The following is a 70,455-nucleotide window of genomic DNA, read 5'->3' as shown; positions in this document are numbered from 1 at the left end:
TTGAAACCGGAGGTAGTACCAGAATAGTAAGATAATATAGAAAAAAACTGCACAAATGTGCTTTACTTCAAACAGATGTTAAGTGATTTATTTTGTGTTATTTCCCCTGAGTACTGCCTGGCAGGTGGCACTTCCTGCCAGTCGAAGTACATCGCCAAATTAGTACAAATAAGATGTTTTATCAAGTTGATTGTAAAAGTAAATATTGTTAAAGTTATGTTATGGCTAGCAGGCACGACTGCAGCCTGAGAGGCGTTGCTCAGGGCTACGGACCCAAGGGTTCACCACAAATATCTTTCTCCAAATCACACTTTTTAATCTGAAAGTTTGGGAAGTTGCACATGATGTAAAGAGGGCGATTGGTGAAATGTGTAATGTTATTATGTATCTGGATTACAGGATATTGCATAAAGAAAAGTTGCAAATTGAATAATAGGGTTAGGGAAGTAGTAAAGTGTGTGCTGGCGCTCTCTCAATACTGCTGGCAGCGGCAGGAGCTTTAACAAATCATCAAGTTCCTTTCGTCTCTCAGGGAGTTCATACTAAAGGGAGATTTCAGCAACGCTCACGGAAATGTCCCCCAAAAGAAAAGAATACAATTAACACATAGTGAGCGAGGAGAGGAGGAGGTGCACGGAACAAATGTCAGGGGAACATTTGCAGGAGAGCGTCCGTGTGTGTGTGTGTGTGTGTGCGTATGTGTGTGTGGTTTTGCTTGCCTGCACCTAAACAGGCCTGATGGGGCCAGGTAGGGAGTCGGGGAATAGCCACACAAAAGACTGCGCTTTTTGTCACCCGGAGGAAGGCTGCATGCCAAAACTCGTACGTGTAGACAGACGACATGCCTGACAACATCAAGAGCACATGGCCCGTGTGTGTGTGTGTGTGTGCATGCACGTGTCCGTAAGTGTGCATTTTGTATGTGTGTGACTTAAGAGACAGATTTCTCCATTTGATAAGTTTCCTTTCCCAGGCCTTAGCTCCCCTCCTCCAGCAGCTTAAAGGAGAATACATTTACAAGTATTGTACCTTTTGTTACTTTTACTCTGTCTTTTTTTCTAGTTTGCATATTGTGACCGTCACCAGTAGGTTTCCCCCTAAGCACCAAGGAATGCGCAACCAGAGGGAATTTTGGTAAAAAGCTTTATTCGAACGCTCTGACCGCCGACTGTGTCTCTGCTCATTGCTCTCCCGTCTTCAGTCCGTCCAGCTCCTTTAAAGAGAAAAGCCTCCCAGATACACAAACACAGATTGTCATCAGCTGGACCGATTTACCTATCAGTCCAGCTGATGACAATCAGACACCGTTCCCTGAACCACCCCCCCGCTCCACCCACTCTACAGCCAAGCCTAAACACCCCCCGCTGCCACATACCTCCACCGCCCGACTTAGGCCGGGGCAACATCCGGCCTAACCTACTCCCCCTCCCCCCCATGAGAGCGGGAGAGGAAGTCGGCCACGACCATCTGCGTCCCCGGCCTATGGATCACCTTGAAATTAAACGGCTGTAAAGCCAGATACCACCGAGTGATTCAGGCGTTGGTATCTTTCATGCGGTGGAGCCATTGGAGCGGGGCGTGGTCCGACCAGAGGGTGAATGAGCGTCCCAGGAGGTAGTAGCGCAGGGAGTCGACCGCCCACCGGATGGCGAGGCACTCCTTCTCCACCGTGCTGTACCTGCCCTCCCTCTCCGACAGCTTGCGGCTGATGTACAGCACGGGGCGGTCAAACCCCTCTACCTGCTGGGACAAAACGGCCCCCAGCCCTCTGTTCGACGCATCAGTCTGCAGAGTAAAAGGGAGAGAGAAGTTAGGTGTGTGAAGGAGTGGTTCCCCACAGAGAGCTTGCTTTACCTCCTCAAACACCAACTGGCACTGCTCCGTCCACTGGACCGGATCTGAGGCACCTTTCCGGGTCAGGTCAGTCAAGGGCCTGTCATAGCCCGCCAGCCCCAAAAACTGCCTCACCTCTTTTTTAGTCTTGGGCCACGGGCAGGCTGCGATGGCGGCGGTCTTGTCCACCTGAGGGCGCACCTGCCCGGCACCCAAGTGGTACCCCAGATACCGTACCTCCCTCCGTCCAACTGCACACTTCCCCGGGTTGGCCATAAGCCCCGCCTGCCGCAGGGACTCCAGCACCGCGCCAACCCGCTGCCCATGCTCCGCCGAGGTGGTGCTGTGTATGATCACATCATCCAAGTAGGCGGCAGCATATGCAGCGTGCGGACGCAGCACCCGGTCCATGAGGCGTTGAAAGGTGGCTGGGGCCCCGAACAACCCAAAGGGAAGCGTGGTGAATTGGTACAAACCAAACGGAGTGGAGAAGGCCGTTTTTTCCTTAGACTCTGGCGACAGAGGAATCTGCCAGTAGCCCTTGGTTAAATCCAGTGTCGTAAAGAAACGCGCAGTGCCCAGTCGGTCCAGGAGCTCGTCGACCCGGGGCATTGGGTAAGCATCGAACCGTGACACCTCGTTCACCCTGCGATAGTCCACGCAGAACCGAATAGACCCATCCTTCTTGACCACAAGAACAATGGGACTACACCAGGCACTGTGGGACTCTTCTATTACCCCCATCTCCAGCATTGCAGTCAATTCCCGCTGAACCACCTTTCTCTTGTGTTCAGTTAACCTGTAGGGTCGTGACCGCACCGTCACGCCCGGAGGAGTCTCAATCTGGTGCTCTATGAGGTTTGTGCGTCCTGGAAGGAGAGAGAACACATCAGCAAACTGCTTTTGCAACCGGGCAATGTCTGTTTTCTGGGTCCCGGAGAGACGGTCTTCACAAAGGAGCGAGGCCGGATTGGTGGATTTTGGGACCTCAGGCCCCAGCTCCTCTCTCAGATACCGAGAACACCAGAGAAACAGACTCCGCCTCCCTCCATGCTTTTAGGAGGTTGAGGTGGTAAATCTGTGTTGCTCCGCCCCTGTCAGAACGCACCACCTCATAGTCGACATCCCCCACTCGCCGTGTGACCACAAAGGGCCCTTGCCACTTGGCGAGGAGTTTAGAGCTGGAAGAAGGAAGCAATACAAGTACCTTCTCTCCCGGTGTGAATTGTCTCAGCCTGGCACCTCTGTTGTACAGCCGCTGCTGACGCTCCTGGGCCTGCAGCAAATTCTCACGTGACAGCTGACCCAGTGTGTGGAGCTTTGCTCGCAGGTCCAGGACGTGTTGGATCTCGTTTTTACTGGTGCTCGGCCCCTCCTCCCAGTTTTCTTTAATGAGGTCGAGCACGCCCCGCGGAGTCCTGCCGAACAACAGTTCAATGGGAGAAAATCCCGTGGAGGCAAACAACAGAGAGTCAAGCCATTTATCCCAATTACGTTCATCGTCATTAATAAATTTACGGATCATGGACTTCAAAGTCTTATTCAGACGCTCCACCAGACCGTCGGTCTGTGGGTGGTACACACTGGTCTGAATAGACTTGATGCCCAGTAACCCGTAAAGTTCTCTCAGTGTTCTGGACATGCACTGGGTGCCCTGGTCAGTCAGAATCTCTTTCGGGATTCCGACTCGGGAGATGAACTGAAACAGCGCCTGCGCGACACTCTTTGCGGAAATTTTGCGCAAGGGCACCGCCTCCAGATATCGTGTTGCATAATCCACGAGGACTTACACAAAGCGATATCCGCGTGCACTCCGGTGAAATGGCCCGATGAGGTCCATAGCGATTCGCTCGAATGGAACCTCCATTAATGGTAGAGGACGCAAAGGCGCCCTCGGAATGGCCGGAGGGTTTACCAATTGACACTCCGGGCAGGACGCACACCAACGGCGCACATCCGCCCGGTTGCCCGGCCAATAAAATCTGGTCATTATCCGGTCCAGAGTTTTATCATACCCCATATGACCAGCCATCGGGTTATAGTGAGCCGCCTGAAAAATAATTTCCCGGCGGCTCTTCGGCACCAGCAACTGGGTGCTTTCCTGTCCTGTGTGAGCATCACGGCTCACTCTGTACAGCCTGTCCCTGATCAATGTGAAGTGCGGATATGTCTGCGCTGCGTCAGGGTGCACCAGCTGACCATCAATTCGTATCACTTGGTCAAAGGCTGAGCGTAGAGTATCGTCCCGAGACTGCTCGAGTGGAAAATCTTCCATGGAGCGAAACTCGGGAGCCGGAGAAGTCTCTATCGGAGGCTCCGCCGGTTCCCCCTCCCCGTCTGCAGTGTCGGACAACCTCGCGTCACCGCTGAGCACGGCGCACACACCGCATGACCCTGTCTGCAGTGAACACACCCCCGCAGCCTTCCCCATTAATTTATCAAACCCTGGCCAATCGGTTCCCAAGATTACGGGGTGCGTAAGGCGGGAGCTAACCGCAACCTTCACGTTATGCTTTTCCCCCGTGTCTAATTTCCGCTGACACTATGGGATACTCGTGAATGTCCCCATGCACACACCTTATCTTCACCCACAATGCCTCCACCAATGCCCCTGGTCGAACCAGGCTCTGGTGGATCATAGACTGTGTACAGCCGGAATCCACCATTGCCTGATGTATACCCCCCTGGATTCTTACCGGTACGCGGTACGTCGCTCCCGGACCTGGGGAGGGCATTGGAGAGCCGGCAACCCGGATCACCTGGCCCACCTCCATCAGTGGACACTCCCACCGGACGTGTCCGGGCTGCCCGCACCTCCAACACTCCTGCCCTGGTGTTTGAGGGACTACCTGTGGGTTGGGAAGGGTGCTGGTGTTTGCTGGGGCCGGTCTGGGTCACGTCAGGAGCTGCGTCGGCCTGGCTGGAGCCAGTGCACCACCGCTATCCATCTGACCGCCGGGATCAACCGCCAGGTGATCCTCTGCCAGAGTGACGGCGGCCTCCAGCGATGTTGGGCGGTGGCAGCAGACCCACGTCGACGTTTCAGCCGGCAATCCTCCAACAAACTGCTCCAGGATCGCCCGTTCTGCCACCGCCTGCGTCCCTCTTGTGCTCCCGGCCTGCAGCCACCTCGTCGCGGTGTCCCTCAGCCCAAATGGCATATGTGTCGTCATCGCCGTCGGAACCGCCGTGACCAGCGCAGCCCCGTGACCAGCGTAGCCCCGCCGCCGACCCGCACCAGAATCTTGCCGCGCACCCTGGCCCCCGTGAGCAGGGGCAGGAGGGGGGCGCGCCACCCGCCGGCGGGCCCGCCAGCCTCCGCCACCCCCGGCCACCCTCTCGAAATGACTGAACGCCGCCCCGCCCCGCCCGTCATTTCCCCCCGCCGCCCCCAGGGGGAAGGGACAGGGGGGTAGCCAGCCAGCTGGGGCCTCCACACTATCTACGATCTGCTCGGTCTGCTCTCTGCTCTCTCTGCCTGGCCAGGAGCCTCCCAGTATCTACACCAAGGAGGAGCAAACACAGAGGGACTTTGGTAAAAGCTTTGGTAAACGCTCTGACCGCCTGCTCGCTGCTCTGCTCATTGCTCATTGCCTTCAGTCTCCAGTCCGTCCAGCTCCTTTAAAGAAAAAAGACATTAGTACACAGATTGTCATCAGCATCAGCTGGACCCTCACGATGATCAGATCACTCATGAGAATCCCCTCGAAACCACCCCCCCCCCTCCACCCACTCTACAGCCAAGCCAAAACACACCCCGCTGCCACACATATGTGTTCCTAATTGCTAAAGTCAAAACACATATTCAAAAGGTATCCTAACATAAATCATGCTTTCTGGGAGCAGATACAGATGAAAGACTTTTGCATTGGAGGGAAGTTCCTAAGATAATAGGTCTGATGACTCATGACTTATCCTCCCTCAAATAACCAACTGGAGGTCCCTGCATATGTTTTGTCTTCATGTTTTCTATAATGGATGATCAAATGTAGTTGGGGGAAGTTTTCAAATCGTTGGAAGACTTTTTTCTTCTTCTTCTTCTTCATTCAGTACATACACAAATGTCAGCTTCTTTTGAAGGGAGGAAAATGTTTAACTATGTTGACTTTGACCACATGCCAGTTTCAATAATGTAAAGGTGAAGGGCACCCAAACAAAAAGCCTCAGAACACATGACATCTCTCTCTCTCTCTTTCTCTCTCTCTCTTTCTCTCTCTCTCTTTCTTTCTTCCACCTTGCTGGTTTTGTAGAAAGTCAATATTAACATTCTGTCATAAAGCTAGGTCGTCAGATCTAATGTAATTTATTGCGTACAGTAAAAAGCCAGAGATTTAAAGAAAGGAAACCCCCCCACCCCCCAACACCCACCCCCCGCCGCCGCCGCCGCCTCCTCCCACACAAAAGAAGCCACACACGTGAAGACATATGGAAAAATGATTTTGAATCTTGGCCATGTTGCGACAAAAGCTGTGAAATGGAGAAGATGTGAGGGGCGGGGGGAGCAGAGGGGATGACAGCATCGAGAGGCCTGGAGGAGGTGGGTGTTCACGGCCGGTAGGTGAGTGTTTAGCGGAGGGGACGAGACAAAAGAGAGGCCGACGCTTGAGACAGAAACTGGAGGGCAGTGGAGGGGAAGAAAGAGGGGAGACAGGAGGGAGACAGGAGGGAGACAGGAGGGGTGAGACGGGTTTCAGGGTGGCAGTGAAAGCTACTGAAGCTCTGCAGGAGTTTGGGAACCAGTGAACCTTGCCCTATCCCCCCCCCCCCCACTCCTCCTCTTCTCATCCCCCTCTCCATCAATGTGAGGAAAGCCTCCTGGCGTGCCGGCCATACGTTTCCCATGAGCTTTAACACGCGGCCCGTTAACCCTTTCTCTGTCGCGTCCTGCGCTGTTATTGCTCTTTGTGGGAAACCAAACAATATCTCGCAGAATATCCTTTTAGGGGCGATGAAGATAAAACGACAGTAGGCCTCGGGGAGGATGATGACGGCGACAGCGGCAAACGTCGTCACTCGGTCCACTGCTTTGTGTCCGGAGGGAAATGCCTTGACTCTGCAGATATTCAGTGTCCCCGGAGGATCAGTCGTCTCATGAAGCATCTCGACAACTTCTGCATCAACCCTATTGGACGATACTGCAACACTTGATTGCGTTTGATGACTTTTAAATAGTTTTCCATCCGTTCTATGGTAATGCTTTATGAAATACTATACGACTAAAGCCAAATAGTCAAATAGAGGTGAAGGAGAACTCATGAGGACTCACGGAAATGAGCGAAGTCTTTGAGCTAAGGTGGATGTTATTGACATTAATGGCCATTGTGGGACAGCGTTATCTCCTTTTTAATTCTGTAAAGGATGGTCCAGTGTGTCCTTCTTTGAAAGAAGGAAGCTCTTATGGCTGCCACTTAATACTTCTAAAACGTTCCCTCAGTTAGGCTCCCTCCTATTGTGTCTCTCCACAATACTTGCTGGATTGTAACTCTCGGAATGTGTGGAGTCATCCGGGTTTAACATGAATCCTGGGAATACTAAGCTGATTGGATCTATTGCCATGGATATTTTGTTCTGCCACGAGATGAATGGCAATGACCTTGGTTGATCCCGTGACATTTCTTCTATTGTCAAAATGTGTCCAATGCTTTGGTTTATGACCTCCGTTTTACTCGCACGCTGACATGCCAACACATTCCTTCCTAAACAGCCTTTTTCTTTTTTCTTGTTAAAATGTTTTTACTTTTTGCCTTTTTTGGATATTCAGGACAGGAAAGAGGGAGAGAGAGAGGGGACACCAGTCAGTAAAGGGCCTTACACCAGGGCTGCTGCTACCTGGTAGAGCAGGTGCCCCCATGTAAGGCCTTAAATGGACCACCTGCTCGACCAGGGTCTACATAATTTTCAAGATTGTCATTTAGCATGATAACCCCGACCATTTCTACATAATACAAAATTGATGATGGCTGAATTGCATGAAGCTCCTTCAGTTTCCTGATCCGAGTGCATGCCTGCTCCATAGACTGTATGTTGTCTCTGGGATGTCACCCATCGGTTTCTGAAGAGCCGTTGTGAAGCTCAACGTGATTGGTTCTGGCTGTTTCCATCTTGGCAGTGACAACACAGCCAAACTCTAAAAATGGGCAAAAAGGCGGATCATTGGGTCCCGTCACGGCACCCACCTGTCACTCAAACTATCCACGGCCTTAATTATGCATGAATTTAAGCCTTAATATAATTCAAACGGATGTATTATATAAAAATTCACCCCCGTTAAGTTGTCGTAAAAGGAAATATTAGCTGTAAAAACCAAAACCGCTCGACAAACCGGGCTGTAAACATGTTTATTTCTGCTGTAAATTTGGTCACTTTTACATGTGAGTCTATGGAGTTGAAGCCTCCAGTGGCCATTCGAAGAACTGCAGTTTATTTTTCATTGGCAGAGTGACGGTCACATGACTTACTGGGACAGGTATTGCTAATGTTATTAGTAACACCTGCACTTGTCATGGTAGTACAAGTCAGGTCTGTGATCCTGGTATTTCGACGAGAAGGAATGTCGTAATCTGCATAATTGTTTTTTTTTTAAAGAACCATTTGACTGAAAATAAGTGTTGAGTAAATAATAGTTTTATACAATCCGATGCTTAATATCTCAAAAACTTCCCATACATGAAATGTGGAAACGGACTTATGGGAAGAACGGACTCCCCTGTGTTCATGTAGGGAGTGATAGGATTCAATGGAAACGCCTGTGTGTCCGAGAAACCCAGACACGCAGACAGACAGCTCAGAGCTAATCCGGCAGAATATCAAAGAAAGTCAAGACTCCTGAGAGAGACGGAGGGAGGGACCGCGGAAGAGAGACGGACAGATGAGGGAGAGAGGTCAGGAAATAGGCAGAGGAGTTCAAAGAGTGGGTGGAGAAAGAGAGGAGGGTCCAGGAGAAAGCGAAGAGAGTTCAAGTGTAAAATTAAGAGAGTAAAACCCTTTATAAGCTGCTTCTTCCCCACTGACCAACCTGCTGGTTAGCCATTGCTCGCCCCATCTCCTAAATCAGCTAAAGCTGTGTAAGGCCTCTCAGATTTACGCAGGGCTTTTCAGTCTTAAAAGGTCATTTAATTGTCAGACTCCGACATCATCCGGATGAATCTCCCTGCCGGAAAAAAAAAGGAGCATCCACAAATAATTGGTATTCTTCTTCTTTTCGTTTCACTGAAGCGTGATAGTTATATGGCAGTTTCACATTTCCTTACACAGTCCTTTGCGTTTTTGTTGAATACTGCAAGGTCTTTTGGGCTGCAAGGGTTAGGTAGTAGAGGGCAGACAAGGCAGTGCTCCATTGTATGGTCTGCTTGTCCACATTCACAGGTGGTTGGGCCAGTCTTGTAGCCCCATCTGACCAGAGCATCTTTGGATCGACCCGTTCTTGTTCTAAGGCAGTTGAGTGTTTTCCATTGAGCCCATGATGCTTCTTGGCCAGGGGGTAGGTTTTCAGTGGGGGGTATTCCCATGTCAGTTGGAGGTGGGTCATTCTCAAGTTTTTCCATCCAGAGTTGTATTCTGGTTACTTCCCGAGACTTTGTTAGGGCCTGGACCTGGCTGAGAAAACTTTTTCTTGACTTTAACTGTTGGACCGGAGGGTGACATCCATGGAGGAGATGGCGTTCATCGCGAGTAGCTTTTGTTTTCTCGACTCGGCTGGCAACTTTCCGTCTAATATCAGCAGGTGCAATGCCAGCGAGGAGGTGCAGGTTGCTTGTGTTGGTGGGTTTCAAGCAGCCAGTGATCAGACGGCAGGTGTTGTTCAAGGCTGGGTCAAGTTTCTGGGCATGGGTTGACCTCTCCCAAACAGGGCATGCATATTCTGCAGAGGAATAGCACAGGGCCAGAGCAGTAGATTTGAATGTGTGTGCTGTGGCTCCCCATTTGGAGTTGGTCAGTTTCCGTAGAATGTTGTTTCGGGAACCGACTTTGGATTTTGTGTTTTTGATGTGTTCTTTAAAGGTGAGAGTACGATCCAGGGTTACTCCAAGGTAGACAGGGTGGGTACAGTGCTCAAGTGGTGTTCCAGACCATTTGATGTGAAGTGGTCGGTTGGCTTCACAGTTCCTGAGATGGAAGGAGCAGACTTGGGTCTTTGCAGGGTTGGCATGTAGGTGGTTGCGCTCGTAATAGAGGAGTCGCTCATCTAGGGCTGTGGTGAGGTTTGCTTCTCCTGCTTCAAACGAGTTCTCTTGGGATGTTACACAGAGATCGTCGGCATAGATGAAACGCTCAGTGTTCTGGTCCATTGGCTGGTCGTTGGTGTAGATGTTATATAGTAGTGGGGCCAGCACGCTACCTTGAGGTAGACCATTTCGTTGTTGTCGCCAGCGACTCTGCTTGTTATTCAGGACAACAAAGAAGCGCGCGTCTTTCAGGAGGGCTCCAATGAGGTCTGTGAGTGCCAGGTCTTTTGTCAGCTCCAAGATCTTTTTTAGGAGGAGGCGATGGTTCACAGTGTCATATGCGGCAGACAGATCAACAAAGACGGCTCCTGTTACCAGTCCTTTCTGGAATCCATCCTCAATGTGTTGAGTTAGCTTCAGAAGTTGGCTTGTTGTAGATTGGTGTTGCTAATGTGCCACGCACACACGGTGGAATTATTCTCTATTCTTGGTGTTAATTTTGCCCAGTGAGCAGCTGGTCTGAGCGGCTCCTGAAGCCTGGAGCTGGCCCGTCTTATCAGCCTCCTCTTGTCCCCGTTGCCCCTGGAGACACATCCCACCTGGAGCGAAGCCAGCACAGCCCATTAAGGAGATCAAAGCTGGATAAAGTGGATGAAGCGCTCTCTCTCTCTCTCTCGCTTGTCGAGAGTTGGTCAATCATTATTATCAGTGAGAGTTTACAGATGGGGTTTGCTATACATACTTAAAAAAATGAATCGTGCATATTTTCCTCTTCTTTACTCTAACGGCGCCGAACCGTCACGACTTTGCTTAGAGGTAAATTCCAAGACAAAGTCCGGTTTCACAAAACACCCAAAGCCACCTGTCCGCTCAGCCCCTCCCACCCTCCATGTTTAACCATGTTTGGTTACATCGACACACAGATTCCTGCTCTGTGTGTGTGTCAGTTTTTTAAATATGAAGCAGAAAAAATTCAAAAAGATGTGAAAGTACATCTACAAATACAGCTGTCGGGGGGCGGCCCCCGTAACACAAACAGAGCGCTAGTGTTACTCCCATGTGCCTCCTCGGTGGGGTCGTCTCGGACGCCCTCGTCTTCTGCTCACTGTGGAAAGTGGAGTCGTTTGAGAGGAGGCCAACTGAAAAGTGTGAAACGTTTCCAAAGATAACTCCGGTAGTATACAATGTAATGGATTAGAAGAGGCTTGTAACTCTACCTCTTGCTTTTTATTGTTACAAGAGCCCAACAGAGGAAGTGTGGTTTGTGTAAAATACATCATCTTTTTCAATTTTCTTTCATTTTCCTTTAAAAAAAAGCTAATTACCCTCATTACACAGCAAATAAATCCATTAGTTAAATTACGAGAGACAGTTGAGTTAAGAGCCTTGTAATGTTATCCGGCAGTAAACGTTTTAGTGTATATATGTTGCATATATTACATACATACCATGTTGCCCGCATGTCTCCTGTGACGACTGCCACCTGTGGCAGCTATTAAACACTCGTGAGGAGAAACTATTCATCTTGTGATTTGGTAGCTTGTCACATCTCATATATTTATATCACGGAGTAACAGTGAGGTTACAGTGAGGTGGAGCCGTATGTCTGGAGGACACCGTCACGCTCTTTGTGTACACGAGGAGTCACGGGAGGATTTTCCAAAAAAAGAGGGTTTTAATTGACGTAAAAAAAACACAAACAATTTACCTGATTGGCTGTAATAACATAAATGGAATATAATGGAACAGATTAAACTGAGCATTTATATCATAATGGCTGATTGGACTATATTTGAAAACCAAGGTGTAAACTAAAGACAAGCACGACCACCAAAACTACAAATAAAATTAAAAACAGTCAATATATATATATATGTATATATATACATATATATTTGTATATTTATTTATTTATATATATAAATATACATTTGTATATATATATATGTTTATATTTATTTATTTATATTGAAATATATATATTTTACAATGAACAAAAATAAACGTAACAAACAGCTAATAGACGGAAGAAATAAACACATCTATAAACTGTAAATCCCTATACCATGATGGACATTCTGATTATAATTATTATTGCATCAAAACAACACATTTTGTCTTCCATTCTTTACTTTTTTTTTACGTAGATCAGGATCCGAGTCCCAGAGAATCCCAGAACATCTCCTGTGAGGGACCAAGAGACTCAACACAGCCGTTATCCTCCAGAGAAACGGAGCTCACGAGTCAATAATCTGGAGTAAGTGACGCCGGCCGTCGGTTCGCATGTGAACTAATCTCTGGTTTACTGTGAGACGGCATCCCAGGTGCAGTCTAGTTCGTGTGGGAGAGGAATGTGCAGATGTATCTGTGTGGATTCTACAGTATCAACACACTCGCATGAGAACGTGATCCCTCCAGAAAGGGAGCCGGCAGGCTTGTCAAGTAGTAATACTTTGTTACTGTACCTTCGTGGAAGTGAACTTTGTTTCTGAGTCTGACTCACTCCACCATGGACAGGATGTGTGGGTGTGTGGGTGTGTGGGTGCATGCTGTTCGGATGCTGAAAGAATTCTCCATTGACGCCCCCAAAACCTTTCCTCCCCAGTATGTCCTCATTTCCAGTAGAAATCTGATAAGATTTACTTTTCTTCACGGTTATTCAATCAAATTAACTTTTATGGCATTGTCTGAGGATCTGAGGAGTGTAACTTGTCAGGAGGGATCACTAGAGACCCCCCCACCAGGAGGTAATGGTTTGTAAACACGAATAGGGGGTAGATTCCCAGCAGCCAATGGATCTAAACACAGTAAAAATTGAAGACAGCTCACGTACACACAGCGTCTCTCCGTCCTCAGTTGCTCTCCCTGAGCTTTCTTCCGTTAAAGTTGTTTTTTATTGTGGGGGTGTTGAGCGCAGTACGGATCGTAAAGCCCCCCCGGGAGGCAAATTTGTGAAAATGGGCGATATGAATGAAATTAATTGGACTTTATTGAAGAATCTGCTTAAATCTACAAGTGAAGCCTCTATGGTTGGCAGCAGCTTTCAAAGGCCAAAGATCAAACGAGGGACGGTATCAAATGAAAGATACTTGATCAGTCTCCATGGTAAACTCACAGACGAGGTCCCCGGAGGGAGAAATACTCTATTGGCTTCGGCTACTGGCAACGAAAGCCATTTTCCAATTACAGTAAGTCTTGTCATCGGTCTTCTCAAGTACCATGTTGCACTGGCTGTCAGCCACCGCTGCTCCTCGGATAGAAACCGAAGGCGTTTGATACCTTTTTGTTGTGGTTTGAGCGTACAAGTATTAATAAAGAGCTGGTACACCGAGTCAGACCGAGTGCTTCGGCGACAAATTTGGACTGAAAAGTCTTGAAACATACGTCAAACTGGAGAATATCAAGTTGTGTTTATACGCACCTCATAAAAACCAGACTGGGTCATTCTGACAGCAAGACACTGCACATGGGAAACCAACATCACTGGTTTGAGTCTGGCCCAGTGCCTTCCCCATCGTTTAGCTCTATCTCTCTTTATCTATGTAATGGCCTCGACCTGCCTTGAAGGCCCTAGAAATATGATATGATATGATATTCCTTTATTCGTCCACAGTGGGGACATTTCAAAAATCACAGCAGCGGTGCACATCAGAGCATTCATAAAAATAATTATAAAACACAAAACTAAATACTAAAAACTAAATACTAATACCAATACTAAATATACAGGGGGGAAACAAAGTAAAGTGCTGAGTAAATACCTGAAAAGACTGAATTTAGGAACAGGGGCGCGATGATCTACATGCTAACACCAACACGCTAACGCCAACATGCTAACGTGGAGTCTCAGCCGGGATAATGTTTTCCATATCCACAATTGTAGTAAAGCTTGTGAGCTAACATTAGCTTAAAGCACTAGATGCACATTTTTATAATTTTTTTCAGTTATTTGATCTTAAATTAAAGTATAAAACCAATTTAAATTCTGAAACACTGGTGTCGCTAAGCCAATTTAGCTGTTACAAGTCCCCCTGTAATCATGTCTGTAGCACAATTTAACCCTCCTGTTACCTTTAGGGTCAATTTGACCCCATTCAATGTTTAACGTTGGTGTTCTTTGGGGTCAATTTGACCCCAGGCTGTTTTTCACTGTGTCAAACATATAAGAAATATCAACTTTTTTATATATTTAAAGGGCTGTTTAGGTAGTCAACAAACAAACATAAAGTACCTCACACTTAAACTTGGGAAACAATATTAATTCTAATAATTTTCTGGAGGTTTTAATTGCTGGGGTCAAATTGACCCCAAGGGTAAAATATGTGAGCAAATGTGAAGGCAACAGGAGGGTTAATGGAAATCCATCCAATAGTTATGCAGATATTTCATAGAGAAACTATCAGAGGATCACCAAAGTCCTTGTGACTATTTCTCCAGGGTCCGTGATCGTTTCTTCCCTCCAACTATTTGAATAGTTTTCAATGTATTCAAGGCCGTTCCAAAGTAGTCCCATCATCCAGGCAACGCCATCTGGGCCATTAGTGTAGCTGTTAAACACCAGCATATGGGACAGAAATATCCCGACTGGGAATAAGATTGAGCGATTTGGCAATAGATGATGTCACACAGCTGAAACGTCATTTTCATTTAGTGCAGAGACCCTTGTGTTGGTATAAGGACCCACGAGTACGCGGCCCAAGAACAATCGAGAGGACGGCCGATCTGTCGGCCGAGCGTGTGAGTTCTCTTACGTCCGCTCTTCCAGGGAAGTTGAACCGATGCTCTTTTATTACCAATCGACTGCTCCGCGTCCACGCGGGTTATTTCTACTTTCTAGTGCGCTGTGCGGCAGCTGTGAGTGAACAGCTGTGCTGTAGGAACGAGTAAAAACTCCTCGTTCAAGGACAACTCGCCAGGAGCGCTTGAGAAAGACTGCTTCTTATTAAACGCTCCCCGGCCGGCGCTGCCAACCTGGTCCGGGGATTTAAAGTGAATCCTGGAAGAAGCCTGCAGCCTTCAAGGTTTGAGCCTTCGTTTTTTTTTTTTTTTTGGTATCCCGTCTTTCACAGTAAAAGTGATTTAACTCCCTGCTCGGGATGTGAACCTTCTTTGGAACCATCTGTCACAAGAATATATATTAATGTCACGCTCTGTCACAGATTTGTGATCCGTGCCCTGAAAAGACCAAACTCTCACGTATCACTTTTATCGTTTCTGACTTGAGAAATGTGTTTTTCTGAAGTGTTCGGTTTCCCCGGCGATGATGATGAGTTGTGATGTTCCCTCCCCGACCGCGGAGCAGATAGAGAGTAATGATTCGGTTTTGTTATGCTCTTTGTCCTTCGTGAGCGTTCTTGTACTTCCTGAGGGGCGGCCGTGGCTCAGCGGGTAGACCGGGTCGTCCTTTAACAACAGGTCTGGAGGTTTGATTCCCCGCTCCGCCCGCCATGCGTGTCGAAGGGTCCTTCACTGAAGCGCCCACTGCTCCTGACATGCTAAGAAAGATTTCATTTCCTGTATGTACCTTTTATGTGTACGACCATTAAGATCAAGTTTCAGTTTTAAAGTAATATACAATCTGTAACAATGTAATATCATTATAGGAGGCTAGCTCAAGAGCATGCATCCAAGTCTTCCTTTCTGCTCCTCTGATCGTGTAAAACAAGAGGCCTTGCTTTTACGCTCGCACTTGAAGGCATCACGGGGCCCTCGCATTTAGCAAATGAGCGACCTCTGCCCGCCACCGAGTGAGGGGGAGTAGGAGCGAGAGACTGAGGGAGGAGGAGAGGAATGCTAGATGGAGTAGGGCAGTTCAGTAGTCATGCTTACTTAACTCGGTGGGTTAATTACCATACTGACAGATTGATTACTGAGAGTGACAAAAGAGGGGGGGGTCAGGCAGCAGCTCCCAGCTGTACTCCTTAACCCTCAAACGCGCTGTGTGTGTGTGTGTGTGTGTGTGTGTGTGTGTGTGTGTGTGAGAGAGAGAAAGTTACTGAAACTGGTAATTGGTGAGTGTAAGGAATTGTTGTGTGAATAATAAATGGTTAAAAAAGTATTTCCAGACCTCCGTGGATGTTCAACATTGGCTGGTTGACTGCACAATGTGTCTCCCTCTTTGTGCGTGTGTGTGTGTGTGTGTGTGTTGGACACCTGGAGCTTGAATAGAGTGTTTCGGATGCCTGTGTCCGTATACTTTTCAGTTCAAGGGTCACTGCAGAGGTCGTCCACGTCGCTGCGGTTGGAAAACAAACACATCAAAACACACACTGTCATTTTCTTGTCAGCGGGCTCTGGCACTGATCACACGATCGCGGTCATTATCATCACGGCGAAGCTGTGGCAGATGTAACAAACACACTTTTATCACATGGACCCGACACGCATACAGGTGGGAGCCACAAGTATAAGAATACACAGTAATTACACACTTTGGAGCTGTGTTTTTTAATATTTCAAACACGGTTGAATGAAACAAGTCGCTTGACCTCACGCACTGAACCCGGCACCCAGATGTGTTGACGCTCGTTTCAACACAGCTGCTCTTTGTGTACCTTTAAGCTCCGTTCGGTACACAAGACAGAAACACGTCAAGTGTCCGACTCCCGCGCGAGGCCTGTGTGTTTCTATTTATGTATTCAGGTGCGTTCATGTGTACCTCAATATGTCATAAATTAATAAATAAGACCAAACCAACAATGTCCGCACTCTAATTTAGAGCTCTCGCATGTGCCCTCCGCGACCTCGCTGACCTCATCCCTCCGACTTTGCCGATCTTCTGGGCAGCGGAGCGAGGGTTGAGACAAGAGACCAAGAAGGAAGTAGCTTACAGTTTTTGTCCGTTGCTTGAACACTATAGACACATGCTTAAACCAAAATAACATAACTTGAAGTTGTTGTTACTATACCTTAAACAAAGTGTAACCATACATTAAACAAAAGCGCTGCTTTGCACTTTAGTTGCAATTCTGTAACACACTTGCTCCTTTCTGCAACACACTTGCTCCTAGACACTACACACTATTTCATACATAAGACACTTAGTTCAAAAATGAAATCTCAGGGTACCATTGGGAAAACACCTCTATACAAAATACAACACACATTGGTTAATTGAAAAGACATCGACACACACCTGAAAACACTTACTGACAAAACTGAACACCAATCAGCCAGCTACAAAACATTTTGTTACAGAGAATCTTGGACATGGATGGAGCTGCCCAGCCGCATGAATGTATTTACATTGACGAGGCTGGATTCAACCTTAGCAAAACAGACAACGGGACGTAATATAATTGGCCAAAGGGCAATTTTGCACGTCCGGGCAGCTGGGAAACATCACATTGTGTGCTGCCATGAGTCTTCGAAGGCTACTGCACCATCATGCCAAACGGGGTCCCTACAATGCGCAACCCATAATCACATTTATAGATGCACTTCATGATGCAGTTGTACAGGATGGACCAGAGCAGCCCAGGTTTGTTGTTGTCTGGGATAATGTTAGTTTCCATCGGGCTGCTCTGGTCCAGAACTGGTTCACCAACCATGATCAATTTGAAGTTCTGTACTTGCCCCCTTACTCGCCATTTCTAAATCCTATAGAGGAATTATTTTCCGTTTGGAGATGGGCGTATATGACCGCCAACCACATGCCCGTATGCCTCAGGCAATGGAACAGGCCTGCGGAGACATGGAGGTGAGGTCAATCCAGGGATGGATTCGCCACACAAGGGGATGTTTCCCCCGATGCTGAGCGAGAGAAGACATTGCTTGTGATGTTGAGATCCTGTGGCCAGACCCCAACAGACGGCAGGATCCATAAGCCCACTTGCGCACAATTGTGTTTTTCTGTGTTTACAGTAGTGTATTGTTTGTTTTATTTTTGATTTAACTAAATGTACTGTACTGTAAAATATACTAATGTAATGATTTTGAATTCAGTATTTAATTTTTTGGGTTGTTGTGAAAATATGCCCTCTATGGAACTGAATATAAACATTGAAAACAAAAGACGGCAGTTTTTTATATTAAGTAGACTAGTGTGTTGCTGCTGATCTGAAAGTGTATTCATATGATGCAAGTGGGCATCATTTTGTCATCAGAGTGACATTTTGACAAAGGATTGTTAGGTTTTGATAGCAGAGTTTCAATTTGACATAGATGTGAATGGTTTATTTCCCAGTGTGGTGTCTTCTTTGCTTGTGTGTAGAGTTTTGACACAATGAGCCAAATTTAGCAAAACGTGTGTAAGCAATAGGCAAAAACTGTAAGTGGTTTTTTGGTCCTTGTCGGTTTGGGGATCAAAGCCGGCTCCGGCTATACGAGCTGTCTCTCATAAGTAGGATTAGTCGGAAACACATGCAGCACCGGAGGAGGAGGAGGAGGAGGAGGAGGAGGAGGAGGAGGGACACGCTCCCATGCCAGCACATGTGGGTGCATTACAAGCAAAAGGAGGCCAAAACGACAACTCATTTGGAAAATATCCTGGAAAGGATTTTGATAGTGATATACACCCACACACACACACACACACACACACACACACACACACATACACACACACAAATGCTTCTTTTGATGCTGCGATGGGTCCGTTTGGGGAAGCCCTTGTTCAGCCTAGCACTGAAGCAAATGAAACGCCGGAGAGTTGAACAAGTACACCCTCATTGGTCTGTATGTGTGTGTGTGTGTGTGTGTGTGTGTTTGTTTATGGTGTGTGTATGTTTGCAGTATCTGGGTTAATGGGCGCTTTAGACAGAATTTTAAATTGCCAACAGTTCGACCTCAATTTGTATCGATCTGCGGTGAGAAATATCTCCACATCTGTAATCTCTATTTGTTAGAGTCCATCAATACGCACCATAAACTATGAAAGTCAGAAGGACAGACCCACATGTCCTCATGCCTATATTAGGCCATCCTTTTTGATGTCAAACTAAAATAGAGTGGAGCAGCTGACCGCCCCACCTGGCCAGCACCCTCACCATGCAGGTGACTCTGCAATCAACACCAGATCACACACTGTTAACTCCTGTACAATGTGTCTATCAGCATACAAGCAGTGCATGCATGTGTGTGTGTGTGTGTGTGTGTGTGTGTGTGTGTGTGTGTGTGTGTGTGTGTGTGTGTGTGTGTGTGTGTGTGTGTGTGTGTGTGTGTGTGTGTGTGTGTGTGTGAGCACAGCGTGTGCACGTCAGGTATGCGCCACAGGAATGGGCGGACGGATGCCACGAGCAGCTCTCATTAATAGTGCTGTTGAAGCCGCGTGGCATTTCCGCGGCCCCCGTGTCTTCTTGTGTTTGTGCCAGAACCGGAGTTCTAACCTTTGTCGGACCACGACAAGCTCGCCGTCGTGGTCCGACATAATAAACACGGGGCATGTCTGATCAGAAGATGAGTCATGAGGGGGGGGGGGGGGACACTCGCCATTCGTGGCACCGCGAGGACGCTGGGTCGTCTGGTACAGGCGGCACGCGGTAGAACCCGCCCGCTTGCAGCATGCCGTCTATATGTGATCGACATATGATCGCACAGGGACGTGCAGCAGAGCTGGGTCCTTTGATCGGTGTGGATCAAACATATTTGTCATAAGCACTCATCGTAACAATAAACTTAAAGCAATAGTTCAACGTTTTGCGAAAGTAAACGTTGCTTATTTGAAGAAATGTCGATGGAGAAGTTTGATACCACTTAGCTTAGCTTAGCATAAAGACTGGAAGCAGGGGGAAATAGCTAGCCTGGCTCCATCGAAATGTAATGATATTCACACCTTTAAAGAAGAGGGGGGGGGTGGAGGGGGGGGGGCATGAATAGCTTTCATTTTCAGTGCTACCACACATATTTGGGCTTCTCCAGTGCCTACCAGCCAACAAACTGTCAATCAAGAGAACCCAATCAGTGTTTAGTGCATACGTGTCAAACTCAAGGCCCGCGGGCCAAATGTGGCCCGCCACGTCATTTTATGTGGCCCGCAACGGCGTGAAATAAATATGCCTTTTCTTAAAAAAGGGAGAAAAAAAATCAGGGTCAAGGTCTTTTTTTGTTGTTGCAGCGGACTGCGGTCTGTTCACGCTCCTTCATGCTGCGTTCACGCCAGAGAGGCGAACCCTTGCGTTGCTTTACTAAATGTACTCGCGTGAGTTCACTCGCCGGACTGTTTGTGATCGTTTTCTTCACTCGCGCCGGAGAGGGGGCGTGGCTTATCGTGGCATATAACAGCTCGTTACCACCGTCCACCACGGAAGAAATACACACTCTTTGTTCTGTTGAGAAAGTCCCACACACGTCGGACCATCAATCCCTCGAGTCTGGGTTAATAATATTAATATTACATATTATATTATCCGTAGCCACACGCAGCTTCTCCAGGAGCTGCGTCTGGATGACGGCCGCTTCCAGACGATCGATATCCTCCGTAGGTTCTGATTCAACGGTATGACGTCAGTGACGTCACGCGGAGCATTTCAACAGTCTCACCTACTTTTACCGCCCGAGTTTTAAAAAATCAACCCGAATGAGGCGCATTTTTCGCGTCCTGTCATTCACGCGCCCGGCGGACATTCAGATGCGCGTGCGTGTGTGTGTGACCACATTGACTTTGTATTAACAAACATCCCCAGTTCCCCTATTCTGAATTCCTCCATCAGGTCTACGTCAGTGGTCACTCAGGTTGAAGTGAGTGCTGCTTCATGTTTTTCAGTATTTATAATATAGTCAGAAGAAAAGTTAATGTTGAAAATGTGAATCTTTTTTAATTACCCTTGTTTAATTTATGTATAGTTTGTGTATAAAAGCTGCTCCTCAAGACTCTGACTTGTAGAGCAGCTTCATGTGTCATAGGTTCAGTGAGTGAGACATGAGTTACATCTTTTGAGGCTTTTTAAAACCGGACTTTTTTATTTCATGTATATGCATGAAAGCACGGTTTAGACATGTTTTAAAGTCTGAAGTTACTGAGTAGTAATGTATGTTGTATTACCTTGCACTGTATATAGCCATTCCTCACTGTATATAGCCATTCCTCTTGTATATACTTTAAGTCACTTTCTTAAACTTCTTAGACCGTTGCACTGTTTTGCACTGTTTGTTCTGTACTGCACTGTTTTGTTTAGTTTGTTCTGTATTGTATTGTGTTGTAATGTATATTTTGTGTAAGCACTGAGAGACACTTTACCTAGTCAAATTCCTTGTTTGTGGAAACTTACTTGGCCAATAAAATTGATTCTGAAAACTGATTCTGATTCTGACCTTGTGTCACTTGTCGGTTCATAATTGACTATAAAAGGGAATATTACTAAATAGTTTTGTTGTGCATACTGTGATATTCTGAACTCTCAGGTTCAAACTGCACCATCTTTTCATTAAATACATTTGAGAAGTTAAAAATGTCCCTCGATTTAGGTCATAGCTTGTCATTCAGGGGTGATAGTGCGTCCCAAAGCCAGACCAGTGGAGAATCACAGCCCCAGACCAGTAGAGAACCACCTGTCTCAACTGTGACAAAGCTTTTATCAAAGTTAATTTAATAATGTTTGTTTGATCTTTGATAAAGTAATGTGGGTTAAAATAAACCTAATGAAATTAAATAGATTTATTGTATAATATTTAACACATTTGCATATATAGTTATACATTTATATAAGTACACCTAAATAAACAATAAACAAATGCAAAGACAGTTATTTAACAATATGTTCTGGAGTAGTTAGAATTATACCGTGTTAGTGACAACCGGCCCTTTGAGGGCAGCCATGAGGCCGATAAGTTTGACACCCCTGGTTTAGTGGGTTGCCTAGATAACATGTGATGGACTCATCAGAATAGCAACCCTTTAAATGCCCTTTAAATAACCTCTAAAGCTCACTATGTGAAATTGAATCAGTCATATCCACACAAAAAAAAGGAGCTTTTCTTCCTCCTTCTTTAATTGTAATGCATAACTCTTGCAGTAGCGTAATATTTAGTGAATGGACATTAAAGTAGAAGTGTGTTTTACAAAATATCACTCTAATAACATCAAAACATTAACAATATCACGCAAAATACAGCGTGGCAAATACATACAATTTAAAAGAGGCACACAAGTCAGAATATAACCACATAAAACGGCCCCTAAGAGCAGCATAACAACATTAAGCTGATAGACGTTTTCTAAATAGTGTCTCGGCTGGCTAATCTCATAAAGTGCATTTAAATTCTGCCCGTGTTCAACCTAACTATGCAGAATGAAAATAAACAAACGTAAGCAAGCAAACCTCGGACTGAAGACACTAAATGACCCGTGTGTGCGCACACAGGCCCCAGCACACTGTCACAGTGTTGTTCGGGGGTTACCAGGCTTGTCGTTGTGCCGGGTCAACACACATTTCTCTCTAAAGTGACAAGCAGCGGGGGCCGACATGTTCAGAGCTGTTTCCTTCTTAGACACAAACAACGTCCCACTGTCATCACTCCGGCCTTTCAGATACCAAAGGGCCCCCCTCAAGAGGACGGCCTCAGCGCTGGTCTCTCGTCGGGGGGGGGGGGCCCGCGATTTCTCCCGGAAAGCACGTCCCCGAGGAGGAGGAACTTTTTTTTCCCTCAATGCGAGCTCAGAGATTTTCTTCTCTCTGGGATCCTCTGTTAGCAGCCTCACATCCAGAAGAACACACTAAAGCCAAACATGCTCTGCTGATGCTGCTGCCTTCGCCACATCCTCACACAGAGGGGGTGTTCTTCATTGAAAGGTGGCTTCAGAAGGACAATGCCCCCCCGCCTCCCCCCCCCCCACGTCTTGTGACATTATGATTGCATTACACTCTGACAGGGCGACACACCCTCCCTGATTGTATTTTACAGCTGGTAGTCAATCGCTCACCCTGTAAAGCTGCCGGGCCTGTGTTAGCGGTAGTGGGAGTTTTTTCTCACAGGTTATCACTCGATCACAGCTGTTTTTTCTTGTTCTCTGACTTTTAATTTAAGCGAGTGTACAGTAGCAATCACTCTCTTGTCAAGTATTCCTATCACACTAATGAATAGGAAAAGTAACATGTTGAGAAATGCACTGACAGTCTTTACTGCTGCAGGGAGTTGAGTAAGAAGATAATATTTGAGATATTTTTGCACATTAAATATGAAGGTTGAGGATGCAGATGGATCCTTTTTCGAGCCCACGAAGACTCCATGACATAACTGAGAAAAGGGCCATTTTGCACTGTGAGCACCAGTTAATACTTTAAGTACATTTTGTTTGAACTTATTATTATTATTATCATTATTTAACTTTTTTATAATGCATATATTTCACCGTGGAATTTCCCCTTTTTTTCTAATCCACAGAGCTCTCAGATGAAGAGGTTCAAGAAGGCCTCGTGATGCAGCCAGACGGAGGCTGCTGCGTCTTCTCGATGACCGCGGATGAGAACAGAGTTCTCTCTCCGCGAAGCATCTCAACCTAAACGACCACAAAGCCGGCGTTTCCGCGCTCTCAACCGTTCCCAGATGTGCGAGTCGACGGACGGAGGAGGGTGCGGATGACGAAGGTGCAGCGACGAGATGAGAAAATATCGCCTGACAAGAAAGAGAGAGTGAGAGAAGGAGAATATAGGAGGGCGAGTGAGGAGGGGAAAGAGGCAGTCTCTGCCTCCAGGGGGGGGGGGGGTCTCGGCTGTCTGGGTGGTGGGACCACAGGGAATGACAACATTATTGGGATGAGCATCAGACTCGCCGAGAGGCAGCCAGCCAGACGTTGTTGAAAACTACAATAAACTGCGAGGTATATGGGTTAAGAAAACGTTGTTATATTGCCGCGCTGGATATTTCATAACCGCTTCTACTCCGATTGAGAGTAAATCATTCATTACGTCCGGAGGGCCTCAATACTCTGGTTTGAGATGCTCCTTTGGGTTTTCTTCATTTTTCTTCATGAATCAAACATCGCTTTATTAATCTCGCTTCTGGTTTGTGTTTGTGGGGACGTCACCGCGTTGGGGTGTGTGTGTGTGTGTGTGTGTGGGGGGGGGGGGGGGTTGTGTCTGGGTATGTGGCCATGTGTTGATGAACAGATGGAGCAACAGGACAACTGGATACCTCAGGAGCTCCGCTGGCTGAGGGCCCATCCATCCTCCCTGTCATCCGTGAGAGGATATTTGAGACGAAAAGAATGAAAGGCATGACTTTGAGGAATCCTCCTCCGTATATGTCACTGTCAAAAGATTTCGGGCGAAGCAGTTCCGGGGACCCCTAAGCAAAACAAGCCAACAGGTGAAACACTCCACCGCGCCGATTCTGACAGCACCAACGACATGAAAGGACATTTTCCCCATTCTGCTGAAGACATGACTTATGTGGCATCCTTTTCGGAATGTTTGCTTTTTTTCTTTTCTTCGTCAGGCCGCCATTGGCTTGCTTTCCAGTAACCCCCCCCCATGTAACAATTAGTATAGTCGATGGAATGGCGGGGGACAAAATCACAGGAAAATGGTCAATTAGCTTCAAACAAGTGAAACATCATCTGGCTGTGTTGACAATTTAACTGTCTTAAAAGTCTGGACGTAAAACATGAATTCTCTTTGTAGCTTCGGGGGAACTAGATGTGGTTTCGACATCCTAGAACAGGGGTGTCAAACTCATTTTCACCGTGGGCCACATCGGCCTCATGGCTGCCCTCAAAGCGCCGGTTGTCACTAACACGGTATAATTCTAACTACTCCAGAACATATTGTTAAATAACTGTCTTTGCATTTGTTTATTGTTTATTTAGGTGTACTTATATAAATGTATAACTATATATGCAAATGTGTTTAATATTATACAATAAATCTAGTTAATTTCATTATATTTATTTTAACCCACATTACTTTATCAAAGATCAAACAAACATTATTAAATTAACTTTGATAAAAGCTTTGTCACAGTTGAGACAGATGGTTCTCTACTGGTCTGGGGCAGTGGTTCTCCACTGGTCTGGCTTTGGGACGCACTATCACCCCTGAATGACAAGCTATGACCTAAATCGAGGGACATTTTTAACTTCTCAATTGTATTTAATGAAAAGATGGTGCAGTTTGAACCTGAGAGTTCAGAATATCACAGTATGCACAACAAAACTATTTAGTAATATTCCCTTTTACAGTCAATTATTAACCGACAAGTGAATCTTAAGGACACAAGGTAATACAACATACATTAGTACTCAGTAACTTCAGACTTTAAAACATGTCTAAACAGTGCTTTCATGCATATACATGAAATAAAAAAGTCTGGTTCTAAAAAGCCTCAAAAGATGTAATTCATGTCTCACTCACTGAACCTATGACACATGAAGCTGCTCTACAAGTCAGAGTCTTGAGGAGCAGCTTTTATACACAAACTCTAAATAAATTAAACAAGGGTAATTAAAAAAGATTCACATATTCAACATTAACTTTTCTTCTGACTATATTATAAATACTGAAAAACATGAAGCAGCACTCACTTCAACCTTAGTGACCACTGACGTAGACCTGATGGAGGAATTCATAATAGGGGAACTGGGGACGTTTGTAAATACAAAGTCAATGTGGTCACACACACACGCACGCGCGTCTGGATGTCCGCCGGGCGCGTGAATGACAGGACGCGAAAAATGCGCCTCATTCGGGCTGATTTTTTAAACTCGGGCGGTAAAAGTAGGTGAGACTGTTGAAATGCTCCGTGTGACATCACTGACGTCATACCGTTGAATCAGAACCTACGGAGGATATCGATCGTCTGGAAGCGGCCGTCATCCAGACGCAGCTCCTGGAGAAGCTGCGTGTGGCTACGGATAATATGATAATATAATATGTAATATTAATATTATTAACCCAGACTCGAGGGATTGATGGTCCGACGTGTGTGGGACTTTCTCAACAGAACAAAGAGTGTGTATTTCTTCCGTGGTGGACGGTGGTAACGAGCTGTTATGCCACGATAAGCCACGCCCCCTCTCCGGCGCGAGTGAAGAAAACGATCACAAACAGTCCGGCGAGTGACTCACGCGAGTACATTTAGTAAAGCAACGCAAAGGTTCGCCTCTCTGGCGTGAACGCAGCATGAAGGAGAGTGAACAGACCGCAGTCAGCTGCAAAAAAAAATGACCTTCAAAATAAAAGCACACTTTTTTTTAATCCCTTTTTTAAGAAAAGGCATATTTATTTCATGCCGTTGCGGGCCACATAAAATGACGTGGACGGCCACATTTGGCCCGCGGGCCTTGAGTTTGACACGTATGTCCAAGAATGACTCCACCGGAATGGAAGCACATGACTGTTGATGCTTCCTGGGCAGCGGATCAGGATAACGCTCAAAGGATTGGTAATACTCCCCGATCGCGAAACACACGGAGGCCTTCCAAGAGCTGTGTGTGAAGAGTAAAATAAATTGATTTAAAAGTCTCTAAAGAGAAGGTCGGAGTTCACCTTTGTTGTGTTAGATCAAATGTTGCCTCCGATGTTTTGTTTTTTCCTCGGAGCTGGTTGGATGTCTCAAGAACGTCGGATCCAAGTTTGTTTGGATTGAAGAGTTTTCATTGTGGTCTGGTTCCAGATCTTTAAATCGCTGCTCAGATCTCCAATTTCGTCAGTGATTGAAATGGGTCAGCGGTCGTGCTCACTGACTGCTGTTTACCACCAAACAGCCAATCACAGCATCGCAGGGACAATTTTAAATGAGAACATCATTTTTCTTGTGTGCCAAGGGCCAAAAAAAGTGGTTACATAAAAATTGTTGTCAGGCAAACTTTTTACAATTCTTAAAACATCACATATCCTTCATTGAGGTGATTAAATGTGAGGACTGATGAAACCAGGGTAGAACATTTACATATGTGTTGCCCCCACTGACTGAGGGGGCATTTAAAAATGAATTGGGGGTGCTTTTTGAAACATTTAACCTTTGTTCAAAAATAATAAATATACTTGTTTATGCATACAGTATATGAGCAATTGACATTAAAATGGCAATAATAACACTATTAGGCAATAGTCTACAGATTCAAAGTGTTTTCTTAGATTTTTTCCCCAAAAATCAGATAATTATATTCAATTGTATTTGTATTTCTTTCTGTTCATTTATTGTTATTACATTTTAACAATTACAACTATTAACAATTACAACTTATTTCTTTTTATTTTATTCAAAATTATATTTATTGAATAATTTTTTGGTATACCAACCTAGTAATACAGATAGGACACACAACAAAGAACAAAAAAAACGCTATTAAATTATTATGATTATTAGAGGAAATTATGGGGGTGTTTTTTGTCCCTCTCCTCGTGATACCGGGGGCAAAATTATATTTCTTAGGGGCAGTTGTGCCCGTTGCCCTCGTGTATTTCCGACGCTGAGCGGAACCAACCTGACATTTCCTTCATCAAAGCCGAACTTTGATTCCTTCAATAAAACGTCAATTAAAAGATAAACAACGTACAAATAAGTCCCGACAATTCAAACGTGACGCACGACCGTACGGTTGTTATCTTTTGCATGTGTTTTTGGTACAACGAAAAGCGTATTATCCGTTCGGCATCGTGCGGACGGAACCTCTCTTCAGTGTGTTGACAGTGCGTGAGCGTGTAATGCAAACAAGACTTCACATCGGCCGAAGTCTGCTCATCCAAAGTCTGCTCATCTACATTATCTTTCCTGATCTAAAAGTAATATTATTCTTTACGTTTTCTTCTTCTAAATGTGACCGCCATGCTTCGATGCAAAAGAGGTAATTCAATTTCCAGCAGGGCCCCAGTCCACCGAGGCCCGGTCTGCGGGGCGACTCTGCTTGGAGCGGATCCACCAGGATGTAAAAGAATCACAGGCCAACACAGGCGCGACTCTCGCTCTGGGTACTTGTCTTTATTAATAACATTCATGTTATTAAAGTACCTTTAAGGGATGACAAAAATCATTTAATGTCCACGCTAAAAGGCCGGTTGTGAAGTCTGAGTCCCTGAACGTGAGCCCCGAGTTCCCCCTTAACTTTCATTGCATCCCAAACGTCTTTAAAGTGATTGGGATTTTTCATTATCTTTCAGTTCACTGGTGGGATTCAACCATATCTCAAGAATGAGGAAAGAGAACTATATACCCCTGTGTGGGACCAACGATAACTGTACTTGTACGAGCTACATAAACACATTACAAAGATATTTGCTATTGTAAAACCTAAAACTGATAAAGCAAGCTGTTCTATTTCAGTGTCTGCAGAAAATGTATTTTGGAGATAACACAAGAACATTACGAAAAAACACTCCTCGCAGAAGGCAGACCCCGGGGTCTTTGGGTTGATCGGCCGTCAGTGTGATTGCAATCTGGCAGGAGTCCCGAAATACATGTTCAGAGACCAGTTTCATAGACTGTATATGGTCAGGTTAGAGGTCGTCTGCGTCTTGTTCAACAGAATTAGTGCCTGGATGGACAGCTTTCTGTTGAAGCCTTTAGGGGAGGAATATTAAAGGAGAATTCCAGGTTTATTTTAAACCGGTGTATTTTCAATAAATCTTGCTATTGTGGCTCCGTCTTGTGCCAGCTCTGCACTCGGCACGTCAGTCTGATGCTGACCGTCACTGCTGTTGTATACAGTCCTAAAAGAAGCTGACAAAGCTCAATGAAATGGTGGATTATTGCCATATTTACATACATGTACTCATTTCACATTCCTTCACAAAAAGGAAAGGAGACACAAAGGAAAGGAGGCAGAGAGGCAACAAGAGGAAAACCTTTTGCGGCAGAGAGTGAGACTTGTAAAATAGACATGTCCACGAATGACAGAGTGATCCCAGCTGTGGAACTACAACAAATGGATTTGCGGCGCTTATCGACAGTATCGCTCTGCAGACTTTTTTTCACTTTCCCAAAATCAACGGGAAGGAAAGGCCTCAGCCGAACGTTAGTCGATGAAAACTTCTTGGCATTTTTAGTCTTTACTTCTTTTTTTTTTTCTAAGCCTCATGCATGAAGACAAACATGACATGAAAGTTCCCCTGGATGTAGATCTCGACCACTCGCTAGGGCAGCTTCCTGAATCTCGCCAACAGAAGTGACAAGTGCAAATTTAGCGTGACCACGATCGCCACATTCATGGGAAACACGCCAGGTTAAAATACACCGTAGTAAAAGGCAACCGGGCCCAGGCCAGATGTTTTATATCTGGGTTCATTTAAAAAAAATTTAAAACAGAGTAGAAGGACAAATCCCTGGTGAAGTATGGCTGGTTTAAGTATAGATAGATAGATAGATAGATATATACTTTATTAATCCCCAAGGGGAAATTTGTCACATAGACCAATGTGACCATGTCTGCCTCGAAGAGCTTTAATACAATAAAAAGATTAAATCGTGTTCATGTTTGTCAGTGCGTATAAACACATCTGTTGATCTCTTTTATAACGACTTGGAGATTAAAATATAAAACACAAGCTTGAAGAGTGACATTTTATCATAAAATAAAACGTAAAACAATTTTTTGGGGGCCCCAAATTGTTTTAATTGACTACTGTACCACACTTTGTGACACTTTGTCTGTAATAAGTGAATTATATATAAACTTTACTGACTTACTAACTTACTATTTATACATTCCAAATGAATAAAATGTCGCATTTATTGTAGTTATTCATGCTGTCATAGCAAAATAACCTACGGGATCTGGTGCAGTTGGGAAATGAAACTGCCAAAATATTTGAAGTTCGAAACAGTAAATCCCAGCGAATGATGTGGGACTATCCGATTACTAGTGGCATGCAAACCCTATATACCTCCTGTCGGCGAATGCTCCGTGACCTCGGCCTAAGCAGATATTACTCCGGGGAAAAGAATCTCATGGGCAGGCAGGTAATGCTCTCCGTGTCCTCGGAGACTGCTGTCTGCTGTTGGGGATTTGAACCGCCGTGTTTCGCTGCCCAGAGCGCAATACTTTCACAAGACTTCTCTGGATGATGACAAAAGGTATGTCTCCCCGAGTGTGGCCTATTGTGTTAAAGACACGGCATCGCTGTTTCACATTAGCTTTACCGTGCAGCTCATTCAACATACAGCTCGGATAATCAGAGCCACATTTCTGCTGCAGGGGGGGAGCTTTTCGGACTATATATATATTTATATGATATATGTTCGGGTCGTGATCATACTGTCAACTAGTGGGCGATCCTGGACCGAGCACATGCAGTAAGTGAAAAGTGTGGGAAAGGCTCTCCGTTGTGAAACTCTTCCCAGGAACCAGTTTGACATTCTGGGAAATTTTTGGGAGAAGACGGCCAGATTGAGAGGATTTATCTTGTTTGTTTCACACGTTTAAAATGCACAATTAGCTGTTGTATTAACTTCTTTAAGTTAATATAATGTTTTAGTAAGTGTTCCAGGCTAGCTGCTTCTGCTTCCCCGTTTGCAGCCTTTATCTACATGGCGCCTTTATGTTCATACAAGTGTCTAGTTACTGTCTTTAAAGCTATTAGTGGCATGTTTTTTGTCCAGCTTTCATTTAATGTTGAGCTCCGGGTGCAGCGCTTTCATAAAGCTCGATCTCAGATCAAATATCTGCAGATTTCCTGTGGATCTGTCGGAGATGAGCTCCAGCAGTGATTGAATCCTACAGAACACTTACAACAACAAGCGATAGATCTGCTTAACTTCTAACAGGTGTCAACGTAAAGAGAGGTCCTCAATCAGCATCGTGGAACATGCACTGGACTTATATGTCCTTATATGTGTGCGCGGGTCAGATAAACCAATGTGTGCTCCCGGAGGATGAAGACAAATTGTACAGGAATGGCCAATATTTACATATTGAAAAGTATGATGAAGTGCGAGATGAGCTATCTCTGTTTAAAAAATGGAAACAGTTCTCATTGTTCACGAAGGGAGTACAGATATGATCCAGATGCAGACAGAGAGCAATTTTTTTTGTTGAAAAAAAGTCTCCCCGACACAGAACATGAAGTCCGCTTGAGATTAGATTATCATGGCCTATAAACACAGATTGAAACAGAATCTACATTCATATTTTTTCAATTTCCTTTTTGTTTAGTCTCAGCCTATGTATTTGGTCCGTGTCGGTCCACTGCTTTGATTCCGACTGATGGATTAACTGTGTCATTTTGTAAATACATTCATGTTTCCCAGAGGATGACCCCTAACTGTGCTGGTGAGCCCTTGGACTTTCCTTTAGGTCTAAAGATAACAAGCTTCAAATTGCTGGTTTTGAGTTAAATATCTCAGCAGCTATTGGATGGATCGTCGTGACATTGACATCAGGACAGCAGAAAGTCTCTACATCTTCCGCCGGAGACTGAAAACACACCTTTTCCGACTATATCTGGATTAAAACACAGATTTGCACTTCAGTGGCTCTTAAATAGCTCTTACTTATGGTACTTTTGTAGTTCGACTATGTTGAGGAAATGTTGTTGTTCTTAGTTCATACTCTAGGTTGAAATGCACTTATTGTTAGTCGCTTTGGATAAAAGCATCTGCTAAATGACATGTAATGTAATGTAATGTGACATTGGGTCCCTCAGGAGGAAGTGTGCCTTTTTATCTCGTGCCACCATTAGGGGTCAAATCTTTTGGCTCTTTGGCCTCGTCCTAAATCCACATCGCTGGTAGATAGGCGGCTGCCAGACACATACACAAGCAGACGTACACTACCGTTCAAAAGTCTGGGGTCACTTAGAAATGTCTTTATTTTTCAAAGAAAAGCACTGTTTTTTCAATAAAGATAACATTAATCAAAAATACCCTCTATACATTGTTAATGTGGTCAATGACTATTCTAGGTGGAAACGTCTGGTTTCTAATGAAATATCTCCATAGGTGTATAGAGGCCCTTTTCCATCAACTATCACTCCAGTGTTCTAATGGTACATTGTGTTTGCTAATCGCCTTAGAAGACTAATGTCTGATTAGAAAACCCTTGTGCAATTATGTTAGCACAGCTGAAAACAGTTATGCTGGTGATATAAGCTATACAACTGGCCTTCCTTTGAGCTTGAAGTTTGAAGAACAAAATTAATACTTCAAATATTAATCATTATTTCTAACCTTGTCAATGTCTTGACTATATTTTCTATTCAATTTTCAATTCATTTGATAAATAAAAGTGAGTTTTCATGGAAGACACAAAATTGTCTGGATGACCCCAAACTTTTGAACGGTAGTGTACATATAGAGAGAGAGAGAGGTGGGGGGGGGGGAGGAGAGGAGCAGAATCGTTACCGGGTAACGCGTGAATGCGAGCGGCAGAAGAAAAGCGCTAACGCGAAGCTATAATCCAACTTGCACCGCGGTGTACACAACGAAGCCGCGCAGCTTATTGGTGTGACGACGTTTTGTCGTCTTGTTTTTCCACTCACTTTTTTTAAGGCACATAAAAGCTTAACAATTCACAAGAGGGTTATTTACTGGCGTGTTTTATGTCGCCGGAAAAGAACGTTGCGTGAACCGCGGACCTTATTTCAGGCATTTAACCGACAACTCATTCAAAATACACGTCGACTTCCAGACGAGGGAATCGGAAGTGTAAAAATAAGAACACTTTTCCTAGTTTTGGGCCTCAATCCTGCAGCACTCTATACTTTGGTTTATGACCAATTATTCTAGCATGCTAACATCTGCATGCTAGAATACTGACATTAGCATTTAGCTCAAAACACAGAGTCGCCTCACAGAGCCACTCGTCTGCATGTAGACACGGTCTAGGTCACAGGTGTCAAACACAAGGCCCGCGGGCCGAATGCGGCCCACCACGTCATTTTATGCGGCCCCTGACGACTTGAAAGACACATGATCACCTTTATATCCTGTGCTTTTATTTTGAAGGTTACAAATTAAATGGATTTGTGTTATAATATTAGAATTTTTTTCTTGTGTACAATATTTATACTCTCTTGAATAAACATTATTAAAATGCAAAGAGAGTTATTTAACAATATATTCCGGAGTAGTATATACACCGCTTCAGTTACACCGGCCCTTTAAGAGGCTGCCGTGATGCTTATGTGGCCCATGGTGAAAATGAGTTTGACACCCCTGATCTAGGTTGTACCACTCGTGTTTTCATATGACGCTTCGATGAATTAATATAGTGAAAAGATTATCCTTACTAAAAAATTCAACAAGAAGAAGTCCCCCATCTCTTCAACAGCTGTGGGGTCAGAAACATGAAAGAGCTCATGAGACACTGATCAAATGTAGGAGCCATGAGGGACCAGAGTCTTTGATGCTTTTGTGCTTGTTCTTCTTCCCCTGCGCGAGCATAAGGGGAGACTTCTGAAAACAGAGTGTTTATCAGACATAAAGAGACCTAAATCAGCTGAGTGGACATTGTTTGTTCTTCCCGGCGTATCACTGTGTTTCTGTGTTTCCTCGCCGTTCACTCGCCTCTTTAATTCTTTCCTCCCCCCCTCACCCCCTCCACCCTCTCCACCCCCTCCCCATCACAGCCCATGAAGGTCCCTTGTGAGCTCCCGGTGCTTGGGATCATTGTTCTCACCACAACAAAGGGGAAAAAAAGCATCCCACATTTTGTGAAATGGCTCTCTTTGCCAGTTGGACGGATTCTTCCCCAAATAAGTATTTCAAGGAAGTCTGCTCTTCTGAATCTCAGCGGCACAGCGTCGCGGGTTTAAGGACGAAATGTGCGACCCAATCCGATCTAATCACATTGACACCATGTTTTACACAGTTGACACCTTCCTCTAAGCTCTCTGATGCAAGTCTGATGGGTCTATTTACAGATCTTAAGTGCTGAGAGAGATTAATTTTATTTGCGCTGCGATACTTGTGAGCTGCAGGGGATTTCTCAATCATAACATTGACTTGTTTCTATTCCAAGTTCTTCTCTTGGACATTATTTCTTGCTTGTCTTTCCTTTATGGGAATGAATGTCCTATTTCTTAACTAGCCAGATGTTGAACAGTGAGCCAAAAAGAATTACAAGATTTTAAAGAAAAGAAAAAAGTCTTTATCACCTCTTTTGGCTTCCTTTATGGCCAAAAAGAGGGAATATGACAGGTAATCAATCATTAAAAAAAACAAGTTTAAATTTAAGAAACGTTTTTAAAGTACACCATTAAGTGGCCAGTAGAAGTGGCAATACGCCGAGGTGTCAAAGACGATTTGTTCTGCAGCAGCGCTAGTATAGAAGAATCCACGGAACGATCCAACACGAACAACTAATCTTCTTTAAAAGGCCAAATAGACAGATTAATGTCAGATGTGGAGGATAATGAAAAAAAATTGTCGAAGGCCTCGATCCAAAGTTTGTCGGTAACACTTAAGAAGATATGGATGTTGCAGCTAAAAGTAAAAAATGAGTGATCGACAGAAGGACGAGCAAGAATCTCTTCCTCATCATCATCATCATCATCATCATCATCGCTCCAAGGCTGTCCAAGGTGCACAAGCTTTTGTTTTATGTATATATATATATATATGTATGTATATATATTGATGTGTGTATATATATATATATATATATATGTATGTATATGTATATATGTTGATGTGTGTATATTTATGTATATATAAATGTGTGTATATATGTGCATATATATATATATATATATATACAGAGATGTGTGTATATATATATATATATATATTTATATTTATAAATGTAGCTGTGCGTCAGGTGCCTAATGATGATGTCATAAAGCAGATGAAGTTTTATGCAGTTATCTTATTAATTTCTTCTTGTCTGCAGAAGTTTCGTGTTCCCTCTTTAAAGACTCAGTGAAGCTATTCCGACTTCTAGACACTGAAAGCTCAAACGGGGCATCTGTTAAGCCGTGACCACTAATCATAGTGTGGTTATGAGCAGCATTAAACATGTATACTTAGTTTAAATGTTATTTTTCTTCTTCTTCCCGGGTGTGAATGGAAAGAATTAAACACGTGACTTCCACTTGATGAAAAAGCAGCTCTTGGAAAAAGCCGCTCTTCCTTTCTGACTGTTCTCAGCGCTGTGTTTGCCAGCCGTGGAATTTTACTGGAGAGTCGGCCTTGTGTTTGACTGCCCAGTCCTTATACTTACGAGTGAAGTGAAGAGTGGGAGATGGAAGGACTTCAGGTTTGCTTCTTTTCAGCGTCCACCCTTTTGTTGCATCATGTCTCTTTGTGTTGGGAAAATGTCTCCTCATTAAGCCCCACGCATAAAGACTGGAGGGACTCTTGACTGATTGCCGTTCACTGTACAGCTTCTTCTCACCGTGGCAAAGGCAGACTGGACGGACACACACACACACACAGTCAAGTTTTTTACATTCTCATTCAGAGGATAAGATGTATTAGACATGGTGTTAAAATACAACAAAAAAAGAGAGTAGTGAAAATAAGATAAAAGACGGTCTCAAGTTGTTTTCATGAATGACCCCCAACTGGGAAAGGAAGGGAACAAGGGAGAAAGATCATGTACCCCATCGGGGAGCCTACAGAACATGTCTCGCTGGTGGAAGAGGGGGTTTTGTAGATCGGGAGACATATTGCTCTGACGGGAAAAGTCATTACGTCTCTCTGCTTTTACTCCACTCGTCATTCCTGCGTTCATATTGTTCCTTTTAATGTTTGTTAAACTGGTTTATTTGAAAATATGACTCGTTCCTCATCTGTTAAATTAGATGTAATAACTGAACCTGAGTTTGTGTGTAGAGCCCTTGAACCTCCAGTTGAATGATTTTCGTATTTAACCCCTGAGGCCTCACTGACTGGCTGCTGCTGCAGGGGCAGGCGCTCACTGTCCGACTGCACCTGACAACCACCACTGCCCCCTGCTGGGATACACCTGTCGACAACGTGGCCTCCTTCTCCCAGTTAACGCCATTCAATATGTTCACCAGAGTTTCACTTGAGGGAATAATGAGGGTGAAGAAAGTGAGCTTGTGTAACACCGGGTTTATTTACAAGCCGGGCATGGCTCACATAAAGGGGGGGGGGGGGGGTCACTTCCTCTTGACAACATCGTCATATATGTTGGAGGTTACTCATGACAACAAAAAAAGCGTAACTATTTCTCGGTGAACAACGCATAACAATGTCTTTGAAGTACTGATATTTTTGTATTAAATATAAACTGCTACAATCCCCATTAATAAGCCAGTTTTTTTTGCTGATATAAGGATGGTATATTAGATTATATTTTACTTTATTCATCCCTAGGTGGAGATTTCTTGGTGCCGCAGCAAAAAAATGTTTTCCAAATATATAATTAAATTAAATAGGGCATGATAGATTTAAGAATTTCAAATAATAATGGAAATTAAAATGTAAAAAATTAAATAAAAATGAATGTGTATACATCCATCCATCCATTATCAAAACCGCTTCATCCTCATTAGGGTTGCGGGGGCGCTGGAGCCGATCCCAGCTGACATAGGGCGAAGGCAGGGGACACCCTGGACAGGCTGCCAGTCCATCCATGTGTATACAGTGTCTCTAAAGTATAAAGTCACAGCAATACAATAAAATAGCAGGCAGGCCATGTTATCTTTAAGAATTAAAATTATAAAGGAAATGGAAATGTTAAAACAATGATAGCCAACATGTGTTGTGATGTAGATCAGCACGGCTACGATAACAGAAACAGAACAAATCCTCAATGGGAATGTCTGACCCATATACAGAGGGGCAGGTATTAAGGCCACACCGAGATAAGCTGTGATGAAATGCACAGCGGGGAAATAAGTAAGAGACGCGAGACATCAACAAAACTCATTTCACTTGTTAGTCAAAAGCGCCACGTCTCACAAATAAGAAATGATTTAAAGGCCGCCAGAACTATCATTGGTTTGGGTGAAACTGTCCTCTCGGAGCGGGTTTTTCCCACAGAACGTATAGAAAAAAATATGAACTTTTGGCAATGGATTAAATGACCTCTATGTAATAAAAGCTCATAGTGATAGCTGCTCCCCTTACAAGCGCCAACTTAATATGTTTTGATTCATTCAAGAAGAGTGAATATTTTAGTACATTTGTTGACTATATATTCAAGCTATAATGTTGCTCTGTGTCAGGTCAATGTTTATACATGCCACTGTTTGCTAAGACCTTTAATAAAGCCATATTGACTTAATATGGTTATCATATATCAATATTGTGTTTATAGCTTTATTTGATGCCCCCAGGTGGCCAACAAATCAGCTGCAGAAGGTCCGACTTTACGATAGATTGTAAAATTCAGAGATTTAAACACCTATCAAAAAGAATGAATAGTTGGAAAAAGAAAAGGAAAGTGGATACTCCATTAATATAAACGGTCAGCTCGTTAGTCACGTACCCACTCGTAGACCGCCTCTTAGTAAAAGGGACTGCAGTTGACTGGAAATCTAGTCGAAGTGAGAATACCGCTGCAGGCGTCATGGCAACATGCACAAGGAGGAAGTTAAGAGCAGAGGCAACGGCGGTGGGAAACTAATCTGGGCAGTGCTGCAAAAACAATCCACACAGCATGGGAAGGCCCGTGTGGCACATTAAAACTTCCTTCGCAGCTCACATGAAACACAGGTTACACTTCCCGTAGTTGCCGTGCCGACAGGTGAAACGTGATGCTTTCATCAGAAACAGATGCACGGGGGGGAAATGATTCCAGGTCAGAGTTGTGTTTTAATTGACGTCCTGGTTTTTTGCGAGCCACTGGGGACGACGAACACAACTCGACCCCGAAAAAGGAAAAGGAAAATGCAAAGAGAACATGGTGCGTTCAAACATTTGAAGAGGACCACTCGGGAGCCAAGGAGCTATTTGTTCGCATTGTGTCGCAGAGGCAATGCGACCCGCATGAAAACGGTACAGATTCTAAAGACGGCTCGTCATATATGAAGTGTGCATATTAGATCCGGAGGGGGGCATTGTGTTTGTGTGTGTGAGAATGTGGGTCAGAGAGAGGATGAAAGTAGTGGAAGAAGAAGAAGGAAGAAGAAAGAAGATAAAAGAAGTAAGAAGAAGAAGGAAGAAGGAAGAAGAAGAAGAAGACCAAGAAGGAAGAAGAAGAAGAAGACAAAGAAGGAAGAAGAAGAAGAAGAAGGAAGAAGGAAGAAGGAAGAAAAAGAAAAAGAAAGAAGAAGGAAGAAGGAAGAAGAAGAAGAAATGGGGATAACAGCCCTCTTCAGAGAGCCATGGTCGAAGAGGCCAGTGCCATTTAGCACGTACACCCAAATAAGTGCCGGAAGGGTAGTGAGCGAGAGAGGGCTGAGAAATAGAGGAGGGGGAAGGGAAGGAGGATGGGGTGGGGGGGGCTCGTTGATACTTAGAAGGATGAAGATTCTTGTCACTTGCGAGAAATCTTTCCCCAACGGCAGAACCTCATGAACTCACGCGCATCGGATGTCACTCCAGACCTCGAGATCCGCTCTGTTAGTCTCCAGTCGTCCGCTCTGGCAAGCCTCTTGCCTCTCACCTCATCTTTCAGGCGGTGGGGGCCTTTAACCAAACTCCATTCCCTTGAAGAAGAAAAAAAGAGTCGAGAAATAGGCTAATTGTGTTCAGTTGACTTCCTTGGATGCAACAGCCCTTACAAGTTAATCACCCAGGAGAAGCCTCTTAGTGACAGCTATGCCTTAATTGCATCCCAGACTGTGCCCATCAATTTGGATGGCAGCAAATCCACACATTCCATCTGCATGGGAATGAGACGTTGTGTCGGAGGAAAAAAACCAAAAAAACCTGTGGCTCTCACCGAGAGAAATCTTCACCGAAAGGAAGCCGTGCGCAGAGAGAAGCCTCGCAGTCAGATTGCGTAATGCAGCGATTTTGATATATAAAAAAAAGTTGCCGAACTCTCAGATCCCACGGTGTTCCTCACATGACCCTCCTGGAGGCCTTTTTTTTTGGTGTTTGGACTCTTCAGCGGAGACTTTCACCGGGGGCCTTTGAGTCTTCCCCAAAACATGAAAAGGGAAAACAAACTGACCAGTGTGACAATAAAAGGGGAATGTGCCCGTGTGGTTTTTGGATTTGTTCTGTGTGTGATGTGACCGTGCCCCGCTCCTCTTCTTCTTGCTCGCTCCATGCTGCGCGTCAGCAGTTCGTCCGAGGAAGCTGAGGTCAAACCTTTTTTTTCCTCCGCGCGGCAATAACTTCCCACCACGACGTCGAACCAACATTGCTTCAGCATCCCTCAGTGCTCGCTGTGAAAATGTCAGGCGAGCTCTGTTCATCTGACGGAAAGCTCCTATCTGATTTACTCCCACCCCCCCCCTCTTCCTCAGCTGAGGCACCTGTTTGTACAGGGCCATGTTTCATTTGAATATCAAAGCCTGAGAGGAGGTGGCCAGACACTTTAAATGCCATTTTTGTTGGGCTTCTCTCAAGGAATGTGACCGCTTAAGTGTCCTTGACGAAGGGACCTGATCACGGAGACAATGCTCCCTTTGTGGCGGCAGGGTGACGGTAATCTCGATCTATCTACACTCTGCGGAGACGGACACAGAAGGCCATTTGCATCTTTGTGTGCGGCTCCATTAGGCTCCACAGTTCAGATGGCATTGAGGAATTTTTTTTCGGGGGGGGGGGGGAGCATGAAATCAAACAACCGGGATGTTTGTAAAGTTATTACAAGAACAAGGTTGTGTCTAGCGGGTGTCACAACAAAGATGTTCTCTACCTATTCTATAATCGCTGTTTTTACTGGAATCTTTACTTTAAGTTATTCCAATCACATATTGGAATAATTAATACGCAAATAAATATAATCAAAATATATTATATATGTATACAAATTGTAATGTTATTTAATGTTGTTTTTTACTGTGTGTTGTTGTGTTGTTTCCAATATAAATAAAAAATAAATTATAAATTAAAATAATAAATAATAATAAAAATAAAAAATAAAAAAAAAATAAAAAAAAAAAAACGCAAATAATTAAAAAAAATAATAAAAAAATATATATATATATATATATGTTATTTAATGTATTGTTTGTGCTTCTGTATGTATGTACATATAAATGTGTGTTGTATCTTATATCAAAAAAATAAAAAATAAATATTATAATGAAATAAATAAATAGAAAAATAGAAAAATAAATGAATACAAATAAAGTTTATAATAATAATAATTATTATTATTATTATATTATTATATATAATCAACTATATTAGAAAATAAACAACTATAATGACCATTGTTTCATAGAAAATGTGTTTCCAAATACACTAGAATCCAAAAGTCTATTTTTCCATAAACAAATAAGAGTTATACTCCTGTGCACCTTTTGGGTGGAACACACACATATCCTTTCTGATGAAACATTTGGAAAAGCCAATATTTTAAAACTTCAAATTGTGCATTGTTGACGTTGATGCTTGCAGTGTTTCTTCTTCTGTTTGTTGATGCGTGCTCGACACTCATGGAAAAATGACCTTTAAATCAGTGCGAATGTATTAAAAGAGAAAATGCTGCATGCACACAAAGCCCAGAGCCAACTGAATATTTCATATTCATATTTTAATATTTTTGTATGGAAGATTGAGACCTATACCCTGAGGACAAAAAAGGAAACCTGTTTGCATAAAGATAACGATTTTACGGGAAAAGCTCTTATTTGAACAGGAACACGTTGCATAAATGTGTTTTATTGAATCGAAGAAAGGGCTTCTGTAAGCAGATCTATTGTTGCCGCCTGTCTCTGGTTTCTTTGTGCAAACAGCCATAAGAAAGATGCTGAAGAACAGTAAACTAAAACATGACTGGACAATGGCATAGTGTTCTCATGATAACACTATCAAACATCAAACTCTTTATCTCCTCTGAGTCTCTGCATCGGGAAGAATCTACCTGTATCCACCAGTTTACAAAGGGCTGGCACGCTCCTCTTTGTGCCTCTCATACTCTCATCAGATGAGCTCGCGATGAAAAGAGGCTTGAGTTGAATCTTTGGTTTGAACTCTGAGCATCTAAACAAAAGCAACGCGAGGATTAACGTTCTCTCTCGGATACACATGCAGTTTATGGCATGGATGTATGCTCTCCCGCACTGGCACGAATACATATACATACGAATACATATTAGCTTGTGCACTCTCTTTTACACTCCCTCCCTCTGTGATCCGGATGTCACGATCACATTTTCCTGGGAGTTCTCCCTTGTTCTGGGACACTATTCTTTTCAACATGGCTTCATTGATTTCCCCCCTCGTGCTGCAGTTTGTTTTGAGGTATGTTGCAGATTAATTAGATGTAGGCTATTCAATGTGCTGTCCTATGAGACAAATATGTTGATTAAGTATCATGAAGTCTAAGTTATATTTATATTCATTTGTATTTTAAATGTAATTTCCTGTTGTTCATATCCTTTTTTTTAATCAAGCCAGTTCATTAAACATAAATGTAAGTTGATTTGTTTAATTGTATAACCTATTTTTCTGCTGGAATGTGACTTGTGTTGGTCTTCGCCGTGAGTGTCGCGGTTTCTTTACTCTCGCGAGATTACCAGACCGGAAGAGACGGCGGCGAAGGTCGGGACGTAAACATGGCAGCCCGCAGTATGCTGAGGTCTGTGTGGAGCTCATTTTCGGGTTTGAAAGTAGTGAATGTTAAAGTCCAACAGATGATAAATGTTCCCCAACTATCGGCTTTAACCATTCAGACTCGAGGAATCCGCCAAGGTGAGTTTCATCTCCACGTTAAGATGGAAGTAAGAAGAGCTCGTGTTAGCTAGCATGCTAACGCATCTCAAAGGTTGTTTCATCTTAGACTTGCATGCAGCATGCACCTCTCAGAAAACAACAACAAAGAAAAACATCAACAGACATTATTTCAGTGAATTCCTGCTTGCTAGACGAGCTCTGTGGCTCTCAGCCTCAGCTAACCACCGTCTGATTTGGCTCCACAAAAGGAAGGCAGTAAATATTTGTTCTCTTCATATTTCTGTTCGAAGGCCTAACATCATAACATGTCTGTTTCACAGTGGTGAAGAAGCAGGAGGGTAAAATAACAACGGTAAGTCAACCCAGACTAATGTGAAACTGATCATGGTCCCTGAAGCATGTCAGTGACTTCTGATCGAGTTGGGGATTATAAATAAACACAACTGTGTGTGTGTTTATAATATTCCTGATTCCCTTGGTATGCCATGGTATTTACTCAAGAACCCCATTGAAAGACAAATAGATGCACAGTATTTATGTTTAAAGCTATCGTATTCAGTGTGTTCACATGTATAGACTGATATAAAGTAATCCCTAGAAGTGTGTGGTGGTGTCTGTATCTAAGGAGAGCCGGCCCTCTGCCTGTATTTTCTCTTCTCTTCTTATTTTGCTATGTTTGGGACATATTAAAGCCATATTAAGCCAAAACAAGCTTCTCCCCCATTGAGTTTTTCTGAAAAGTTTAAAGATTTTTCGCTTCACGAGCTCAGAGTGGGCGCATACAAATGGTGGAGCGCTCTCAGAGAACAAGACACTGGTTTGCAGTGCTTTTTCTTCCCTTTTTAGGAAAGCTATTTGGATACTGGCTTGGTACATCATTGCAACTCACAGTGCAAACTCATAAATTTCAGATGTTCTTCCAAAAGAAGAGGCTCTGTCAGATATGAGGAGATGCAACGAGGGCAACTCCTTTGACCTGCATTGGCACACCTCTTCAGCTGGGTGGGATAGTGGGAGAGGGGGGCTGGTGTTCAAAATGAAAAATCAGTTTCTCTTACTGCACATGTAAATAATAATAATCAGTCAACCTGTCAAGGAACCTACCGTAACGTGTTGTATCCCTACCGGTCAGATTGAGGGACACATACTGGACGTTCGAACGGCACCAGAGCCTCCGAACCCCGCAGCCAAGTGTCCGATCTACAGGTGGAACCTGCAACACAAATACAACTACACGGTAAGGCCGTCTACAGGAATGCAACGAGCAGAGGAATATCTCAAACATCTGGAAAAAGGGAATCCGCTTGTTTAGTGTGTCTTTTTTTCCGCTTTTTTATTTTTATTTATTCAATAAAAATGCTTCCAACCCCTCCAGGACGTCCTGTTGCTTAGTCAGTTCATCAGGTCAGATGGAGGGTTGTTGCCAAAGAGAATCACTGGTCTCTGTCCAGAGGAGCATAAGAAGATCGCCATCTGCGTCCAGATGGCCCACAGAGCAGGTCGGTGTTCCTGCCGGCTCCTCGTTTGTGTCCTTGAATCTTCGTCCGCACCAAACTCAAATCATGTAGGGCCATGTACCACGTTCCGACTGCCTAATATGATGCTGAGTATAATAGATTTTTCAATTATTACGAAAAAGTTGCTCTTTTAATTGATTAATTGACCAATTTTTTCAGCATCGTTGATATTAAAGACATTTTTTCAGACAATAGTGCTGGTAAAAAAAGCTAATGAGTTAGTTTAACTCTGCTTGTCTTAGTTGGATAGTGTATGTAACTTAATACAAAGCCACCAAATACAGCTGAGCCTTTTTTACACATTTTCTATATTTGCTCATGTCTGTTTTTGATGACTTGTATGGAATACATGCATGTGTATGCGTGTCTCTCTGTGTTGAAGGTCTGCTCCCCGACCATAAGCCCCAACTTCCAGAGGGCCACGTCCCAAGGAAGTCCAAGTCACAACTGAACAGGTAATGTATGCGCGTGTGTCTGCTTGCAGACGATCGATCTGTCAGCACCAGTCTCAGTGCAACTCAAACCACTAACGCTTTTCTGTTGTGCAGATACCTCACCCGCTGGTCCATCAACACGGTGAAACCCATCAAGAGAACTGGACTGAAGTGGTGTAAGAAGCGCATGGCTGTCGGCGACCCACTCCTCAAGGACAATGTGCGTTATGGTGTCAAGCACCTTAATATAAAACACTGAAGGCCCGACGGATCGCTTCAGAGAGCGGGGTGGATCTTTTCTTCTTCTTTTTTTTTTTTGTGTTATACGAAGACGCAGTTTCAAGTGAATCCGCTTTTGTCACGCCGCCCTCGGAAAGGGCTTGAAAGCTTCAACCATCTGTATTTATCCTACCTTTTGTTTATCAAGCCGAGTCACCCGAGCAACGAAGCGTGCGCGGCCCGACCCGCCGCCATCTCGTCGATCTCTGCTGGGTTTTCAAAAAAAAAAGCCCTTGAAGCGAACTCTGCAGCAACTTAATGAGAGCAACAACTGGGTCAGTGTAACAATTTCAAAGTAGGTGGTATATCGACTGTATACTCGGATGTGCAAATAAAATGTGTCTGCTTACTCCGCCTCTCAACGTGTGTTTACAGAGAAAGGAACAGCGACGTGAGAACTGAACGCAACAAAGAGCCCGTACTCTCTTTAGTTTATTTGTTTTAAGACGGGAACTACAAAGTCCTGGAATACGTTGGCATGGAATCGATTTTGAGGCGTTAATACGAACAACAGAGACGCGTTAAGAGTTCTTAGCTCGGAAATAGGTGGAAGATGTCTCTCTTCACAGCATGAAGGGAAGGTCCAGGTTCTTAGCGCCGTCCCCGATGTAGATGTATCCGTGCTGCGGCGTCATCGGCACGTGGTAGAAGGTCAGGCCGAGCCACAACAGGCTGCGGAGCACACACACACTGCTGGCACATTCAAACTGAAGACTCCACGATCCTACACACACACACACACACACACACACACACACACACACAAAGTCTGCTGTAAATGATTGCCGTTAAATGGAGGGTTATTACATTTTCAAGGCAGCCATGGGATAATAATCCAATGCATGAACCTTTTTTGCTTTTGATATTGACAGTCCAACCGGTTCCTTTTGTTCTATTTATTTATGTAAAGCTAAATCAAACGCCTCTTTGATGCCGTTCCACAGAAGAGAGATCATTTTGAAGGATTAGACGTCTCTTTCTCCTCTATTATTTTTGCCTTTTTCGAAAGTATGATTGATCTCAAAAGTGGAGACATGTTTCAGGTCTTGACTGCACCGCTGCGGGACGAACCTAGTGCCATAAATCCGGAGCTGGAAAGATAGCGAGATAGCTGTGGAAAAGGGGGGGGAAGCCCGACATAGGGTCTCAAAGGAGAGCACCTGTGGAGATCCTTCATGTCAGAGTCCCGTTTGAAAAGATAAGTTCTGAACTCGCTCCCCTTCATCGGCCAACGCATGCCATCTCGGTCCAGGCGGCTGCATTCGGACAGCTGTGCGACGTCTGCTGCGGAGACGACACCGCCGACATCCGCATCAGCTCGCGGAACACACATGGCAAACACACACACAAACGCGTGAAAGCCCTCTTGGTAAATCAAACAGCTGTTTCGTGTTTGGTCACGGGCGCTGGAGTTATTATTTCGGTCGCATTTTTCCCCCTCATCACGCATATGCAAACATTTCCATCCCAATGGAGTCGATTCATCATCTGACCTTCGAGAACTGTCCAAACGGGACGACCGCGCTCAAGATGTCCATTTTGAACTGCGTGTGCTCTGCCTCCCCGTTGGCGGCATTCATTTAAAAAAAATTGGCTAAAACGGTAACGTTATTCCTTTTGAATTGTTTTGATTTGATTTCCTCCAGCTGTGAGCATTCATAATAATCATGTGACTTCAGTTTGGTCACAGGGGGTCCTCTTCCCATGTGCTGGTTCGCGGTCTGGTTTTTTATGACGATAGAATCATTATCGATAATGTTCCTATGAGAAGGAGAACGGCCTCTCGGCAGGTTGGCCATAAAACCAGATCGAAGAGGCCAGACATTCCTCATCCAGCAATAGCCGTCTGGCGATCAGACCGCTGGACGCCAAAGCTCTTCCAACGTGTTCCCAGAAACCCTCTTGCATCATGACGGGTAGATTGACCATCAGGAGTTTTATGGTGTTGTCAAGTTTGTTTAATCCTGCTTCAACTGAGCATTTTATCTGTTTTTTTCCTCTTGGAAGACACCCCTCCCGACTCTCCGTCAGTTGAACCTCATTTAGTTGTTATGGAGCACGGCAGTTGGAACGCACTGAAGGAGAGAGAGAAAAAAACAGACGCTTTCCCACGGGCATTGCGAAGGCCTCAATAACGCCGATCCAAGATGTGTATTAATGGATCCAGATGACAGGATAATCTTTCCGCACCGGTTTGATGGGACTATTTTCTCGGCGGTCACGAAATCAACGAGGGTGTTTCAATACTTTCGATAGTTGCAACGATAACCGACTGGTGGCGCGTTACGGTCCGGAGGAGACCGAACTCCGGGGGTTTCACCTTTAGGAATGTCGTCGCTCAGTACATCCAGGAAGTCGATCGCTGGGTTCAAATCCCCAATTTCCAGGATGGATTTCTCCGGATTCTTTGCTTTGCTGAAGTGAAAGAAGCTGTCAAGCTTCCTCGCTTCTGATTGAGACAGACCTAAACAAATAAAATAATGCACATCGGTGAGTAATTTAAACTCAACCACAGCAACGAGGATCCAACGATGTCAAGATATTCATGTTGGCTTGGAAGTTAACCAAATAAACATAACAAATGGTGTGTATAAAAGATGTTCTTGGAGGCATCCAATTTAATGAAATACCACACTTTATTGACACCATATGAAACATCTCTGAGTCATTCTCATATTGCAGCATAATATTGATACTCCACATTGAGACACCATGTGACAAAGTGATACGTGTGTGTGTGTGTGTGTACATATCGATTTACCCCCAAAGCTGCGGTTGATCTGGACAACACCAAGAGGACTTTTAACGAAGGCGCCACGAGGCACCACAGACGCTTCCTCCTCGATCAGATGGACCGTCACCGCCAGCCGGATTTCCTCGATGACTTTGATCTGAAAACCAAGAACAGTACATCTCTAAACTTTGTATTGTTATTTCATGTCCGTGACATTGACATCCGCCAGAACAATGACTGATTCTTCAAACTTATTGTTTGCTGAAGACATAGCTGACCTTAGATATATCGTGTGAGTTAAATACATCTTTAGGCAAAGGTCGTACACTTTGGTGCCACATCACTTGTTGTTTTGGCTTTAGTTATAATTATACTGCATAATGCTGTGCTAAAATAGTTTTCTTTGGGTATCAGTAGATTGATGGATTAAAACGATCTACTTTTACACTAAAGCGTGCTCTGACGCAGTACCAAAGAATACTATAACACTTGGGAGTGTAATGTGAGAGCTCAGTAGTGATCATACTAACAGCTGCTTCATTCTCTCCAGCTTCATCCTCCTGTTCGGGCTTCTTCTCGTGATACTCGTACACGTAAGAGGGGTCTCCGATGAAGCGACTCTTCGCAGCCTTGGACACGTCTTGGATCATGGAGTCTGTGGCAGGAGGCAGCAGAGACCAGTCCATGCAGTTCAAGCTGCACACACAGAACCAAGGACACACAAATAGGAAGGTACTGGTGTATTCCACCCTGTCGAGTGCAGACATGAGGTAGCTCCAAATAAACATAATCATATAAATACATTACACATTACCTGTAGAGGTTCTTTTTGTCCTGCATCTCATCTTCTCCTCTCCCCTGAGCGATGAAATAATCACTGTTTAGCCCCAGTATTTTGCCCCAGAACAAGACCCGATGGAACTTGTAGTTTTTCTTGAGCATCACCAGAGACGTCTGCAGGGCGGCTCGTTGCTCGACGCTTAAAGTGCTTCCGGTCCCCGCAACGAGTTCCAGAGAATAGTACAACGAGTTTGAGTCCATTGTGTTGGCAGTAAATACTTTATAGCGATAGATATTATCTTATTATATTATATTATCGTCAACTTCAAAGATATCTGGCGTCTCAAGCTATAAGCTAACTTGCAAGTTAACGTACCAGCTAACGGCTAGTCTGGTTGCTAGTGACAACAAACCCCGTTGCACCGGTTGTCACGGCAACGCGCTATTTCTTTTTCTTCTATTTTTTTCTTCTTTTTCTTTTATATTTTTGTAAACCCTTTTTTAAAAAGTGTGTAAATGTAACATCTAAAACAGAAAGTCGTTTTGGGTGTGTTTGCTCGTGGTGTTTATATAAACGAGAGCGCTCGCGAGTCTCTGACGTCATGCCCCGGCCTCTCAAGTGAGTGCGTGCAGGGGAAGCAGACAGAGAACATAAATATTAATATGGCTGTATTTAGTTTAATGTGTTGCTCAGGGAGACTTTAATGGCCTCACCCCACCACATCCAGAGAATAAACACCAAACTACGGGTGTGTAGGTCCAAACGCATATTCACAGTCAATAAAGAGAGGAATCTGTCACTATTATGATACATACAATTGATAAATAGGTTGTCCCAGAACTAATAATGTACCTACTTAATGATTCATTAATATGGGATGTCCCAGTCTATTCTCTAGTAACTTATCCACATCCTTCATTAGTCCTCCATCAGGTATTATTATTGGAAATTCATCATTTATCAAGTTGTTTTTTCATTCGTTCCTCACTTGTTTCTTAATTAACTAATCATTAACAAAGTGTTACTTATTCTAATGATTTTTATTAGGCGTTAAACATGAACTTATAGTTAACTATAGCAGTTAGTTCCTCATTTGTTTCTCATTCGCTCCCTCATCACTGCTCATCGAGTTATCTCTCATTGTAAAGTGATACCCATCACAGTTAATGAATAAAAACAGGGAACACCTCAATGGGAAGCAGCCGTCATTAACGTCAGCTGTGATGAGGTATAAATGCAAATAAAACACCCAAAACATATATGGATACAATACTTTATTATTATTTGGGACTTTTCTCTGCAGCCATCTTGTGATTTTTCCTCTGGGGCTCTGTGTGCAGGCTGCCCCCCCCTCTCTCTTTGACTAAGAAAGCCCAAACACACACAGGGTCTGGCAGTTGTGTGTCTAGTAGTTTAGACCAAGATGTCTTGATGACAGAATCAGTTACGCTCTTTGCACAGCTGGCAGGATGCATGCTCAGATCCTTCTAACGTGAAGCACATGGTAACAGGAAACCGTCTCAGGGTGCACTGAGACAATCGTGTTTGTCTGCATGTTAAGGAATAGGGCATGTTGGCGTTCCCCTGAATAGTTAACAACACCCGTGAGATGATATATTGTCGAGGTAAATGTGTTCACATGAGTAACTTGTTCCTGTGATTGTGGAGTGCAGGGCGACGATCGCGATCATCCGCTCGCCCTGCGGAATTTAAACAAAGAGTTTTCGTCCTCCATCTGCTGCTGCTCTTTGATTAGCAATTGATTTCTTGGTGTTGAAGCTTTGCCATTAGATGGGGATTTCTGGACAGTTTTTCTCTCGCAAATCCCGCTTTAGAAGACACATTGGCTCTTTTGGTTTATCCTGGCTCAGATCCAGCAGTCTCAACCATATGCAGTGTGAAGCTGGCTTACGTTACTGGACACTTAGGGAAACATGATTGGCTTCTGTCCAGCACATGGACAGTCTGCCAGGTCGGGGCCAATCGTGCGGCTGGTGGTCCTATTTCGATCCCTCACCTTTGTGTGACATCCTCGTCTTGCATTGTCATGATTACCTTCGCATTGAAAATGCGGAAGGTTATGTTTTGATCGCCGTGTATTTATTTATTTATTTGTATGCGTGTTATTCGCATAAGTAAAAAAGTATTAAACCGAATCGCATGAAATTTGGTGGGATGATTGGTTATTATCCGGGGACCATTTGATTCGATTTTGGGATCGATCGGGTCAAAGGTCATGGTCAAGGTCATGAAAAGGTCAACATCTTCTTTTTACCATAGCGCGGCCAATTCATATCCAATTGGCATGCAAATAATGCCAAAATGTTCAGAATTCAATGCCCAATCTTGTGATATGCGAAGGTATGCGCTCTACCGAGTGCCCGTTCTAGTTTGTTTCTGCGTTGGTGACTTCATTTAGATGTGACAAGGGCAGTGTTGTCATTCACGCTGATTGAATTAACTCTAACCCTCATATCCTTACCACTTAGAGTTATAACTTTAAATGTCCTTGAGGGGAGACACTTAACCCTGAAGTGTTGCTTGTAGCTGTGTCTACGGTGTGTGAATATAACATGATTGTAAGTTACTTTGAATAAAAGTGTCAGCTAAATGAAATTTAATGTAATGTCAAGAATTTCTTTGAAATCAAACCCTGTTTTTCATATCTGGCATTTATTCAGGCAATAGTTTTAATAATTACCGATTGATAAAGTAGTTTTCTTCCACACACACACAAGGGCTTCACAGGAAATGAGGCGTGCGTGTAATCCAGCCTGATATCAGCTCACTGACCGAACCCCCTATCAGAGCTGCAAAATCCAACATTTCCTCCCGCAATTTCATGTGAAGCAAGCATTGTTTGTAGTGAATGAATCCCTTGGGCGTGGGAAGGCAATTTGAATCCAGCATGGGAACAATGAAAACTACTGTCTCAGGAGGTCAATACAGAATATAAATACATTGAATGGCTTTTTTGCAGGAAAAAAAATAATAATACAAACTATAAATGGTGCCAAGAAAATGAGGTTTGATTCCATGAGAACATTTTGAGATGTAACTTTTTAAGAAGCCCTTTACAGGCAGTTCCTCTAAAGAACACGAAGCACGGGTTTCTTTTAATAATTCCCGAAGTGCATTCATTCCCATGCTTGCCTATTCCCATGCCACACTGCATTTCCATGGCTCTGTGTGTTGGCTGTAATTGTCCAAACAAAAGGACCTCGGTCTGCAGTCACATGCTTCATCAGCAGCGGTGATTTCAGCTGTCTGGCGCTCTGCCCTTCTGGCTAATGTAGTCCACCAACAGAGAGGGGAGGGAGAGTGGTATGGGGTGACTTTTTTTTCCTTCCTCTACAGAGTACCCCACACAGAAGAGAACACACAAGGACAGCCCCTCACCAACCCATCCACTCACTCACACAGACAAACACACTTTGAGCTTGTGGCTCAGGATGTCACCCCATTAGACTTGGCAGGCTGGGAGGTGGACGTTTGGGACTTGGGGGCCACCGAGTGATCCACACAGACACACAACTCCATGTTCTGTTCCCCAATCGGACGGGAGGGGAAGTGATACTCGGGAGCGGAGCGTCCCTGTTTCTGTTCCTGGTCCCGCCGCTCTGGGAAACTCACCTCCCAGGCGACCGGCGTTGCCACGGCGCTAATCCTGACGGACAAAAGATGGGAGTGCCGCGGAGCGCGATGCTGCCAGACGCTCTCATTGGCTGGCACCGTCCCACGCGATGCTGTGATTGGCCCGCGCTGTGTTTATATACAAATTGGAGCAGTCAGAGGTCACATCCATCGATCTTGGTGGTGACGTGAAGGAAACCTGACCTCAAAAACCTTTCGGACTCTAAATGGGTTTAATTCCTATTTGATACACACACACAGGCACACATACATACATGCATACACACAGACACACACACGGTTTCTTAAATTCAGTGGCATGGGAGTGCAGAATTCAGTGAATACTGAGAGAGAGAGAGGGAGGGAGTGGGAGTGAAGTGACTAAATAATAGTGTCTGTGCTATACAAAAGAACAGACGACAACAATACCAAGAATGCATCGAGGGCACCGAGTTCAGGGGGTTGCACACCTATATGCAAACACAGAGGTTTGGGATTAAGCCTGGATAAATATTTTGATCCAGAGAACGGCGTGTTGTGTAAACTAGTAATACCGTACAGGATAAATTACTGCTTTCACTTGACCTCGGGTATAGTCTGAAAACCAATCATTATTATCACAGTCAGGTTTTATCTGCTATCTTCACATTTCAAAGCGTATTCTTTTTTGTTGAGTTACTACTCTCCTCACACTGTACTTTCTGTATCTAGCACCGTCACTGAGTTGACAAATGAAAAAAAACGATTACGAATGAATCGGCTACGCTCGCATTACGGCGATTATTACGGTTGTCGCAGATATATCTGTACAAGAAGTTCCCGGACAGAAAGGTCAAAGATAACTGTTTAAGTGTCTCATTACTATTCTGTCCTTTTTGGGATCTGGTGATTTTCCTGCTTACATATCTTGGTCATAATTCTGGAAAAGTAATATGTTGATGTAATTTTTCCTGTGAAGATTGACACCATGCGTTTGCACTAAATACGAAGCTTAGTTAGCTTAGCTTAGCACAAACACTGGCGGCGGGTGGTATCTAAAGCTAACAAGTGAACACCGTGTTTGTTTATTAATCTGTACACACAGCTCTCCTCCTAGCTTCATGTTTAGAGAGGGCTGATAATCTTCTGATATTACGACAACAGCAAATCATAATATTCCCTTCGAACACTTATTTTAAAGGTCTCCAACTTTTAAATGTATTTTATTTTAAATTTGTAATTTATTTAACCAGGAAATGCCTCATTGAGATAAAAAAAATCTCCTTTACAAGATGGCAGTAGTAGCGCATAACGCAAAGTTTCAGACAATACGACATAAAACAGTGAAAAAGAAGGATCATTTTTTAGATCGCAGCATGAATAAAACCAAAACTAAGACTCAAGTCATCATAACCCAGTTCACACAGGTGCACATACCTCCGTCATCTACAACCAGATGAACCTACCTCCAACTCTTTCAATCTATTTTTTAAAACACCTAAAGAGAACCGGCTCCCGCAGACCCAAATATTCTGTTCAGTAAATCTTCTAAGAACCGTCTTAATAATGAAAGCCAAACATGTTGTTTCTAATTAAATGAAGTTATAGTGTAACCAGGAGTGTCCCTTTTGGTGCACATGCAAAAATGCCTTTAATTTCCTTTCTCAAATAGGCTACGTTCCATCTTCCCCTATAATTTGAACAAAATGACATGGTGGTTTTTCCAGGAAAATAAATGGTGCCCCACAGACGTGAGGGTGTCTGCTGTCAGCGGGGTTATCTCTCAGACTAAACAGAAAGCAGATCAGACTAGGCGACTGAAAGATTTGGGTTTTTACCAGGCACAATTACATCACTGACGGTAATAAATGATTTAGGCATTTTTTTTTTTACTTCTCGTTGCATCTTTTCATCCGACTCGAGCCTCCCTTGAAGACTCTGAGTGAGCGGCGCTGGCTTCAGACCAGCATTGTGTCTGAGAACATCTTGTGGAGCCGTTTCAACATGCGACGCCACAAAAACCGCTCCCAGTTTGGAGTGAACTTCAAATCAGACTTTCACACGCTCCTTTCGCCCAGAACCATGTGGGCCCGAATTTGAGCCAGTGAATGTGTGGTGTGTTTAACTTTGGGTTCACAGTTTGGGTTCTGGAAAGCTGCACGGAGCCGCTTCCCAGGCTGCATGCGGCCTTCACGTCCACGTTCCTCCCACGAGCTCCTGTCACAGCAAGTGCTTTAAAACACACGTTTCATACACACGGCCCAGAGACGCTCCGTCAGGCATCCGACATCAAACGATCGTCTCTTTCCCGGCTCATCCTCGGAGACAAGAGAGGATATCTGCAAGTTATTAGTGCCCCCGCATTGACCCCGCACAGCTTTCTCACGTGACCTTGTCGAGGTATGCGTGTTCAAATCTCCTCGTGTGGGGGTCATGTGGTGCAGGCTGGTGTGATTGCGAATAAAGAAGCTATATGGTGGGTTTTGTTATTACTTTCGGCAAACTGGAGATCATTTAGCACTGAGAATAGTATTTATTTGCTTAATCACACACACACACACACACACGACTTGAGAAAGTGTGAACACGTGAGATCGTTTTGTAATACTTAATCTTTGCCCGACATTAGGGGGGTAAAGCGCGGTCAAGAACCTTTGTTCACTCAGGTCTTACAACATGTCTCTGACTATAAAACAATCAAATAAAGTTAAAGTGCCTTTAAAAAGAGTCTTTACAAACAATCTCTCAGCTCTGTGTGGTTGCCAGTGGCAGTGACTGAACACACTGTTAATAGCAGCAGCTCGGGACCAATGTCTTGTTACATTGTGACTTCTAAGAATGTAGAGTAATAAAACCCAAGAGACACGTGTCAGATAGTTGCCGTTAAGTTAAAGTTGTGTTTCAGTCGCCTGTTCTGGATCTGATTGGTCATTTCAAGAACTGGCGAGGCTCCATCAGGGTGCACTGATCCTCGTCCAATAATCTCTAAACCACAGCTAATTATTTATTTATATATATATATGACAATAGCGGGTCTTATCAGCTGAGGCAGGTACCGTGGTGAGAGGGGAAGCAGAAGAAAAGGAAGACAATGGTGAAAGATCAGGTGAGGAGGCGGAGCTACTGGAGTTGTCGCCCAGTAAACCGGCTCATACCAATGTCAGAATAAGTTAAAAATCCTCAATGCAACACTGTACATTTGTCCTCCCCCCTGCTGTGGTTGTACCGCCCCGCTGCAGCTCAACAGCGCCCCCAGGTGGCAGATGAATAACAAAAGTTGTTCCGTTTGTTTAACCTTGACGTTTGAATCACTGATCAGAGGCAAAGCCACGACTTTATTTGAACATATTCGATATTAAGACATTGCCGATCACAGAGTTTGTCTTTTTTAAAATGCAGTTCCTTGTTGTAATTCACATTGCTAAAAAAAGCTGCAAAAGCAAAACATTAGAGTACATTAAATACAAATAAACATTGACCTGGTATCTTAGATAACGTATTAAAAAATGGCTCTCACTCTCCAACAGAGTTTTTGGTTGCACATCTCCAGCAATACAGACATAAATGTTCTTTTGTCCAATTACAAACATGAGGCAATATTAAATATTCCCGTGGCAGGTGTTGTCCTCAAAGACACTGGGAAGAACGGGAAGAACAAGTAACCAACAGAAAGAAAGCGGTGCATGTCCACCTCTATGGTGCGAGTGCTACTGGCTTCAATGTTCGGGTAACACTTGCATAATAATCTTCAACATGTGCAAATAATAAACTCCAGCATCATCGACAGCAGGATGCCTCGATAGAAATGGCAGTTTTTGGCGAATTTGATGAGGAAAAAAGCATCGCTTTACGACAGGAGCATCCAATAGAAGCCTGAGGGTGTGTCGTGGATGTGTGTGTGTGCCGTGTTGATCGAGTGCAAACCATGACCCACATATCAAATCAAGTCCTTTCTACCGTCTGTCCTGGAAGAAGCGATTCAAATTCAACACACTGACCCCCCCCCTTCACTTTTAACTGAAGATACTTTAGACTCCATCACGCCGTTACTCTTGTCCTCCCAACGGGACGGGCTGCGTCTGGAACGTCGGGTCGAGGTGACCTTGAACTCTGGACGTCAACGCTGAAATCTTTGGCCCTCGTGCAAGAACATTTTCGCACTCGTATTTTATCGTTCTTTTGCACTGAGCCACCTCAGATTCAGCAAACGCTCCTAACCTCAGATAACCGTGTGTGTGTGTGTGGCCAGTGTAAACACGGTGGTCTCCACCTGTGCGTACATTTGCATAATTATGTTCCAATAACAACATATATGGCTGCCTGCTGTGTTGAAGTCATGCTTTCAGGGATCAGGAAAGGGAAGAAAAAAAAATGCAACAGTCAGCAGCAGAAATAAAAAAAGGTCCTGCTAAAGTCAAACATCGGGGGGGAAATAATGAGTGTTGTTGATGCCGTGCCACCCGAGGGTCAAACTGTCACTGAAATAGTAACGCGAGTCATGGTTTGATATGAAGAACGTCTCACCGCAGCAACGCCGTCAACGACTGCAGCGGGAGGGGGTCAAACGGACGAAGTTGTTCCTTCCATTCGTATTAAATTATAACAAACTTACATGATTGCCGATATCGTTGAGCTAAATGTATCCATCTAGAATCCAATTAGCCTGAAATTCAAATTGAAGAGTCAAATAGGATACTGTCAACATAATTAAGTGGAATTTGTGGGGGGTTTTCAGGCTGACGCTGCAAAGAAGTTAAATAACCAACCGCCAGTGAAACACGTCGGTGTTGACCGAGTGCACGACTCCAACGGCCTGCACCGCTTTTAAATGCGTGTTCATACCCGAGAGAGAATTAAAAAAGACGAGAGGAAGCGGAACCCCGCGGACAAGCCGCTCAGAAACGAGTTGTTCTTGCGCGCCGCCTTTTATGAAGCAGATTTACGGCGAGGAGTCGCGGGCATCGCGACTGCAAAGCTTTGAGGAAAGTGTCGGGGAAAAAAACTAAAAAGATTTTTCAGCCGTCCATCAGATCGTCCAAAGATGGGCAGGAGCCGGGGTCCGGGCTGCCCTCCGTGGAGCCGTACGACTGCTGGAGTTTAGAGTCCTGTTGCGTGGCTGGCGATTTGGGGTTAAGCACTCTGGGAAGGTAGACCTGTAATTACACAACACAAAAGAGATGAGTACTGAAAACAAAAGGGCTCCAAGAGGGAGGAGTTTTCCCTCCACGTTCATTTGTGTATTCTTTTATGCTCCCGGATACAACCCCTGTGTATATGATGCAATACTGCAGCCAATGGTCAAAAGTATGATATCGATACGAAGGAATATTGAAGGGAAAGAAAATAAATACATGTACGAGACAGACGCGGCCTTAGATATGAGCTTGCGAGAACAGCGTTCCAGTTTTTAGCAATTATGAAACATTAACTTCAAATTGTTAATGAATAACAAACCAGAGGTGACAAATAGCGTTATATAAGTTACAGCAACGCTCAGGCGAGTTAACTGAAGATCAGGTCTGTCCTAAATACATCTGATCTTTGTATTCACGCTGTGTACTTTGTTCTGGAACAAGTGCGGTACCATTGTGTTGTCCTCCACTCCCTCTACTGTATCCTCATCCTTCACCTGCAAGAGAACACAAGACAAGATGAAGGCTCGGGCGTGAGGGATGACTCAGCAGTGCCGGCGTGTGCACACGAAACCAAGCGCTCACCGCATAGTTGTGTGGACTGAGGTACTTGAAATGGCCGAAGCAGGTGTAGCTGACGCAGATCAAGATCGTGATGAAGAGGACCACCAGTGTGAATAGTGATGTGGCATTCCAGAAACCTGAGAAACACACGCACAGTTTGAATATCGAAAAAGTGTTCAACTTTTTATATCGCTGCATGCTACAGCTTCATGTAATTATATAGGAACGCATTCTTCAGGCCAAAAAGTGTCCTCCGAGTGAATCACGGGTCACTTCACTGATGTTAACTTTGTCCTGGTTACACACACACACACACACTTGTTTCCTACCTGCCCTGAGGACAGAAAAGAAGTACAGCCATATCAGGCAGATGATGGGCGCAGCCAGAGCTTGATTGACAGCTTCCAGGTGGACCTGGCGGTCCAGGCGAGCGGGTAAGAAGGCAAAGTACATGTTGTATTTGTCCACCAGGTGCTTCAGCATCATGTACAGGAGACCTGATGGAGTCACACACACACACATATAACAGTGGAAATATCCCGTCTGTATAGAAGTGAGATCTACCGATGAGACGCCGTGTACTTGATGGTCCGTGACTCATTATTCAAGTTTATAGTCAACCCAGTTATACGAGGACGCTCATGTGACATGCTTGTGCTGGGAGGACTGTGCACTGAGATTAATTATTAAAGGTATTTATAGTCAAACTAGTTATACAAGTATGTTGTGTGAAATGCTTGTGCTGGGAGGCTTCGTATAATGACCCGTATTACCCCTATATATTTAGTTTCCTCTGTATATTTAGTATTAGTATTGTGTTTTGTGTTTTATTTTTATCTTTTATTGATGCTCTAATGTGCGTTCGCTGCCGTGAACCTGAAAAGTCCCCACTGTGAGACCAATAAAGGATTATCTAATCTAATGAAAAAAATTGTACATATAAAAATAATCTAAAATACAATACAATGTAATAACAACTTCAGAAGCAATACAAATATCCATAAACAAGCAATAAAGGGGTTGGATTGATTGTGTGTGTGAGTGCTTGTCCAACGACTCACCGAAAGGCACAATAATCGGACATATGATGCTGTACGCCATGATGACGGTGAACACGCAGAGCGACCAGCCGTACATGGCTCCGTATTCAAACTCATACGCCTGATTCTGGAGACGGGAGTCAGAAGATTAGTTGACGTGTAAATGTTGCGGTACATTTGAGAGAAAAGCAAACGGGGAAAATACAGTCCTCCACTTTTTCTGTAGAGTTTTTTTCGACTTGATTTTAAAGGAAAAAAATTAATTAAGGTTCGTTCTGGCCCCAATTTTGTGGAAAGACTTTATTTTGTTTCTGTTGAGTTTGAACAAAGTGTTTTAAGACACTTAAAAACATCTACCAGCTGAAAGTAGAACAGTACCAAGACATTAAAAAAATGAATATTTTTCTTATGATTTATTCCGAAATAAGTATTTTCACAAAGACGTAACAAAATAAAATGAAGGACTGAGCAGGACTAAAACACGAGTGGACCCTGGTGCTCTGTTCCGGACATTTCTATAGATCAATAAACCTCGCTGACTTTTAGGCGTGGTGGACAAAGCCTTGACGAACCTGTTTGACATATTTCCTCTCCGCAGCAGAGCGGGCGAAGGCCATGCGGATCATGTAAAGCAGTAACCCTGGCAACCGCAGCAGCTCCATCCCGGAGCCCACCAGCGCCGCTGTGATCACATAGTTGACAAAAAACGCACCTTGGTCAGGTAAGAACACACACCTGGTGTAAGGGAAGACAAAAAGATAAAAGAAAGGATGACCATGACATCAAAGCAAGGAGAAAAATACATAGATTAAAAAAGAATTAGAAAACTTATGAATCAAATGTGAGAACATACATAATTCAAATCAATTAGTCAGAATTTCTTTTCAATTGCATGATTAAAAAAACAGGATTACTTACTCAAACCTCAGTTTCCCATTTGAAAGAAACTCTTTATCAAACAGCCAGCGTAAAAACACTGCAAGACTAATGGAGGGGAACAAAAAAATAGAAAACGTAAGGAAAGAATTACATTCCACCAAAATGCATCTTTTGTTCTGGGAGCCAACTAACATTAATTTTTTGGTATTTTAATAAACAGTAAAAAAAACTAAATAAAAACAGCATTTCAATCGAGAATCACGTCTTGTACTTTCCCATTTATCACTCTGACAAACACCGTTTGCTACAGTAAACGACAACTGAAGTATTACTGAATAAGAAACAATGAAACATGGATTCTGCGCGAGCTGTTGCTTATTGAACATGAAATTACAAATTACCTCGTGAGTCCCAGCGAGGGGAGGATCAGCACCATGAAGAGCAAGAAGAAGTACAGTTTCCGCATCATGCTCAGCTGCTCACTGGACCTGAGACGCAGATGGCACTAGATCACAACGTTTCCTCCACTCACAGAAATCAATCACTGAACTATCAATACGTGTGTGTGTGTGTGTAATACCTGCTCCAGTGTGCCTCTCCAATTGTAGAATAGTAAACTATGGTGGGCAGCAACGCGGAGAAGGACCACAGCATTAAGGTGGGGAAGAACTGACTGACGATCGGGCTCTAGGGGGAGAAACGCAACAAACGGACCGCTGTAGATTTGACACGTCTGAAAGCCTAATTGTGACGAGTGGGCGTCGGCATGTGAACGGCTCACATTGAGATAGTAGATTGGCTTCGTCACGTTGAACTTGTCCATGGTGTTGATGATGATGGTGGGAGTCGTGAGGAAGGTGAACAGGAAGAAGAGGAGGAAGTTGAGCGTCAAGTAGCGCATGAACCACGGAAAACCCATCACTGACAGGTTGTCCCTGCAGGAATGGAGAAAAAAAAAAAAGGAAAAACAGAAGGTTACACGCAAAGAAGAGAAGACGTACATGTGGGGTGCAAACTAATTCCTCCCACACTGATTTCCATTTCTCTTCCTCAGGAAAACCAAATATAAATATTTACACACATATGGGTATTTTAGGGATGTCCCGAGGATTGGTATCGCCAATGGTTGAAATCAGTGCAATCAATATAAGTATAAAAAATGTAATTGTTGTTTTTATGAAAAGAAACAAGTCAACTCAAACTTCTTATTTTTTTACTCATCAAATTGGACTCATGCATTTGGTCATTAGAATTGAATAAAACAATAACACCATATGACTCCACTAAGTCAGTTAATGATACTATTAAATTACTGCCCAGCCCTAAGGGCACCAGCGCTATAAATAGAAATTCATATGATCTCCACGGAGCGCAAACTTTGTGAGGCGTTGGCGTTTCAGACCTTACCAAAACACGTTTTTTGGATGGGGTGCAAAGCTGACGCTCCACTTGTTCACTTTCAGAGCTCCGCTCTCCGATGAAGGTTGGGGCACTCTCCCGCAGCAGCAGCTTGTGCCGCCACACTCGAGCGCATTGAAGTCTTTCAAAATGCTGAGGTGAGTAAAGGACAGCTGTTAGCGATGCACATTAACCGGCTTCCATCAGTGGCAGCGGCCCAAACGGCCCGCTTCCAAAAATAAAAAGTCCTGCGGGGACCATAAAAATCGAGAGATCGCCGTCTTGATCGGACGGGGCCGAAACAAGTCACGTGATGCGTGCCAGCCAATGCCCTCTTGTTATGACAGTCCCAGACATAAGACAATTTGAAAAGTGGAAACTGGAGCAATAAATGGAAATACAGTTGGATCCAATAAAACTGATTGTACAACTCAAATGAACTCCTCCCAGTCGTGTGCCGCGAGTTGCAGTTAACATCCACCGTCTGTCCAAAATGTCACTTTATCTTTTAACCCGGTAGAAGTGCGTGTGAAATTATCATACCGAGCATATTCATTCATAATCTTTGAATCTTAATCTCATGGGCAACATTTCTTTCTATGAGGTCACAGTGACCTTGACAGTTGTCTCAAGACAAAGACTGGCCGTTTCCTATAAACCGGACAGACAACCCGAAAACAGGCATAACGGCTTGGTCTGGATGATCACGCGTCATATCGGGTATTACACATCCCTGGTATTTACTCCTGCTGACAGCACAATGCAGACACAAAGAGACGCCTTTAAATCGGTACTCACTACTTGGCCATAGCCTCGCTCTGCAAGGTGACGAAGGCCATCCCCAGGGGGTGCTGGGGCACCACTTCCACCTGTTTCCTCACATCTTCCAGCAGGTCTTTTTCTTTAGTACTGTAGTACTCTATGGCATCAACCTGAGTAAAACACACACAGATTAAATGTCTTGCATGAAGCCTTCTTTATTTCAGTCTTGGTGTTAAACTGTTGGCGCTTTTTTCATTTACTGCCACTGAAAATTAACTAGAACGGGCACTCGGTAGAGCGCATACCTTCGCATATCACAAGAATGGGCATTGAACTATGAACATGTTGGCATTAGTTGCATGCCAATTGGATAAAAATAAGAGTTTTACCTTTTCATGACCTTGACCCGATCGATCCCAAAATCTAATCAAAATAACCAATCATCCCACTAAATTTCAAGCGATTCAAAGAAGATTCTGACCTTTTCATGACCTTGACCTTTGACCCGATCGATCCCAAAATCTAATCAAATGGTCCCCGGATAATAACCAATCATCCCACCAAATTTCATGCAATTCGGTTTAATACTTTTTTACTTATGCGAATAACACGCACGCACACAAATACACGGCGATCAAAACATAACCTGCGAAGGTAATAAAACCGATACTACTTTATATCACAAGAGTCATAACAAACCAAAACACTGCATTTGCTTTTACTTTTCTGAACTGAAATTGTAACATAGAAGATGAAAGATTTAGAGCATCTAGACGCCTCGTACCAAACTGTCTAGTATCTGGTCCGTCTCACCTTCCCAGATTTGGCACAGCAGCCGAGCTGACTGCACAAACGGGGGTTGAACAATTCACGTTTCCCGGTTTTCTCAAGGACACGCTCGTAGTAGCACAGGTTTTTTCCTGCTCGCATCCTGGAGAGAAGATAAGTAACAAACAAACACAAGTTGGTTTAACTTGGTACGGATAAACCCCGAGTAAACATCTCGCAACACTTTGCAGCATCAGCGTATGTGTGCGAGGAACATGCTTCACATGCTGGTGCGTGCAACTATTTAAAGGAGTAAGTCCTTTGTGGTTGCATAAAACAAAAATAATGAGCTTGAAGATGGTACAAAGCTCAGTAGAAGTGCCGAGTCAGGAGGAAACTATCTGTGGGTTGTAAACAGTTTAAATAAAAAAATATGTAGTTTGCCATTTACTGTTCTGGTGTCTTACCTTTCCTTATCGAGCTGCATGAGCTTGGCCACATCGTAGCCCAGGGTCACAGCACACACTTGACAGGTAGGGTACGCCGCTCTAAAAAAAAAAAAAAACGTGCCGACGTTGATGAATGGAGCAGATGGCGACTATTTATGGCAACACGCAAGGACACTGCGTTGAGAGGAAAAGTCAACTTTATTCAATTTAAATACTACTCACGTGAAATGAGCCTTTACAGCTTCCTGTGTCGCCTCTTTGGGGACCGAACACACGAACAACGTGTTTCTGGTCTACAAACAGAAAGAGACCGGCAGATCAGTCAGTGACCATCACAGCCGAGCGACACTCTGCATCTACTTCACATAATCAAACACGAGTCTGACTCTCACGAAACGCTCAGCTCCTCACGGACAGGTGAATATGAATAAAGAGAGTACAACAGGTAATGTGGACACAGTTGACATGGATAGGTTAGAGAGAGACAATCAGATAAAATATCCTTTAGTCTAGACACCCGAGACTCACCGTCTCTCTGCGCACGCCTTTAATTTGTGACGTGTGACGTCGCAGCAGAACAATTGTCAGGATCAGGTATAAAAGGGCAAATACTGTATGCAGCCACAACAGTTGGTTTCTAGAGGAAACACATGACAGAAACAGAGAAGCATTATGTCACGAGCAACCCAACAAACTGTTTTGCACTACAAACATTTGTTTGTGTATCCAAAGTGTTTTCGTCCAACAATAATTTACCCTTTTTGAAGATTCCCAAGAGTTGTCCTTCCAAAACTCAGTGGATTATTATCTGGAAGAAAACAAACATACTGTAAGTATAAATGTGACTAAGAGGAGAAGAACAAGAAAAAGATCAGAATACAAGCAGCCTCACCGTGGATTTCACAAAAACAAGTTAAAACTAGAACGGGCACTCGGTAGAGCGCATACCTTCGCATATCACAAGATTGGGCATTGAATTATGAAGATTTTGGCATTAGTTGCATGCCAATTGGATACAAATTGATATCTGTGATTGATATCTATGGTAAAAAGAAGATTTTGACCTTTTCATGACCTTGACCTTTGACCCGATCGATCCCAAAATCTAATCAAATGGTCCCCGGATAATAACCAATCATCCCACCAAATGTCATGCGATTCGGTTTAATACTTTTTGAGTTATGCGAATAACACGCATACAAATACACGGCGATCAAAACAAAAAAATAAGGTGACCAGTCACCGATAATGAAGTGGTCAGTGCAGCTCTTGATTCACATTTAGGAACCATCAACAAAGAAAAGTACATGCTTTTCTGTACATAAAAATATCCTTTAAACTTTGTGAGGCAACGACAATGTTAACCAACAGACGGAGAACCGGGCAAAACGCACCCAGCAGGTTTCCAGACAAGTTGACCGGCAGGATGATTCCGAGGGAGGTGACAGTCATGACCAACAGCAGGACGATCAGGTGCCGCTGGAAGGACAGGTAGTGGACAGCATCCATGCCACATTTGGCTTTTATTTTGTCGTCACTGAAACACACACACACACACAAACTGATAAGAGAGCTGGTATACACACACACAGCATGATACAATAGCTCTGCTTGAGGCACAAGTAAAGAAACAATGACCTTCAAAGTTCACTCACTCCATTCTGAGGATGTACGGCAGCCAAGAGCAGAATCCCTAAACAGAGAGGACCATGTTTTGATTACATCAATATACAATTAGGATGCTGGTTTAAAACTATTCCAAAAGTACACACACACACACACACACACAATGTTAGTTTACATACCAATTCATGCTCAAAGTCATCCGCGCTGGATAGCATGCGCCCGTAGCGCCGGTGTGTTGACTCGGTGAACCTGATACACAAAGTAAGAGTCAAGGAATAAATCAGAGCCCTCTAGATTTCACATCTGAAGTCGGTCCCATGAACAATTTTGAGGTGCGTGACATGATTAACTGACCCGCTATCGTTGTCTGCAACTAATGCCAGGCGTCCGTAGTCCCAGAAGTTCTTCCTGATAATCGAGAAGGTAATCAGCAACACCTGTAGGCGGCATCGGGAGAAGAACCGATCAGCTGAGACCTCGTGCCACGAAACAACTTAACCCTCCTATTACCGTTGGGGTCAATTTGACCCCATTTAATGTTTGACGTCTCTAAATAAATGATTGACGTAATTTGTTTTGCTTCATATTTCGTGACTTTTCCTAATTTATTGGGGGAAACTGTGAAAATATAACATTCACATGATGATATGTTTTCAATGTCCTGAACACAACTCAATTTGACCCCAGGCTGTTTTTCACTGTGTAAAACATATAAGAAATATCAACTTTTTTATTTATTTAAAGGGCTATTTAGGTAGTCAACAAACAAACATAAAGAACCTCACACTTAAACTTGGGAAACAATATTAATTCAAATAATTGTCAGGAGGTTTTAATTGCTGGGGTCAAATTGACCCCGAGGGTAAAAGACGTTAGTACATTTGAAGGCAACAGGAGGGTTAAATAATATGCCGTTGCATTTCCGTTAATGTACTTATTCATATAACAAAGTATTTTAGCAGGGATTGTCCTTTGCCTAAAGGAATAACACATACAGATTTCCAGCATTCTCTCACTTTACCACATCGCAGCCAGACGGACGCTGTCAATTTTTAGACTCACCAAAAAGACACAGAAATCGATCAGCAGCACGATGGGCACTCCTCCGAAGCTGACTCCCTTGAGGACGGTGCTCTGCGTGGAGCTGTAGCAGCTACTGTTGTCCGCGAAGGCAGAGCCATTGCTCCCATCCGGGGCCAGTAGGGGCCACTGCTCCTGCCACGGGGAAGACATCGCTGGAGAGGAACCAGCAGTTTGTCTGCGGAGATTGATAGTCGTAAATATATATTGAGAAACAACCTCCTGGAGCTAAAGCTGCTCCCACAGTGATAAGAAAAATATTGGGCTGCAAGTAACAATTCCTTTCTTTAGAATTTGTTGGGGATTCATTGTTGTTTAAAAATGTAGGTCACGGTTTTCGAGAGCCTAGCAGACATCTTCAAATTGCTTGTTTTCATCCAATCAGTACAACACTAGTAGAAAAACTGTAAAAAAAGAGAGAAAATATTTAACTTGGAAGGATTTGCTTCTTTTCTCCATGCAAGAAGCTGAAACCAGCGAATATTGGATGCGTTTGCTCGAGTCGTCAGGGGTCTCAAACCACGCACAGCATGTGCAGCAGTTCTAGATTAACACACTTTTGATCACGGGATGTATGCCGTTAGAGTTACAACGCTTAACAGAACAGCAAAGAGGGGCTGCAGCTATCGCTTTTACTTCTCCCCAGATTAATTGGTAAATCTGTTACATGTCAGAAGATAGTGAAGTGCCTGTCACAGATTATCAGAGCCCAGGGTGATGTTTTCAATCATTGAAGATATTGACTTTACGACGATATAAAGCAGACATATACTGTAATCTGCAGGCATCTACACAGTAGTAGCAAGCATGCCACAAGAGCAGCAAGAGGCGGAAGCTTTTCATCCCAACTACTAAGCAGCTTTTAGCTTTTTTTCTAAAAGAACTTTTCATTCCAGTGAAAGATTACACCAGATGATGTCAGTGATTAGTATACTTCAGACCAGCTTGGAGGAACTCTGAATATCAGATGGTGTTTCGCTTTGATTATAATGAAAGTCTGCACCAGAGGCGGGAACATCTTTTTTGTAAGCATCAAAATGACTATGTAGAAATACAAAAAGGAGTCCTGCATTATAACCCTTAACTAAGCTCTGGCATGCTATTTATTTCACCTTTAATTATACAGCAGAAGTTCTCCTCTCTGGTAATATTATATTACATTTCTAAGCCTTGAATATATATATATATATTTTTTTACAGAGGAATATATTGTGAGCAGTTTTTTAATGCTGCATTACTTCACACGTTGTTGGGTAGTTTATTCTATACAAATGCATTACATATATTTCACAACGTTGAATCTAATTCTTCAAAGTAACTAGTACATGTAGGAAGAGGGGAAAGAACAATATTTACATTATAATTGTACTAGAGCCGCATGTACTTCCGTACATTACTTGAGCACACTTAATTACGTTAAGTCTACATCACACCATTGTTTGGATTAGTTTAAAACGCCTTGTGCATATTCTTCTGAAAGACATGTGTATCATCGAATTTTTCCAATATTTGAACTCGGAATTAGGGGATCCTGTCATGCTGAACTATGACATGTCCCAAAGAGAAGATAAAACAAACTGTCAGTGACTGCGAAGTTATTAGAGAAGCTGCTCGCCTTGAAGTGGATGAACCGAGCACCTCGAGTCACGCGGTTAGAAGTTAGAATGAATGTTTTGTTTCTGTTAAATCACCTTGACATTACAACTCACGCGTAACAACTAAACTAAAGTTAGGTAGGTTAGCTAACGCTATGTATACTCTTAGTTCGTCAGGGCGACATTTATTTAATATGACACACTTTTACTGACTCAGACAGTTTGACTGAACACACTGTGACAAGCTGTTTAAGACCCTGAACACATTCACGAGCTTAAGGAGAAACTAACGCGAATTATTTTTAAAGATTTAGAAGTTTTTTAAAGCGGAAGCTACCAAGGAAGCTAAAGAGTGCACAAGTTACAGGTACAGTTTACCAACGGGCTATGACAACTTCCGCTAACATTACTTTATACCAAAAAAAAGGCACACTTCGCGCTTCCGGGTTACCGTACGTGTCTTGTAGTCTGTCCTACCTGTGAGTTTGTTTTTATTCCTGAGAGAGAGAAGAAAAAAAATTCTCCCGTAAACACCAGCAGGAATGGGAAGATCTCCGCTCCCTTGCCCGTGATGTCTTCCGCGTCTGCGCAGAGCAAACGACCGGCTCGCGCGCAGGGTTCCAATCAGTCCTCGCGCAGAGAGAAGCGGTAAGGACCTCCCTCTGATTTCGCGCGTGCACTATTTTAAACCGTGATGCCAGTTGGTGGTCACTGACTCACTGGTCAGAGTTCCCCCGGGATGGGAATCTAATACCGAGGCGAGGGTACAGAGACGACGATCCGCTCCGCCTGCGTGTGATTATATGGCACTATTTGTTCAACGCAATTAAGTTGAGAGATAATTTACTCACGTAAACAGTAGGGGCGAGATCCCCTAGCGACACTTGCACTCAGTGGCACATCCCCCTACATACCTGCAAACTTGTCACCTTATGGTGAAATTCACCGTTTTGAACTCAAAATAGGTCATCCACGTGAATCGTGGAGATCCGAAGAGTATTTTTGGGGCGGGGGGGGGTCACCTGGCCCGCTGCCGTTGAGATTGCAGTGAGACGCGGAGAAAAGTGTGGAGTGTTGCTCTTCGCAATAGAACATCTTTGATGGGACGTGTCGCGTCTCGGCCAATCAGCGTTCAGATGTCGACATCGTTTGGGGGTTCAGGTTAGCTTGAATGTTAGTCCGCTACATCTGCTGCTGTCACGCTGCACGGTGTAGCGATGCTAACAAAGTACCCGTACGTTAAACACGATGTGATTTAGCATATTTTTAGTATCGATACTTCATTAAGAGAGCGATCAGAGCGCACGCGCTGCTCCGTGTCGAGCTGTCTGCGCACACTGCGCTGCGCAGCTCACAGCGAGAGAAGTGGCGCAGCTTTAGAGACTTCGGCTTAACAAATAAAAAGATGCCAGAAGTGAAATGTTTCAGTCTGTAAAGTTCTGTAACTCTACAGCTGCTCATCCTGATGAACTGTGGATCATCTGGTCAGAGACTAACGGCCTCATAGTGTATAATCAATGCTATGATGGAACCATGTAGTTTCATTCATATCTGGCTGTATTAATACTAATATTACTGTCATTTGTTAAGTGTTGAAAAAGTTGGTAAAAAGTGAACCATACAGATGTTTTATTTATTACTATTATAGATAAATATACCAGTCTCGTATTTATGGTACCATATTGTTTTATGGTATTGTATTGAATTCTGGTATCGGGTATCATGATATTTATGGCAGGTATGTAATATGTATAGAAGTTATAATATGAGTATCGTGACAAACAGGTAGAGACAGAACAGATTCAGGGAAAAGTCCATGAGGACTGTTCAGGCAAACAAAAAAAGGAAGTTGGTTCATGAATGACTTTAACCATATTATATATAATGACAATGTATATTTGTTATTACTATCATTATAGGGCTGAGTCAGAGCGGATGACCTTTTGTTCTTAAACTGTTTATTATCATTATTTAGATTTGTGGTCAGAACAATAAAATTACTGTAGTTGTGGTTCTAAAAGCTTTGAGGCTTCAAACAATGTGGATGTGGTGTGGTGACAAAAAAGAAAGTCACCTGCACCCCCGTTGTCACCTTTTTCACCCCTCATGAGTTTGCAGGTATGCCCCTAGCGACACTGGCACATTTGCCGGCACTCAGTAGTAAACATCCCCCAAGCGACACTGGCACTCACTGGTGCTCAATACGTCGATCGCGGCGACCTACCAGTCGATCGCGGCGTAGTATTGGTAGATCGCATGACATAAAACAAATTGGCCCGCCCCCCTGTATTTTTCTCTAGAGCACGTATTTGTTCTTTTATTAAACTAAACAGCCTAAGTAGCTCGCGTGCTGAAAAAGTGTGAGCACCCCTGACTAGATAGATAGATAGCTAAAATAGCTAGCGAGATACACAGATGGATATATATATATAATTAGTGTATTTTTGTAGACTTACTTACAATATGCAATAAGATAGTGCTGTTCATTACTGCTAGACTATGTAATATTGTTTTGCTACAACTACGTTTCACTTCGTAATATATTAAACTTTAGACTAACAGTGGCATCTCCTCAGAGTAGAGTATCATAGTGGGGGTATAACAGTAGGCCTATGATCATGGTAAAAAAAAAAATCTTTTTTTATTATTATTATTAAAAAAGGCGGGTACTTTATACATATGATGGTATATGAGTGTGAGTGTAAGTGTAAATAAAAAAACCGGGAGCTCCTCCATTCTATGATCATAAAACCGATTAACGGCAGCTGATCTGTCGTAACAACAATGGTTGTTCCACCCACAGCTTCTCGGCGAGTGTCGTTCGCTTGCTGCTGTCCTGGCACTTGAGTGTTGCTGCCGGCGACTCGTCGCAAACACGCCACTGAGTCGTCGCTGTACAGGCACCTAGCGGCACTTGCCACTGAGTGCCAGTGTCGCTAGGGGGATGTGCCACTGAGTGCCAGTGAGTTGTCGGTGCCAGTGATTGCACTCGCCCTCTCTCCAAGTAAATATGTCGGTACCAGCACAGTGTCAACATTCTTCTATTTATAATTTAACCAATGAAAAAAAATGTACTTAACATTATCAAAAGTAAAAGTAGGCCGACTTTCCAGTAACATAGCCACCTGGTCCTGCCAGAGTGTGGATACATATTGTACATAATCCTACTACTACTCCTACTACTGCTACTACTACTATTATTATTATTATTATTACTACTACTACTTCTACTACTACTACTACTACTACTACTACTACTATTATTATTATTACTACTACTACTACTACTACTACTACTACTACTACTACTACTACTACTATTATTATTACTACTACTACTACTACTACTACCACTGTTATTGTTATTATTTTGTATACTCAAATAAAGTTTTATTTTATATTATATGTTTTTTATGGTCATTGCTTTTTCTGTAGCTGATTTACAACATGTGAGGTGGACAGGAATACTGCATTCAATAATAACCCTCATTATGATTCACATTTTGTTATTATTACAAATATCAATTGTATATTAACGTATATTCAAGAAACACTACCTGTTCCCAACATACATGTTTTATTCAAACAAAAAAATGAGAAGGGTTTCTGGACATTGTAAACTCAAAAACATGCATGCTGGGAGGTCTTTCATTCAACTCAAGTTCTAAAGTAGTTCAACTTAAAATTAATAAAACAATAGTAACATGAAGTAAAGGAAAATAAATGAGATTACACCCAATTCCTTTATGTTTTTTTGGCATCTTATTGAATTAATGCCATTTTTGACTTATTAATACATGTATACTTGCAATTTTCAGTTTTGCTTTATAGAATACCGTCTGTAATTGTATTTCAGTGTTTTGTTCGGGCAAGAACATCATAGGAAATGAGCCAAATGGAGACAAGGAAACAGGTTTATTTAGTCGACAAATTGCTGTCATCAGGCATGGTTGCACTAAATTGACACCACAATTCTCCTTCTTCAAAATGGACTTGCATCGCGAAGCAGAGTCAGCCATTTAAAACATGTTGTTTATTATCTCTAACCTTCATGCTGATTCATTGACATATATGTGAATAGCTTAATTTGACATTGACAAGAAGATAGGCAACATTTTAATTTACACATCCATTACCCCAATCGACACCTCACGATGAGTCAAGCTGTTTCCGCCTGTTTGGAGTCTTCATGCTAAGCCAAGCCGACAGACTCTGAGCTCTAGCTTCAT

At 43.7% G+C, this 70,455-nt stretch overlaps 3 protein-coding genes, 2 long non-coding RNA genes and 1 other non-coding gene across 8 annotated transcripts; 3 read left to right on the top strand and 3 right to left on the bottom strand.

Annotated features, from left to right (window-relative positions):
* Positions 1-15,178: 15,178 nt before the first annotated feature.
* Positions 15,179-15,387, top strand: LOC130203097 (small nucleolar RNA U3). Its single transcript, XR_008833434.1, has one exon. It is a non-coding gene; the product is annotated as a small nucleolar RNA U3 (small nucleolar RNA).
* A 19,746-nt stretch (positions 15,388-35,133) lies between these two features.
* LOC130202430 (uncharacterized) lies at positions 35,134-42,760 on the bottom strand. The gene is made up of 3 exons (XR_008833366.1): positions 42,681-42,760; positions 38,304-38,428; positions 35,134-35,217 (listed from the first exon to the last, which is right to left on the bottom strand). It is a non-coding gene; the product is annotated as an uncharacterized LOC130202430 (long non-coding RNA).
* On the top strand, positions 41,432-44,155 carry mrps18a (mitochondrial ribosomal protein S18A). Of its 2 annotated transcripts, none has more exons than XM_056427961.1 (6): positions 41,432-41,594; positions 41,897-41,928; positions 42,709-42,813; positions 42,952-43,140; positions 43,476-43,548; positions 43,642-43,729. In XM_056427961.1, the coding sequence occupies exons 1-5, from the start codon at positions 41,459-41,461 to the stop codon at positions 43,542-43,544; spliced, it is 531 nt and encodes a 176-aa protein (XP_056283936.1). In that variant the 5' UTR covers positions 41,432-41,458; the 3' UTR covers positions 43,545-43,548; positions 43,642-43,729. The 2 variants fall into 2 exon arrangements, with proteins under 2 accessions (XP_056283936.1, XP_056283935.1); XM_056427960.1 differs by having other exon boundaries at positions 41,436-41,594; positions 42,952-43,075; positions 43,642-44,155.
* Positions 43,817-50,418, bottom strand: rsph9 (radial spoke head component 9). Its single transcript, XM_056427956.1, has 5 exons — positions 47,355-50,418; positions 47,071-47,236; positions 46,568-46,697; positions 46,127-46,270; positions 43,817-44,530 (listed from the first exon to the last, which is right to left on the bottom strand). The coding sequence occupies exons 1-5, from the start codon at positions 47,579-47,581 to the stop codon at positions 44,370-44,372; spliced, it is 828 nt and encodes a 275-aa protein (XP_056283931.1). The 5' UTR covers positions 47,582-50,418; the 3' UTR covers positions 43,817-44,369.
* LOC130202429 (uncharacterized) lies at positions 46,186-53,412 on the top strand. Of its 2 annotated transcripts, XR_008833365.1 has the most exons (4): positions 46,186-46,390; positions 46,576-46,713; positions 47,091-47,272; positions 50,679-53,412. It is a non-coding gene; the product is annotated as an uncharacterized LOC130202429 (long non-coding RNA). The 2 variants fall into 2 exon arrangements; XR_008833364.1 differs by lacking the exon at positions 50,679-53,412 and having other exon boundaries at positions 47,091-47,436.
* Positions 53,413-54,248: 836 nt separating this feature from the next.
* On the bottom strand, positions 54,249-66,812 carry tmem63a (transmembrane protein 63A). Its single transcript, XM_056427944.1, has 23 exons — positions 66,704-66,812; positions 64,614-64,809; positions 63,906-63,988; positions 63,731-63,800; positions 63,581-63,618; positions 63,320-63,462; positions 62,682-62,733; positions 62,454-62,562; positions 62,148-62,218; positions 61,944-62,024; positions 61,522-61,639; positions 60,745-60,878; positions 59,956-60,099; positions 59,330-59,483; positions 59,129-59,235; positions 58,950-59,036; positions 58,588-58,653; positions 58,242-58,404; positions 57,691-57,796; positions 56,959-57,126; positions 56,651-56,766; positions 56,518-56,562; positions 54,249-56,086 (listed from the first exon to the last, which is right to left on the bottom strand). The coding sequence occupies exons 2-23, from the start codon at positions 64,782-64,784 to the stop codon at positions 55,949-55,951; spliced, it is 2,364 nt and encodes a 787-aa protein (XP_056283919.1). The 5' UTR covers positions 64,785-64,809; positions 66,704-66,812; the 3' UTR covers positions 54,249-55,948.
* Between the last annotated feature and the right edge of the window lie 3,643 nt (positions 66,813-70,455).

The sequence above is a fragment of the Pseudoliparis swirei genome, chromosome 12, assembly GCF_029220125.1.
Source record: "Pseudoliparis swirei isolate HS2019 ecotype Mariana Trench chromosome 12, NWPU_hadal_v1, whole genome shotgun sequence".
In the NCBI taxonomy this organism is placed as follows: Eukaryota; Metazoa; Chordata; class Actinopteri; order Perciformes; family Liparidae; genus Pseudoliparis; species Pseudoliparis swirei.
The sequence above is the reverse complement of the archived record's forward strand: the minus strand, read 5'-3'. Positions and strand labels throughout refer to the sequence as shown.

Bases quoted from the DNA above. Each gene is read 5' to 3' on its own strand.
- mrps18a (XM_056427960.1), top strand. From the start codon at position 41,459: ATGGCAGCCCGCAGTATGCTGAGGTCTGTGTGGAGCTCATTTTCGGGT. The intron at 41,595-41,896 runs GTGAGTTTCATC...TCTGTTTCACAG, and splicing joins GACTCGAGGAATCCGCCAAG to TGGTGAAGAAGCAGGAGGGT. The intron at 42,814-42,951 runs GTAAGGCCGTCT...CAACCCCTCCAG, and splicing joins AACACAAATACAACTACACG to GACGTCCTGTTGCTTAGTCA.
- rsph9 (XM_056427956.1), bottom strand. From the start codon at position 47,581: ATGGACTCAAACTCGTTGTACTATTCTCTGGAACTCGTTGCGGGGACC. The intron at 47,237-47,354 runs GTAATGTGTAAT...CTGTGTGTGCAG, and splicing joins GACAAAAAGAACCTCTACAG to CTTGAACTGCATGGACTGGT. The intron at 46,698-47,070 runs GTTAGTATGATC...CTTGGTTTTCAG, and splicing joins CTGGAGAGAATGAAGCAGCT to ATCAAAGTCATCGAGGAAAT.
- tmem63a (XM_056427944.1), bottom strand. From the start codon at position 64,784: ATGTCTTCCCCGTGGCAGGAGCAGTGGCCCCTACTGGCCCCGGATGGG. The intron at 63,801-63,905 runs GTCAGTTAATCA...TTTGTGTATCAG, and splicing joins GTTGCAGACAACGATAGCGG to GTTCACCGAGTCAACACACC. The intron at 62,025-62,147 runs GTGAGTAGTATT...TTTTTTTTTTAG, and splicing joins GCTGTAAAGGCTCATTTCAC to AGCGGCGTACCCTACCTGTC.